Source organism: Pteropus medius, unplaced genomic scaffold (genome assembly GCF_902729225.1).
Source record: "Pteropus medius unplaced genomic scaffold, Ma_sr-lr_union100, whole genome shotgun sequence".
NCBI lineage: Eukaryota > Metazoa > Chordata > Mammalia > Chiroptera > Pteropodidae > Pteropus > Pteropus medius.
Genome location: NW_024350325.1, coordinates 6,860,611 through 6,932,699, shown reverse-complemented (window position 1 = coordinate 6,932,699; position 72,089 = coordinate 6,860,611). Strand labels below are relative to the sequence as shown.

Here is a 72,089-nt window from a genome sequence, read left to right as displayed (position 1 = left end):
CTTCTGGTATTCCAGCTCCTTCTAAATATATCTAAAATTTTGCTGTTTGTGACACCCCCTGCATAACTATGACTCAGCCTTTATATCTGAGCTCATCTGTTCTATCTTAAACCCCTCAAATTGATCTAAACACTCTTGTAAACCTATAGCACCTGTGCTTACTTGTCTTCTCACCACAGTATGTAATCTGTGTATATGTGTTTCTCACTGGACTAGACGTTCTTAAGAACATGGACCTTGATCTTTTAATTTGCCCCCACATCTGGCCTGTTCAACTCTCTTCTGCTATACCAATGAAACTGAACTTCCAACTGCCACCTTCCTTTGAGATTCATCGCATTCTACCCCATCCTCCTGATGTCCAACATGATTGATCATCTTGTGTTTCCATTGACCCTTCGCTACTCCCTTGCTGTTTGACCTGACTTCTCCAGAATATACACCACGGTGCTTCTTAACTAAGAGAGTTGGCTTCTCTTCTTGGTTCTTTTGCCTCATGCTTCCCTCAGTAACCACCTCCGGGTTCATGTCCTCCTGCCTCAGCAGTGCTTTCTTATGATTTAATACCACTCCCTGGAGAAGAAGTTGAAGAGACATGGGTCCATAAGATAGCATGACCGTTTAATACTTTTTGTTCTGAATCTATGTTCTCCAAGCCAGTTTTTTATTGTAGTTGGGCTTAGCATATTGAAAAGTAGTTGATCCATGAACATGGGCATCTATAATTACTCAGAAGTTATATTCCTCATTATAACTGCATTGATTTGCATTGTTTTAATTAATTAGCTTCTTGAATAATTAGTTTGCACCACATAATTACTGTTTCATTACAGACCCTTTAAGTTTCAAGAAACAAAACTCGAGCTAGCTTATGTGTGGAGGGAGAGAGTCTCCCTTATGTGGAGCAATAAGGAAGACAGGGATCGTGGGAATTTGTGAATAGAGTACATGATAAAGCTGAACTTTATGGGAACTGAGACTAGGAAGTTGCCAGGAACTGGGATGGCTCTAGAAACTACCACTTGCTCCCCTCCCTCTCTCTCTCTTTCTTCTTACTACTCTTTTCTTTCTCTATTCTCTGCAGATCCTTCCTCCTCAGCATTTACATATTCTTGGGTTTTGCTCCTTTATAAATTTAGCTTACACAGCCCATCACGGCCTCTTCAGTTTCGCTCTGCACCAAATTCATTCTCTACTTTTTGGCTTAATTTCCTTAGAGAGAGAGAAAGAGTTGGCTCCATGCTACTTTTTAAAGCCATGGATAATTGTATCTATAATCAGTCGACTTTGCTCTATCTCCATGGCTACTATTTTGGTCAAATCACTACCATTTCTCCCCTGAATTAGTACAGTGACTTCTCCTACCATCATCTTTCCCCACTCCCAATCCATTTCCCATATCCTTCAGAGATTTCCCATTATTTTCATGATAAAGTACAGGTACTTTAAAACCCTTACAAGACTCTTCATAATCTAGCCTCATGACTCGGTTCGTAGGTGCATCTTCAACTTCATTTTCCACTCCTTAATCTTGTGCTCTGCCTCTCATTATACTGAAAATATTTAAGTTGTTTAAAATGTACCATATTCTCTCTCATCTCTGGTTATACACTGTTCCTTCCATCTGGGAAACTCTTCCTTTATCTCTATAACTGGCCTTCTCCTGCTTAATTTTTGTTTTCAACTTAAACATCACTTCTTCCATGAAGTCTTCCTTGACCAGGTCACTTGACTATGCTGCTAATACTTCTTTAGTACTCCACTTTCCCTATTGTATCAAAACAATTTGTGTTTTGTCTGTTTAATCCTCAGTCTTTCCAGCTGAAATATAATAAGCTCCATGATACGAAGAAATATATCTGTTTTGTTCACCATTGTATCCCTAGTATATAAGAGACACTTAATAAATATTTGATAAACGAGTCAAGGCCACACCAAGGTCACTGATGCTATTAGATATTGGGAGTAGGGCAGGTCGTGACACCTGGAGTCACCTTAGTTTTAATTGATATGTCTTAAACAGGTCTGTGAAACAAGATGCTCCCCTTAGTAGAGGCTAGGCAACATGGTTGAAAAATTTAGCACAGTTACCCAAATTCTGATCTCTTTTTGTGACCCTAAATATTAAATGACTTTACCAGGTTGTAGAAATCCCATGAAGCTCAACCCAGAGCAACCTACTGACTGATTGCCCTCTCCACTTCCATTGTAACAAAACAAAAATACCAACTTCTTATTATGACCTCTGAGATCTCGCAATGAGGCCTCTGTCTGACACTCTCAACTCATCCCATCCACTCCATCTCACTCACTGTGCTCCAGCTTCCTCTATTCCTCAAACACCTCCAGCTGTTTCAAGTCTCAGGGCCTTTTCACTTCCTGTTCATTCTGCTGGGAATTCTTTTCTCTAGATTGTTGCACAGCAAGGCCCTCCTTTTCATCCCTTGGTTCTTAGTTAAAATATCACCACACCTCAGAGAGGCCTTCCCTGATCACCCTATGTAAAATGGTCTTCATTCTTTCATAACATATATTACAAACTAAAATTATCTGGTTTATTTGCTTGCTTCACATGAGAAGGAAAGCTCTAGGAGGGCAGGGAACTTGTTTGTCTCATCCTCTGCTGTATCATTAGAATGTAGAACAGTACTTAGGATCACAGTTGTTTAATAAACATGCTGAATAAATGAATGAATGAAGTGAAAGAATGAACAGGAAAGCTCATGCCCAGAGTTGACAAAGATTTTTTTCTGTAGGAACCCTCTTTAGTGTTTTAATAGTATACTGTTTCCAGAGAGAAATGCAAAAAAGGAGACAGTCTAGTCAAATGTACGCCAACTATTCTTGACAGGGGCCTCTGTGTTTTTGGCTTTCCTCTGCAGACTCCTCCAAGATTCTTCATTTCTCTCCCACCCCCTTTGACCTTGACTCTTTCTCCTGACAATATAGGGCAGAGCCAATTCTCAGCAGCCTTTTTTTCTCCCTATTGCCTAGGACCACCCTGAGTTTAGCAAGGTTCCTGGGGTGCATGCCAAACAGAAACCTCTGTATCAAGTATTACTCAAAATAAGAAAGAGGATTTTTTTAGAGCTTTATAATCCTCGGACTTCTTTCTGTCCTTGATGCAAAGACATGGACCAAGCTCTTTACTCATGCTGGGTCTGTAAAGTTTACTTAGGATGCAAACAAACCAAAAAGATACAGTTTTGCAAAGAGATTTAAATATGCATCTGTCAAAATGGTCACTTGCCAAATGATGTTTGCGTTCCATAATTCCATCGATTGACATGTAAATCTGGAGTTAGACACTGTGGACTTGGTGTCTAGAGACTCAGAGAACCACTGATGCTACTAAAATCAAAAGATCTAAACTTTCTTTGAAATTGTAAGCCTTTGTTGAGGAAGGTCACAGTGGTTCTGCCAGAACCTGAGAAATACCTCAGGGGTGCTTGCACAGCGCCTTGGCCCAGCAAGAGCATTGCATGCCACGAGTAGACCTGGAAATGGATTGCCTGGTCATCCAGCAAGTGAAGCATAATGCGTCTGCCTGACTGACAAGAGATAGAAAGAGCGTGGATCAGACCGAGTAAAATGTGACCAACGTTCGGCAAGGGCTTTCCAATGAAAATAAAAAGAGTGGCTTGCAGTTTCAGATCTCCTAGCAGAGAGAATTTGGTGTCTGTAATTAGAAATTTTATATCATGTATTAGATTCACAAAATTGGCAAGCCACTTTCTGGAAGCCTGACATCTGAGGACAGACAGGGAGTCACTGTGCTCACTGATGGTTTGAGGCTGCCCCAGGGGAATAACTCGTGGGGAGGTTTGAGGACCAGACTCAGCTGATGCCCCGCATGCCGAAGAGCAATGAGTTATCTGAGAAGAGGCAAGGACCGAGCCCCAGAGACTTTGAAAAGACAAAGAAGCCACTGTTCTGCCAAGAAACCTCCTTTAACCTCACTGATTTTACTCAGACATTCAGCAGTAAACTCATCCTTATGTCTTTAACAGTAAAAGTCTTTTGGCCAGGGTTGGAATCAGATACCATGAGTTTGGATGTATTTAAAAGTAGATGGAAAATGTGGGAAATAATGATGATTGTAGTTATATCAGAAAGACTAAATGGGCTGAGAATTTAATGGTTTTGAGATAGATTTGATTCTTCATTTTCTAATACTTCGATGTTTATCTCTGTGCGGGTGGGCAATATAGTGACTCATTTGCACACAGGCCATGCAGTACTTTCTGGATTGTGATAAACATTCAGAGACAAAGTTAAAGCAATCTGAGGCTAATTTTGCCAATTGAACTATGCTGTTTACCTCATAAGGTATATTTCCAAATTAAATCAAACCAGTTAACATTTATCGAGTATCTGCCTATCATGTGAGAGGCTAACACACAAAAATGAACAGGATTTGAAACGCAAAAAAATGAAAAACAAACTAGTAGCATGGAGATTACAGTTAATCTTTTCTGAATTGTCTCCACAGAGTTAGAGACAGGAAGTGAACTAACTTACTAACAGCCAAAAAGGAAACTTTTTCTGGGAAATCTCCCTTGATAGGGCCAAAACAAATATTTTGATCTGGGAGAAAAGAAAAAATATGAATGTGACCTTCACATTAAGATTCTGGGGCAACTCAAAACAACTTCAATAAAATTAGTGAACATTTACTGTGGTAGGTACTGGTTTTATGAAATTAAAAAAATGTGGCTCACATTCATGAGGACAAATTTAAGCATTTTTATTCTATGTAAAATGGATATTATACTGTGCAAAAAAAGAAGTTCCTTTGTCCTCAAATTCTTTTTATGGTTGTTGTTTAGGGATGTCAGATGGAGAAGAATAAAAAAGTTATTGTACTTAAAGTTCATGAAGTTGGCAGCCTATTATTGATTACTTGTGCAGCAAATGAAGAAATATGGACTGGGTAATGGGATAATTAGGTTATATTTATTTGGTTAATTGTCCATACCCCAGCAGCACTGATATATTGATTGATGGCTGCTGCATCCCAGAATGTTACTGAAGGCAAGAACGCTATTGGGGTTAATTAAAATATCGTATATCTTTGTTCTGGATTGGAATGATATCAAGGGCGTCCAACAAGCACAAGCTGAGAAAAGCAGGAAACAGCATTCAGAGGGTATGTAACTCATTCACTCCTCCAGCTATCTTAAATTCTACCCTTAAATCAGGTTAGACCACCTGAAGACCATTTGCCTGGACCACATTAACTCTGTGAGGCAAAGTTTCCGGAAAAAAAGGAGTATGAAAAACTACCTGATATAATGAAATTTTTAGAAAAATAAATGGGCAATTATTGTAAGAGATTACAAGAAGTAAAAAAAAAACAAAACCAGAAAATACTGGAAAAACTAAAAGCTGTATAGGAAGGGACTTAAAATCATAATATCCTACTGGGTTCTGCCCCAGGCAGCAATCACCTAATTATAATATTGTAAACATGATTGAACACTTAAACATAGTTTAATGGTAGTTCATCTGAAAGCATCAAAAAATTTTAAAATAAACTTTTATTTTAGAATAGTTTTAGATTTACAGGAAAGCTGTGAAGATAGTAGAGATAATTCCCATGTAATCTACAGTAGTTTCCTCTATTATTATCTTATATTGGTATAGTACATTTGTCACAGTTAACTAACCAAGTTTGATATGTTATTAACAAGTCTATTCTTTATTCAGATTTCCTTAGTTTTTACCTAATGTTCTTTTTCTTTTCCAGGATCTGTCCAGGACACCATTTCGCATTTAATTTCCATGTCTTCTTAGGTTACCCTCGACTGTTACAGTTCCTCAGAATTTCCTTGATTTTAATGACCTAGATATTTCAGCTGTTTTGTAGACTTTCCCTCAATTGGAATTTGTCTGATGAGGTTATGGTTTTGGAGGAAGATTACTGAGATAACGTACCATTCTTATCGCATTATATCAAGGGTACTTGCTATTGACATGACATCACTATTGACGTTGACCTTGATCGCCTCCCTAAGGTAGCGTTTGTCAGGTTTCTCCACTGTAAGGTTACTCCTCCCACCCCTTTCTGTACTGTAGCCTTTAGAAGCAAGTTACAATGAGCCATGTACATTTAAGGAGAGGGGAGTTATGCACCATCTCCTTGAGGGTGGGTTATATACATCAATTACTTGAAATTCTGCATGAGAAATTTGTCTAGTCTTCCCAATTTATTTATTTATCCAATCATTTATTTATATCAGTATGAACCCATGAATATTTATTTTATATTTTAGGTTATAATCCAATGCTATATTACTTATTTTGTTACTCAAATTGTTCCAGGTTTCACCATTGAGTGGCCCTTTAACATACCCCCAGGGTTGTGGATTTTTTAGTTTTTTTAGCATTTCCTTACTTTCTGGCACTACAAGATACCCCAGGTTCATCTTGTATATATCTTGTCCCAGTACTAGAACCGGCAATTTCTCCAAAGAGTCCTAGTTGTTTCTTTTAATGAAGAATGGCATTAGAAACCGAAAAACAAGATCTAGATCCTAGGTGTGCTCTTTAACCCAGGGGCCAGGTGGCATCACTTCTAGGCCTTCTCAGTGACAGATCAAGAAAATACATGTGTGTATACTAACCAGAATCCAGAGTATACACATGCGTGCACACACACACGTACACACCCATACACACATACATTTCTATTTGTAACCATCTGTATCTCTATTAAGTAAACATGAGTTCATGATGTGTCCAACTCTAACCCATTAGCACATGCATCACTTTGTCCTTCTCTCCTTGCTTGTCTACAACCTCCTACTCCAACTGTGAGAAACCTGGCTCTCATATCTGCCATCTATTTACTTAATTGTTCAATTCCAGTGTGTGTGTGTGTGTATATAATGGTTTTAGAATCGTTAACTTGTACTCCCTTAAGAAACAGCTTTATATCAACTAGACTACAGTGTTTATGTACCATTTATTTTGCCTTTAGTCTTACAGATGAAAGTTACTTTAAAAAGCAACTTTACACTCATCCTCTTCAGTGAGTTTGTTTCATACATTTACGATATAGTTAGATTCTTTTGCCACATTCCGCATTCCATCCTGGGATCTCCCAAACTAAGTGATTTTTGAAAATTTGCATATATTAAGGTTCACCTTTTGTGCTGTGAAATTTAAAAATGCATAGTGTCATATATCTACAATTACAGTATCATATATAATAGTTTCACCGCCCTAAAAAATGTTCTGTGCTTCACCTGTTCAATCTTTCCCACTTTCCATGCCTCTGGAAACCACTGATCTGTTTACCATCTTTATAATTTTGCCTTTCTCAGAATGCAATATAAATGAAACCATACACTATGTAGCCTTTTCAGACTGGCTTCTTTCTCTTAGCAATATGCATTTAAGATTTTTCCATGTCATTTCATGGCTCGATAGCTCATTTCTTTTTGATGATGAATAGTATTCCATTATATGTACATACTAATGTTTGTATATCCTATTGCTATCTGACCTATTTAAAGACATCTTGGTTACTTTCACTTAAGAATTTTTAAATAAATAGCAAACTTAAACTGATTCAGCAAAATTACATGACTTCCAAAAAAGTTATTGTGACACTAGGATGCATTGAGAGAAGCAGGAGAGTCATAATGTTAGTTAACATACAACGTGATGTAGTGGTGAAGAGCACAGGCTTTGAACCCAGACTATCTGGACACTGCCACCTCCCAAGATGCATGTGCTGGGCTAGATTACCTAACTTCCTGGGCCTTGGTGTCATTTGTGAACAGGGATAGTAACTGTACCTATAGTGCATTAAAAGGTACCTGGCTCAATATACATTAGCTATTATTATAATTTATTATAATATTTTCACATATCATGTAGCAAACACTTAATATACCTTCCTTTATGCTTTCCAACAGACTTTCAAAGGAGCACGATTATCCTCATTTTATAGGTGGAAACCCTGAAATGCAGAGATCATAAATCAACAGAATCAGGACTTGAACTGAAGTCCATGCTATAACAAGGCCCTGTAACTTCAACTTTTAACTTTACCACAGTGATCTTCAAGAGCATAGGAAAAGACTCCTTTTATTAATTCCTAGGCAAACTAGACTTGGAACACCATCTTCACTTTAAGTTGCCACATTTTATGAAGGACCAATTAGAACATGTGAAAGAGATGATGTTTAGGGTGATGAAAGATCTGAAAACTGTTTAAATGGGTTTTTACTGAAGAAAGGGATGGTTATTATGTTAGAAAAAAAGTTAGAAGGGAAATATAGCAAAATGTTAGCAATATGTACCTCTGAATGGTGGGAGAACCATATAGCTATATATAAACATCCAGCACAATATTTCTCCATTTAAAAATGAATTATTCAGGTTTTATTTTAAAATCTAAGATTGGGATTTCTGACATATATATTTGAAAATATAACTAATTTTTCCTTTTGAATTCTATAAATACAGTTTACATTGAGCACAAAAGAAAAGAAAAAAAGGAAGAAAGGAAGGAAGGAAAGAAAAGAAAAAAGACAAGACAAGAAAAAAGAACAAAAAACTTGATAGTCCTCTCTGTGAAAGGCAGATTCACTGTTTTGCTTATGACCTCAAGAGACAGAGTTTGGGCTCAATGTGTGAAAATGATTTTGAGGCACATTTGGGCTAAATATAAATAAAATTGGCTGACATGTGAGGGGGCGGCTTTCTTCTTCCAGAAAGAATTCAATCACAGGCGCGGGTCAGGCTATACCAGATGACCTTTAAGATCTCTTTTAACTCTTATTCTATAACCTGAGCTTCTACTCATTAGAACAAAATGTTTTTAATTGTTTTATCTCATGGTGTACAAATTAAGGCTGCTAATATAAATACGTTTAGTTTATTAATCTTCAGGCACCCAAGAAACACTCAGCGATTTGTTTTATGTATGAGAAGAAATAAACCTGTAGTTCTGAGAATGTAATTTATAATCTGTTCATTCAAACTAGACCTCGTCCATCTTATATTAGTTATTTAGTGCTACTGTAATAAATTGGCATAAACCAGGTACCTAAAAACAACAGAAATTTATTCTCCCACAGTTCTAGAGGCCAGAAGTACAAAATCATCAGCAGAGCTGTGCTCCCTTGGAGACCCTAGGGAAGTAGCCCCTTCCTTGCCTCTCCCAGTTTCCAGTGACTTCAGGCATTTCTTGGCCTGTGGCTACATAACTCCATTCTCTTCCTCTGCCTTCGCATGGCCTTCTCCTCTGTGCCTCTCCTCTCTCTGTCCCTTCTCTCTGTATCTCTATATAAAGATACTTGTTCCTGGATTTAGGGCCCATTTGAATACTCTAGAGTTACTTCATCTCAATATTCTTAACTTAATTCTCCAAAGAACTTTTCTACAAATAAGGTTACATTCACAGGTTCTGGGGTATGGACATATTTTTTTGGAGTTCCACCATTCAGTCCACTGCACATCTCAATTAAGAAACGGTGAGATAGTTTTATCATTTTCTTTTTGACATTGATTCCTTCCTCTAGGTCTTCATTTCACTATCTCTGCCAATCTTTAGCCTCATCTTCAACACTTAGTCCAGCCAGGAGTTTCTGTTTTCACCTCCTCCAGGAAGACTTCCCTGACTACTGTTTTCTTATTCACCTGTATAGGCCCAGCATTTAGTGTGGGCCTTGGCACATTAACAAAGCTTAATAAATATATATGTTGAAAAATAAATGAATCTGTCAAAGGAGGTCAATAATTATGCCCACCTTTCTTTTGAGTTACTGAGAGGTAGTAAGTTTTCAATGATGTACACAGAATTTCAGGGAGAAGATGAGAGCTTACTTTTAGAAGGTCTTTTCATTCTAGAAAACTTTTCCCATTGAAACCGCACTACAAATATTTAAAGAGGATGAGATGTTTAATCTAAATCGTTTTTTATTCTCAAGGCACAAGAATGCAGGGAGTTAAAGACAATCGCCATACTTTTCACAGGGTTAACGACTTTAATTAACATTGAGCAATTTTGACTGTGGGAGTTTTTTGTTGTGTTGTATTTTTGGAATGAGGAGGAGAGGGTTTTTCTGGAGGAAGTTTCACAGTGTAACTAGGACAGAAGGGTGAAAGAGATAAGGAGCCTTATTCAAATTGTGAAATGCCTCTTGATGTAGAGCAGGCTCAGATGGATTCACCAGAGATGATTTGGCTTATTAATAGCAGTTTAAAATGGCACATTTTGATGCTTCATAATTGATTTAAAAATTGAAGTTGCTAGGAACATTCCCCTCACTGCTGGTAGCTTTTTGAAAGGTGATTTGTGGTTTTAGAAACTATAAGTGGTGATTCTCGATATCAGAACTTGATTCTGAATTGAGTGTTAATTTTAGTTGGGATTGGGTGGCTCTGAGGCCAGTGCTTTGAGGTAGAGTCTCAAGATTTTTTCCTTCTTGAAGAAGAGAGCTAATGAATGCAGTAGGCCTGTTTTCCTCTTCTCACTGCCTGACATCTGGGAGGGAACGCCTGAGTTTGACTCTCCATTCCATGCCTGGTGGCCTTAACCTTGAACATGAGCCTTCATACTTACTTTGGGAACTGGCTAGGGAAAACAGCTTCGCAACTAGTGTTTCTTGAGTTGCAGGTACCTGTGAAAGTGCCCATCACTACACTGTGTGTGTGTGTGTGTGTGTGTGTGTGTGTGTGTGTGTGTGTGTCTTGCATGTGGCATATGCTCCTGCTGCTCTGCTGAGAGGGCGGTTTTCAGAGCTAGTCACAGCAAGATGTGCTTCTGTGGTACGTGGCTTGTTTTGAGCTAAGGGCAACTTTAGCTTTGGGCTCAGGAGGGACTTTTGCCTCTTCCTTGACTACCTAAAATTAGGAACTTGAATTAGAGGTCTTGTCCATAATGGGAGATTATCAGAGATAACCCCTTTTGACCTGTCTGTGGGGCAAGACAAATTTCTCTTTACTAAACATCTGCTCTTTTTATAATTCTGTAATGACCTTTTGAAGCCCCTATGTCTCCTCATCATGTCTCAGGATGTCTTAGATATCCATATTCCCTTTCTGTTTCAGAACCTCTCTCACATGCGGGGTCTCTGACTCTCTCGTGTATGTGAGGTCCTACTCTTATGTATGTATTAAATTTGGTTATTTTCTCTTGCTAGTCTGTTTCATGTCTATTTGATTATTAGACCAGCCAGAAGAACCTTGAGAGTAGAAAAAAGTTTGTTCCTTCCCCACAGTTGCAAAATATTCTGTTTTTGACTGAGGATCTTATAAATATTTGGAGTTAATTTTGAGAATTCTCAAGGAGAATATGGACCAAAAAGATCGAAAATAAGGTTTTACCATTTAGAGGTACAGTTTGTTCTCAGTGTCTTCGGTGATTTCAGCATCTCCATCAAAAACAAATCCAGTAATAGTTACTGGTGCCCACTCTGTGTCAGACAGTGTTCTGGCACTGGGGCTATATCAGTGAGCAAAAGAGACAAGAAAGTCTGGCTTCGTGGGGCTAACATCCTAGCAGAAGAGATAAGTAGCAAAACACACATCAACTAAATTATATAGAATGTTAGAAAATGATAAATACTATAAATAAAAATGAGCAGGGTAAAGGAGATGCAGAGGTCAGATTGCAGTAGTGAACAGGGTGGCCAGGGTGGGCTTCCTTGAGAAAAACAGATTCGTACAGAAAGTGAGAGATTAACCATGTGACTATCTGGGGGCCAATGGATAAAGACAGGGAGAGTAGCCAGCGCGAAGGCCCTTAGACAGGAGTGTCCTGATGTGCTCGAGGACCAGAATGGTTGGAGCAGATTGAACAAAGAGAAGTAAAGAAGGAAAGATCGGAGAAGTAAAGCCAGGTCAGATTGTGTCAGGCTTCACAGCTAATTATGTTTGGTTTTCACTCCAAGTGGAATGGGAAGCCACTGCAGGGCTTTGAACAGAGAGATAACATGATCTTATTTGAGTTTTAAAGAGGAGCACTCCAACTGCTGTGTTGAGAATAACCTGCAGCTGTGAGGGGAGAAGCAGGGAGAACAGTTAGAAGGCGGTTTCAGTAAATGCGGATGAGAGATGTTGGAGACGGAGACCTGGAATTAGAAGAGGAAAAGTGAGAAATGAACAAGTTCTGGGCGTGGTCTGAAGGCAGAACTCTCTGGATTTCCTGATGGATTGGATGTGCTATACGATAAACAAGGAGAGGATAACCCCATGTTTTTTGCCTGAACAGTGGAATTGAAGAAGTTGCCATCAGCTGAGCTGAGGGAGGCTGCAGGAAGTGCAGTGTGGGTGGATGCAGGATTTGGATCAGGAATTTGGTTTTGCTTACATCTTTTAGACACCCAAGTGGAAGTATCTAGTGAGAGTTAGATATTCAGTTCCAAATTCAGGGGACAGGTCTGGGTAGGAAATGTAAATTTGGGAGTCAGTTGACAGATTATATTTAAATCCACTGGACCGGATGAATGATCAAAAGCGAGTGTAGACAGAGATGAGGACTAAGAAGTGACCTTAAAGCACTCTTTTTGTTTAGAGGTCAGAGTTGAGAGGAGGAACCAGCCAGAGAGATTGAGAGGAGAAACCAGTGAGGAAAGAGAAAAGCGAGAGAGTCTGGCATCCTGGAAACCAAGTGAAGAAAGTATTATCAAACAGAAGGGGAGTGATTGACAGGTCCAGGGCTGCTGAGAGATCAAACACAGTGAGCACTGAATGGCATGAGGGTCCCTGATGACCTTTACAAGCTAAGCTTTGGTGGGGAAGTGAGCATAAAAAACTAACCAAAATCAGTATAAGGAGGGAATAGAATTGGTAAAAAAAAATCTATACCTATATCTACACCTATATCTATACCTATATGTATATCTATCTATATCTATATCTATATCTATATCTATATCTATATCTATATCTATATCTATATCTATATCTATATCTATATCTATATCTTATCTATATCTATCTATATCATCTATATCTATATCTATATCTATATCTATCTATAAACATATATCTATCTATATATATATTTAGATAACTCTTTGGAAGTGTTTTTTGCTACATAGGGAAAGAAAAATATGTAGCAGCTACTACTGAGGAAAGTGGGGTTGAGGTTTTTAAAATAAGTAAAGGGGCAGCAGATATGATAAAGAGAATAATAAGCAGAGGATAAAAAATTAATCAGGTGGGGGATGGGGTGAACTGCTGGTTCAATGCCCTTGCAAGAGAATGGAGCTGATGGGTGAATGTACTCTGGCCAGGAGCCGGTGAAGTTTATGTGTGTAGCTGGTAGGACTGTGAGTGCAATGCTGTTGGGTGTGTGAACATGGTGGTGGTGGCAATCTGTGCAAGTCCTCACTTCTGGTTTCTCCTCTTTTCTCTGAATTAGAAAGCAAGTTCCTAAGTTGAGAATGGTTAGGAGGAGATGGAGATATTAGGGATTTGGGAAAATGAAATAGTGTGAAGTTGTGTCAAAGACAGTGAAGAGATCTGAACAAGGACATATAGTCTGATTGCCCAGTAGCACCAAGGACCCACTAAAGATTTAAGGTTTGGAGTCATGAATTTCAAGTATAACTCGTTGATTGCCTTGTGCGTTTTTCTATAGCCATTTTCAGCTGCATTGGTATAGGTATGTAGTAGGCAAACTGCATTTAGCCTCGTGTGTAATCTTGCCAAGAGAGTAGGACAAATCAAGATAGGGCCAAGGAAGTCAAGGTATATGCAAGGCAACATTTAGAGATCTCCAGATACCCATTGACTTACATCCCCTCCGTATTAGTTTACTAGGGCTGACAGAACAAAATACCACAGACTGGGTGGCTTAGATGAAAAACATTTATGTCCTCACAGTTCTGGAGGCTAGAAGTCTAAGATCAAGGTGATGGTTTGGTTTCTTCTGAGGTTTGTCTCCTTGGTTTGCAGATGATCAACTTCTCTCTGTGTCCTCACATGGTCTTTTCTCTGTGTGCACACATCCCTGGTCTCTCTGTGTGTTCAAATCTTCTCTTCTTATAAGGTTATCAGTGGATTGCATTAGGGTCCACCCTAACAGCCTTATTTTAATTTAATCACTTCTTTAAAGGCCTTAACTGCATACAGTCACATTCTGAGGTACTCCATGTTAAGATTCAGCATATGAATTTTGAAGGCATACAGTTTAGTCCATAACACCTTCCATCTATGCAGTGCATTCCAGGTAATCATCTCTGTACAAAACTTCATTTGTACAAGTTTGCTTTAACTTTCTGCTCTTGAAATACAAGTTACACAGACTCTGCCTTTGGAGCACTTCAGGTAAAAGGTGTTCTTTTTCTAAGAGGTAGAGCTGATATCCTCCCTACTCTCTAATTCTTGCAAATTATTTTAATCCACAGTAAAAAAAAAGTATATATATATTTTTTAGATTTGTCCCAGTACACACATGCATAAATATATAACTGAAAAATGTTTCCACAAAGCAGTGTAATGCATTTTGATGTTTTAGAAATTTTCTGTTCTATTCTGTTTTATCTTTAAAACCTCTACAGAAGTATCTGTTAGGTATCACAAAGAAATACTAATTATATAGTTATGTATAAATAACAGTACAGTAATGTAAGCATTGATTATTGATTAACAAAAAATTGGATTCTATCTACAGAAAGGATAGAGGAAGGGAACAGGACATGTAAGAGAGATAAAATCCTCATTCATCATAATATGACAGAAATAAATTTCTAAAAGAGTTGAATAGACATATAGAATATATACATATTATTTAAAAGCATAGGAGAAACAATTTAAAATGTCGAGTGGTTGCTGCTAAGGAGGATGATGTGACAGGATATGAGGGTTGAGGAGGTGCTCACAGAACTTTTGTTTTTGTTAGCTTTTTAGTGCCATTTTGATGAGAATAAAAAATAACAAAAACAGACACGTACTGTACACAGCTACCTCTTCTGCTGACTTCTAGGGACAGACCTGGTAGAGTTTCTTGCTATAATTCAAACCTCCACACCAAATATTTATAGCTGTTTTTTACTTAGAATTCTGAACTGTGCTCACATTTTGGACCAGAGGTTCCCAATCTTTTTTTCAGTACGTGAAGACCCACTTTCTTTAAAAGAGATGCAGGATAACCAATGGCTAAGAGCATAGACCTTGGAGCCTGACCCTGGGTTCAGATCCCAGCTTTGCCATTTACTAGCCATAGGACTTTGGGCAAGTCTCTTAACTTCTCTGCCTCTCAGCTTTATTATCTGCATTGTAGAGATAATAACAGCACTTACCTCTGGGGGAGTTATGAAAACTAAATGAGTTCATTTTTAAAAGTGCTTAGGACAGTATCTAGCAGGTTAAATACATAAAATTTCACCAGAAGGCAGTACTTATTCACTTATTCTTTTGAATCTACACATTGATAAAATACTTTGCATTGAAAGTTACCATAAATTCAGTTATTACAATAACTATAAAATGTATAAAATATTCATATTACTATTATATAAATAATTCATATTTTGTTCACGCTTTGATCTGAACAGTTTGCAAAAGAGTGTATCTGTAGGATATACTATTACTTATTCTATAGACAATGTTCAATGTGCATATGAATGTGCAATGAACTTGAGGAGGTCTGGAATTTACAGCACACATATAGCGTCCATACATTGACCCTCAATGTCTGCAAAGTAGGACCTATAATTGGTCATTTTAAACTGATTAGAATCCTCCCAGAACTTTTATGTGGAAGCTACACTAATATGAGCTTTTTCATCCCTCTGCCGGAATCATGGCCCAGGATGAGCCTGTGAGAGTTGAGCAAACGAATCCCGCATAGACAGCAGGAGTTTAGCCCCTTGGAAACTTAACATAAGATATTATTGACTAGAGTTACTGGGAGCCATGCTTAGAATGTAATTGTAATTAAGAAAGCTTAAATCTAATTTATTCTGTTGCCTGAGATTAACTGTATTAATAGAAGGTATTAGGAGCAGAAGTGAGGGATGGTTGAAAAACAAAGGTGACTGTTAGCTTCTTGCATTGTCTAGGAGAGAAGGCACCCTGATCTATGAACACAAATATCCCAATCTCTTTAACACATATAATATCTCTATACTACGGAGATACAAATCCTGATGATTGCATTAATTCATTTTTTATCTATCTTCATTTATTCTGAAACAAATTTATGAGCAAAATTTTGGTGATAATTTGGCTTTCTGTGTAGGCTTGTCTGTGACTAAAATCATGCTCATCGTAAGTGAATAAATCAGCATTCTGGATTACACAGCAGTTGCTATGAATGAATTTATTTAGCTGAGTCCCCAAGGTAATCCTCAACTCTGGGTACTCAGCAGAAGGACAGACCAGAGGACAGGATGCTGGAACAAGGGCACTGTAGGCACTCCCGCCTCTTTCCCAGCTGTTGTCTTATAGCTGACATCTCCCCATCTCATTTTTTGTTAATTGCAACTTGACCCGGTACAGAACTCCCACTCCCAATACTGTTACAGTTTTGGTTTTCCTGGTAGGGAAAATTCCCTACTACATTGTTCTCCCTCAGGAAAGTGGGGTAAGGCACATTTTTGGTTTTGACATCCAGTTCTGATTTGGAATTTGTGCCACACCAATTATTTAAACTATTTTCATTAACTACCACTTACATACTATATTGATTCATTCAGTTCAACAGTCTTCTTGAGCAACGAGCAACATACTGTTGGGAGATATATGATTATAAAGATGGATTATGAAAATGTTGAAGCAACTCAGGTGTCCATCAATAGATGGATGGGTAAGTAAAATGTGGTCTACATATACAACGAAATATTATTCAGCCTTTAAAAGAAATGGAATTCTGACATATACTACAATTTGGATGAAACTTGAAGACATGATGCTAAGTGAAATAAACCAGTCACAGAAAGACAAATACTGAATGATTCCATTTATATGAGATACTAAGAGCAGTCAAAATCACAGAGACCAAAAGTAGAATGGTGGTTGCCAGGTGCTGGGGTAGGGTGGAAAGGGGAGTTATTTTGTTGCAGAAAAATCAAACCAGTGAGAAACCAAGCACCACTTGGAGAGTTGGAGAACTCAGGTTTATTATGCCAGCGGTCCCAGAAGAGATAGTGCTCTGTAGATCTGGGACTGGAGCTCAGAGGCAATCTTGCTTTTATAGGGCTTAGCCAGCTGTTACAGTTGGCATGGGCTGATTGGTTGATTTGTCTTCAGGCAGTTACAGACCCCTGGAGTTGCTGTGGGTTACAGACAGTCATAGAGCAGGAGCCTGTCAGACAGGAACTCAGGCAATACATCTGTTATCTAGACAGAACAAGCAAAAGGGAGGATGAGTCTTCAGTTAATTTCAAGGTCACACTGCCCTACAGCCAATGCGGCAAGCATATCTATAGAAGCAGAACAAAGAGCTGATTATTAGCCTTTTGAGTGAAAAATTCCTCTTCAATTAAATGGATACAGAGTTTCAGTTTTGCAAAATGATAGGAGTTCTGGAGAGTTCTGGTGATGGTAGCACAACAATATGAATATGTTTAACACCAATGAACTATACACTTAAAATAGTTAAGATGGTAAGTTTTATGTGTACTTTACCACAATAAAGAAAAACTGAAGAGATAGAGATGAATTATGGCTCCGGTCCTGTGGTGCTTACCTGAGAGGCCAAACAGTAGGGTGGGAACCATGTTAAGTAGATGAAGCTAAAGAGAGGTTAATGCTGAGGAGAACCCGCCCATTTCACGGAGAAGCTGACACAATAGACAGGCTATTGCGTAATTCCTCCAAAAGCTTAAAATCCATTGAGAAGAAGCTTTCCATTCCAGCTTGCAGAACAGTAGGCACAGTAGAACCTGAAGGTGTCGCGCTTGCCTGTTCCCAGGCTCTCATTCCCAGGGTCGGAGGAGCAGCCCTCTTTGACCTAGCGCATGGCGCCGGCGCCCGCAGCCACCCTCCAGGCCACAGGCGGCGCTCTAACCGGGTCTCTCTTCCCTTCCTCGGCGCCCCTTCCTTCCGCCCCCAGCCCGCCTCTGCACGCCCGCGCACAGCTGCGCAGACGCCGGCTGCGGGTGTGAGCAGCATGGCGGCGTCTTCGGTCGGCGAGAAAGAGAAGGAGCGGCCCGGAGGCGGCTCGGGCGCGGCGGGCGGTAACAGCACGCGAGAGCGGCTGCTGTCTGCGCTGGAAGATCTAGAGGTCTTGTCGAGGTAATGCCGTGGGCCTGAGGGCCTAGCTGGGGCTGGGTGGGGAGGACTGACCCCGTCCGGACTAGCCGGCTGTCGGTCGGCTCCGGTTTCTCAGGCTCCGCGGGAAGGGAGACCCCGCCGCGCACTCCCAAGGACAGTGCATGATTGTCTTGGACCTGGCGTCTGCAGCCCTCCAGGACTCCGAGCTGGCATTTCCTCACCTTAGAGAACGTTTAAGTAATGATATTGACTCGATCCTCATGACTGTCAGAACTTTAGCGGTCCTTAGATATCTCCGGGTGTGAGTCCCTTCGACCACGGACATTATACACACGTTTAACAAAACCACCACCGGGTGCCAGACGCAGGGAGACGGTACTGAGGGGGAGACTGGATGTCGACGAAGAGGAGCCACTCGCTGTAAAGGGGGAGAGACGGACGTGTAAATAGTGACTGGCATGGAACCTGTTTTTATCAGAGACTTGCGCTGCGGGCTACTGGAGCATCATGACGAGGCGCCTGTCCTGGTTGTAATCAGGGTAGGCTTCCTGGAGAAAAGACTGCATAAGAAGAATGAGTTCACCAGATTCACTAGGCGGCAGGTAGCTGGAACAGCATGTGCAAAGGCCTGGAAACCAGAGCACACACGATTTGTTGGAATTGTAAATTTGGGAGGGCTTAAGTGCAACGTGTGTGGCAAAGGTACAGAGGAAATTGGATGTCATTTTCCTTATTCTGTTATATTTCATGATATTCGCTCAAATTGGTGCTTTCCTTAATTCTCTCACATTCACTTGGATGTTAAAATTATTTTGGTTCTTACTTCTAAAATGTTGCTCAGATTTGACCTCTTGTTCCCATCTCTACTGTTTTACATCCCATAACTTTCTTAATGCAGCCTCCCAACAGTTTAGATGCCTACATGGGACTCCACTTTATCATTCTATTTTTCCCAGGAGCTTTTTTAAAAAGCATTTCGAATCACATTTCTGATTTAAAATATGTGTTAGGTTCTCATTGCCCAATGAGATAAAGTTCAAACTCTTTAACTTAGTGTGCAATAAAGCTATTCTCCATCATCTCTTACTCCATCCTCTTATCCTCATTTACTGCCACACCCCTCCACCCTTCCATATCCTTCACTACAGCCTCAGAAATGCTCCCCCTTCTAAAACTAATCTCATACTTCCTCGTCTTTAGAACCATTCTCCTTCTACCTCTCAATTTGATGACTCATTCATTCATCCTTCAGAATTCAGCTCAAATGTCACTTTTTCTGTAGCCAGCATTCTTTGACAGCTTTAGAATAAATCTTAAATATTGTATTACCTGACCTACTAATAATCATCATTTTATCTGCTGTGAATTTAGTCCTTGCCATAGCAAGCATCACTTACCAGATTACTAGATCTAGCACGATATTAAATGAGATAATAAAAACACACAGATACCAGAAGTTAAATAGTTTATGTGTTTCATCCACTGTTTAGACTGTATTAGACTGAGATGCTGCCTGACTACAAATAAGGCATATGGAGTCTTCAGGCAACCAGTAGTCAGTACAGTGAACAAGAAGCTCAGGCACAAGGCAGCTGTCTTGATGTGTTACCTGTGTATAAATGTTTACACAGATTAATACAAATGCTGTTTCCTGCTGTTTTTGTTGGCTTTGTAGTTCCCGGAGGAGCCCTTGTCAGTTTCTTCTTTAGGTAATCCCGTCAATGAATACCAGCATGATTACTTAGTAAAAAGACCCTAACAAAACAGTTTTTATGATAAGTTTTTAGTTAAATTATTTATGTCTCTGTGTGACATGACTGTCTTTGGTATAGCTAATTAAAGCTTCATTTAGTTCATATTTAGGGCTTATTCTTTTTATTAAACACCAACCTCACATCCTATAAATGCTGACGGGCTAACCTATTGCTCTTATAAATAGGACCAACTGCCATTTGAAAAACAGTGCATTCAGCCTAACCAGTGCTTTTAGAATCACTGGGTTCCTGAATATCTTGAATTACCTCGAATTTGAGACTAAATTGAGACTGAATATCTGGATTTGACCAATTTATTTGTATTTTATTCTTTCCTTGATTACCCAGTATATTGCATTTTTCTGTGCGATGAAATGTATCTACTCACTGAAGTAGTGAATCATTTTAAATTTTCCTCAAGAACCTCAGTGTTTCTGAAACTTTCTTCTTCATCTTTCCAGTTATATATGAACACTTGAGGTGCTGAGTCCTCTCTACTTCCTCTAAAAGAAGCTGTAGTTCCTCTGTTGCTCTTTTCCAGGAATGCCAAGAAGACTTTGATTTCTCATTAATTTGTAGTCCTCCTCACTAGAGCTATTGAGAAATTGGTGATAGGCTTCTTTTCTTTCTGCAGCCTGTGGTAATAACCTTTGTCTTAGAAGTTCATTTTTCTTTTTCTCTCATTTTCTCATGACTTATCTTCCATGCTATTTTATTTGTTCATCTCTAAAGAAAGACTGGATGACAGTAGGTAAGTGAAAATGTACCTCTTTTACAATCCCAGAGGTGGTTGGTGGTGGTAGTGGAAGAGATGCCAGTTTGTGATTTGCCTCCTAAGACTTATTGAAACTTCTCCACAGAATGAGGTTGTTCCGGTATACTTGACTTGAAAAAGTCCCGTTGTGTGCCCAGATATAGCGTACATACTGATTCTGTGGTCTGTGAAGTTTGTCATTATCCTCTGTATGAAATTTTTCTCATTTTTATTTTTTATGAACAATGAAAAGAAAAACTAACTTTTGACTTCAAAGTAGTGGGTTTGAAATTCAGGATATATTTTTTTACTGTTACCTGATTATATAGCTTTTCAGTATATTTGTTACTTTGTAAAATGATAGAATGAGGTAATCTTCATCTTTGGAAGAATTTTAAAAAAAGAAACATGTAGAATATAGTTTAAAAGTTTTTCTTAGCCTGTTTGTAAATCAGAACTCATTGTCCCACAGAAACCATGTTGATAGAGTATGTTGAAATTTCCACACCAGTCTATTCCATGTACCTCTAATTTATTTTAAGAGTAGTACAGTTGATTCTTGTTCAACTCAAGGGTTAGGGGTAGCGATTCCCCACGTAGTCAAAAACCCACTTAAAGCTTTGACACCTCCCAAACTTAACTACCAGTAGCCTACTGTTGACTGGAAGCCTTACCAATAACATAAGCAATCAATTAACACATATATTGTATGTTATTTATATTATATACTGTATTCTTACCATGAAGTAAGTTAGACAAAAGCAAATGTTATTAAAAACATTATAAAGAAGAGAAATACATCTTCCTAATCGTTAACTCTGGTTTTATTTTTTATTTTCTTGTTTATTCTTGTCACCTGTATTAGAATTTAAGTGCCATTGTTCATTTTTTTAAATTAAATTTATTGGAGTGATGTTGGTTAATAAAATTATGTCAGTTTCATGTGTATAGTTCAAGGATATGTCTTCTGTATATTGTGTGTTCACCAGCCAAAGTCAAATCTCCTTCTGTCACCATATATTTGACCACGTTTACCCTTATCTAGTTTCCCTCCTCCCCGCTTCCCTCTGGTGATGACCAAACTGTTGTCCATGTTCATGAGTCTCTTTTTGTCATTTTTTTTTTGTCGCTTTCAGTTTTATATCCCACATATGAGTGAAATCATATGGTTCTCAACTTTTTCTGTCCGACTTATTTCGCTTAGCATCCATCCATGTTGTCACAAATGACAGTATTTCATCTTTTCTTATGGCTGAGTAATATTCTGTTGTATTTATGTACCACACTTTTATCCAGTCATCTATTGAAGGATACTTTGGTTGTTTCCATGTCTTGGTCGCTGTGACTAATGCTGCAATGAATATCAGGGTGCATATATCTTTACAGATAAATGTTTTCAAATTTTGGGGTAGATACCCAAAAGAGGGATTGCTGGGTCACATGGTAATTCTATTCTTAATTTTTTAATTTTTTTTTTTGAAGACCCTTCATACTGTTTTCCATTGTTTACTTTTATAACTCACACATGTAGAAAGTGCCTGGCACATAATAGGCACTCAATAAATATTTGATGAATGAGTGAAGACTTTCCATTTTCATATTCACTTTTTTTTTTTTCGTTAATTAGCTAATTAATTCAGACACAATGCTGTGAGGAAATAGTGGGGAAGGTTGGGTCCATTTGGCACCATCCAGAACAATAGTATGAGGCTAGCAGGAAGGAAGGTGGAATTACGAAGGTAAAAGTAGCTTGGCAGCCAGTTCTCCGCTGCAACTATTCAACTCTGCCTTGTAGTGTGAAAGTAGCCATAGACAATATGTAAATGAAGCAGCTTGGTTCTCTTCCATGAAAGCATTATTTACAAAAACTGCAGATGTGCTGGATTTGGCCTACAGACAGACCTCTGATGTAGTTTTTCATGTGCAAACCACCCATAGTGCATTGGCTGCATTTTCTTGTTTGGTTTCTTTAAAGTGAAATGAGAACCTAGACTCTCTCATCAGGTAGTCTTAGGGCAGACTCTTGCTGGGTTTTTGACTTTCCCCTGGTTCTTCACAGTTGTCCTATGCAAACCTCTGTTGAGTTTTTCCAAGCATTTAGCTTTGGTTTTTACAGAAACAACTCTTTATGTTCATGATTGTATTTCATTGGTGTTTATGTAATGGATATCAATTTATATAATTATAGTAATAAGTAAACTTGCATAAATAGATTTGGTAACACTCTCACCTGAGTCTTGGTGAGAGTGCACCTGGTGAGAGCTGAAGCCCACAGCATGTGAATTGTAGTAGAGCAGTGGCATGAGTACTTAGTCCTGTTGGTACCATGAATCCAGCAAGTCAGGTGGAGATCAGTTGAGAAGGTTCCTAGTGTACTTACTTTGTGAAAGTTTCTTTTTCTTTTTCTTTTTTTTTCTCTTTTTTTAGGGAACTTATAGAAATGCTGGCAATTTCAAGAAGCCAAAAGTTGTTACAGGCTGGAGAGGAAAACCAGGTAAGTGGCTTTTTTTAAAATTCCAAACCAAACCATAATTTCTGCAAGTTTCCTGTTTATATTTACTTTGTGTAAGAACAGAAAGATCAGATCCTTTTAAGTTACTTATTGACACTTTTAGATTGATATTTACTTTGTATCATTTACATAAAACAACAGTGTGCTTAAGAAGAAATTAGTTGTCTAAATACTGGTTCCTCTAATGCGACTTAAAAATGAATGGAAATAAAAGAGCATATAACTATTAATTAATTATTTATTAATTAATAAATACAAGAGCATATAACTATTAATAAAAGAGCATATAACTATTGGTTATTTTGTGGATGTTGAATTTATAGGTAATTTTATTTTCTTTATACTTGTGCTTCCTGATTTTCTGCAGTGACATATTTTCTTTTTTCTGATTCAAAACTTTTTAAAGAGGGTAAATTTTATATTATGTGGGGTTTTTTTGGCCACAATAAAAAAATTTAAAGAGAAAATAGAAAGGATTAATTTTTTTAAAGATGTAAGACAGAAGAGGAAATAGTTTCTGATAGACCACTTCCACCCACCCTCTACCCCATCATTATCTTAATTTCATCTTAAGATATATTTTGAGGCCAGAAAAATCTGATGTGCTCTAAATAGAGAACTTGTTTTCTTCAAGGATTAATTCCTTCAAGAGGAGAGGGGGGAACCAAATAAGTCTATAAGTTGTAAAAAGCTGCAAACTATAGGGATATTGGGGTTACTTTTTTGTTTGGTTGGTTGGTTGTCAGAAAAAGAAAAGGCCTAGAGACGAATGTGTTAATAAAAGAATCCCACTCTCAAACGCTTTAATTGATAACTTATGGGATTAATTAAGAATTTATACAAAGTGAGCAAAAAGTGAAATTTGAGTTTTGACTTTATTAAAACTGTTAAATATTAGAGGGATATGCCCATTTGAAAGCTTTTTAGCCAACATTTTATTGGATATTCATATTTTTATACATCTAGAATTTTAGAGTTAGAAGAGACCTTAATGGTCTTCAGTATAACCTCCTGTGATTGAGCCGATGGTCTTCAGTATAACCTCCTGTGAGATTGAGGATGAATCAGCCGAAGGTGAACGGATGAGTGGAACTAGAACCTGGGTCTTTGAATAATTTTTTTCTCTACTCAACAATAAAATCTAAAGAGACTCTTACTGTTCTCTGGTAGTATACAAAATAGGTCAAACTGTAAAGTTCTGGAAAGTTGTCGTGGAACTAATATGTACTTATTTTGGTTAATAATTTTTAAAATATAGCTTTTATAGAAATGGAAACTTAGCTTTCTCCTCCTTTGACATGAGAAGAAGGGAAATTATAGGCCTATTGAAAAGAATATACTTTCTTCTTTTTTTTTTTTTAACTAAAAACACTTTTTATTTAAAGTAAATGCCCAACAGGATGCACTTCAGTCTTTTGTCTGTTGTATTAGAAACCCTATAAAAATGAGAGGAACTTCATATCAAAAATAACTTGAGGCATGTCTGTATTTTTTAATCTTTAACAAATTTTTAAAATTTTTAAATTGATTCTGAATTTTGATAGCCATTTCCTTTTGATACATTCCCTAGTAGCACAGAAAAGTAAGGGTATTTAGATCAGATTGTATCTTAATTTTGTAGCGAGGGGCTGATGATAATAACTAGCCTTTATTGAGGTCTTCTTTGTGTACTTAACATACACTATTTTATAAATCCTCAAAACAACCTTATGTGTTAAGGTATTGTTATTATATCCCTTTTCCTAATGAGAAAACAGGCTTTGATAGGTCAGGTAACTTCCTTGTCACACTACTAATAAATGAAAGACTGGATTTGAACCCAGACTTTCCGTTTTCTGCTTTTTAACCTTCATAGTTTTTGCCATATCTGCATGGCACCTATTTACTATTTTTTGAAATCACTCTATTTTAAACCGTCTTGATCCTAAGCAGTTCTGTGCATGATATCCCAGGTTTAATGTGAACGTTATATTTTTCTAATACTAGCACAAATGTGTAACTGTAAAAGTTTTTTTTTAAATTCTTGATGCCAACTAAAATCATCTCAAATAACAAAATTTGGGAGAACATCGCATATATATATAGGATTTCCTCCTTAGGCTTTATTGTGCTTTTATTATTTCTCGAGGAGGGGGCAGCATTATATTTTTAAGGATAAACAAAATTTTTCTTCCCTGGGAAATGGATAAACTTGTTCCTTTTGGCACATTGCTAGTTCTGAAAGACTAGTTTTTGTTTTGTATGAACGAATAGTATATAATTACAAAAAGAAGGATATCTTGATATTAATTTGTTTTCTAATCATAGAGAGGCCGTTTTTATTTTTAATAAGGATATAAAATATTTTGAGGTGTTGAAATTTTATAGCTCAGCCAGTTCACATGCTTTGTTTCATTGGAATGTAGCTTTTTAATATTCTTTTGTCTGCTTTAATCAACTTACTGACAGGTCCTGGAGTTGTTAATTCACAGAGATGGGGAATTTCAAGAACTAATGAAATTGGCACTTAATCAGGGAAAAATCCATCATGAAATGCAAGTTTTAGAAAAAGAAGTGGAGAAGAGAGACAGTGATATTCAGCAACTACAAAAACAGCTAAAAGAAGCAGAACAAATATTGGTAAGTGACAGGCTGGTTCTTTAAAAAAGATATTGTTTATTTAATGTATTTCTGAAAAATAAGTCTGTTATCACTATTTTGAAGTGGCAGAAAATTTGATTTTCCAAGTCTGAAAGTGATAATTTGTCAGTTTTGTTAAATGACATTTTCTTTTTTACTTATTATTTTCAGATAGTTTGTATTACTGTTAAACCTCACTTTTATTATGGAATGATTTCATAGGATTGAATTATAGAAGTGGGAAGCTTTTATTATGTCCCGATACAAGTTTTAGCTGTTAATAATCTAAATCTTTACTTCAGTTTTAAAAATATTTCAAAATCAGTAAAAATATGTTCCAATTTTATAAATTAATTAAAAATTGCATTATTTAGTTTTTCATCCTAAACTAGGCAGGATTAGGATAAATGGCAAGGACTCTCTAGTCGTTTCTTATTCATGTCTAATCTTTCAAAGAAGCAATTTATTTGCTATTATTTGCCCACTTATTTTACTAAATAGTAATTAATGTAATTGTTACATGGTGTAATTACAGAAACAGCTGAGTTTGATTCTCTTATGTACCAGACATAGCTGGCATCCTTATCCCTGATAAATCTCTTCAAAAATGTGTCAGAATGGGCTTCAGTATAAAGAAGCCTGAGTAGTTTAGCGTAAATGAACCATTCCTACTAAAGAAACAACCCCAAGTAATACTTTTTAAAAAATATATAATAAAACCTATTTACCAGAAAGTAATACTTGATTATCAGAAGATATTCAGAAAATACAGAAAAGTAGAAGAAGAGAAAATTGCCTTTATTGCCATTGCTCAGATTGTCACTGTTCACAGTTTGTCTTAGTCGTATTCGTTTTTTACCTTATTTTAATAAGCAGGGTGCTAAGTGGTTTTCTATTACTACTTATTAAAACTTAAGCATTTTCCATATAATTATGCCCTCGTTTAATTTCCTAGCTTTCTGTTAAAAATAATGTTTCAATGAATAACCTTTCAGAAAAGTTTTTTTCCTTCTGCATTTCAGATTTTATTCTTTAGGTTAGGTTTCCAAAACTATAATTATTGAGTTACAGACAGTGAACACAAGGATCTTAAAAAGACTGAATTTTATGATATAGGTAATAGCAACTGACATTTATTGAGCACTTGTACACCAGGCCCTGTGGTTTGCACTTGACTTGCATTATCTCAGTCTTCATAACAATTATATGAGGTCAGTACCATTTTTACATTTTAAAGATGATGAAACCCAGATTTTAAATGAATAACTACCTTGCCCAAGGAGGGCAAAAAGTAGAGGTGGAACTTAAACCCAAATATCTCTGACCCCATACTCTTAATCACTGTGTTATAGTTGAGGATGCGTATACTAGGTTTAACCTTATTTTACACTTTAGTGTACCTGTGGAGGGAGTGGTGTTTTCATATAGCAGTCATTAAACATGGAGGTAATGGTATAAGTGAATAAAAGCATTAATCCAAGAATGTATCTTATAAACTAGAAAAAATATTTAGGTATTTTATTCTTGAACTAGATGCAAGAATTGAATGCTTTTGGGGTGGTTGGTGATCTGGATCTCTTCTAGATGTTTATGATAGAAGACAAAAAATGTTAGTAAACAATCCAATTTATACATTGTTTCTAATGACTGATTTGTGAATGAAGAGTGATTCGTGAATATAATATTTATTCTTTTCATTAAATATAACTGTGATGTTATAAATGATATCTAGTGCTGTTTCAGAATATTACAAATAAATTGTGGGGATTCCCAAATTGCATATTGTTCCTATAGGATAAATGATATTGTGAATTAAGCCAAAAACCATGATTGATAAAGTTGAGAATAAACCATATTTCTCTTTTTAATGTTCTTTAGGCAACAGCTGTTTACCAAGCAAAAGAAAAACTGAAATCAATTGAAAAAGCAAGAAAAGGTTGGTACTGTGGGAACACTGAATGACTTTCTGAAAAAATCCAAGTTTTGATTCCAACAGTCTGATGAGAGCATTATTAATCATTTTCTGCTTTTGAAAGGTTCAACTCCATTTTCATTGCGAAGTGTCTACTGTGTTTTGGCCCTGTGCTGGGTAGTGTTGGGGAGGTGTCACGCCCTGTTTTCAGTTATAAGAAGCAATAATAAATGGCTGTAGAACTGAATATCCAATAATGACTATGCGTTTATAAAACTTGGGAGAAGGGGACAGAACTATGGGTTAGAAGCAAGTGGGATTTGAATTAGGTCTTATAAGACAGAATGAAAGAAAATATTTATTGGTTAATTATAGTGGGATTAAGAACATCATGAAGTCAAAACTAGTTATGGCTTTGGGATGTATACACATTCAGTGGCACAGAAGCCCAGAACGCCTTCCTATCCCCATCCCCTCCCCGCTTCTCTCAAAAAGGCTTCCATTTTGGATCTTTTGGAATCTTTTTATTTCCAGATTTTTTTTTTTTTTTTTGTAGATCTGTAAATACAAGAACAATACAAATACATATGTGTACATGTAGTCTAAAACACGAATCAGGTCATGCTATACATAATATTTAACAACTTACTTTTTTTTACCTAATGAATATATTGCAGATATCTTTCTGCTTTGGTCTACTTATAACCTTAGGGTCATGTTTTGCTGACAGTTGAGTGTCATAGTGTAAACTGCTTCTCTGATTTAATAGTTTGGACGTCACTGGAAGGTGAAACACTGTGTTTTCTGTTTGTGTTCACTGTTACTTTAAGAATAGTGATAGTATTTAATGGAAATTAATAATTGAGGTTATTGAGCATTATCATGCTCATCTCCCAGATTCGCTACTTTACTTATGTTAGCTGATTTTTCTGAATGTTTTGTTCTTTAGTTTGGAAATATTTTTTTAAGTTTACGATATACATCCAGGTATTATTGGAGAAGGTAGGTAACTCAGATTATTCTATTTTCAGATAACTTAAAATTTAATTATTATATGTAACTATGGTGTATGCATTTATAAACTTCTGTGTTTACTAGGCTAAAATGTTACACTCTCCTCTTGACTCTAGGTGCTATCTCCTCTGAAGAAATAATTAAGTACGCACATCGGATTAGTGCAAGTAATGCTGTGTGTGCCCCACTGACCTGGGTTCCAGGTAAAATAATTTTATTTTTACTAGATATATGTGGTTTTGAAAATTCTTGAGTGACTATATACAAAAATAGGAAAAAAAGACTTAAATATACAATGTATTTATCCTTAGAAACATCTGCCTCATGTTTTCACATCTTTAAGGTTTTAAAAGAAAGGTCACAGGTTTTATCAGTTTGGTTTTCTACAAAGCCATTGCCACTAGGGACTGTGTTTCCTTTTTTAAAAATGATAATTAATAATTTTTAAGAGTACAAGATAATATGTGTGATTCTGAAGCTATAGATTTATATGCCTGTAAAACCCAAGCTAGCCAGAAGCCAACTTTAGGGCCATTAGGATTTCCACAAAGACTGCAGCCTGGGAAACAGGCAAATCAAACTCTTCTGTGACAAAGGTGAAGCCCTGAGCACCCAACAGCAGACACACAGGACTAGAAAGAGCTGGAGTATGAGAAACAGCAAAGGGAGTAACAGGCTGCAACTGTATTGACAGTGGATAGAACATTTATGAGATGGAGACACTAAGGTAGAGCGGCAGTCTTTTGGGGAGGAGTGGAAGATGGTTATGTCATCCTCAGTAATTCCCTATGGTGGTGTTTTGCCATACTAAAATCACTAAGGGTAACTACAGTGTTGAGATGAGTAATCTTGGAGTTTGTGAGAAATATTACCAAAAAGTTGGTCTAAATCTGGCCAAGTTTTTAGCAACCCAAAACTGCCACTTAGTATAATTACGTGGTTGGAAATAAAGATTATTGGCTCCTGATATTCCACTAAGTTAAGGAATTAGTCTTTAAGTGACAAGATGGAAGAGGTTAGTTAGAAAAAGATTTTAATTTAGACAGTCCTTCCAGTAAGCATTCAATGTCTTCTATCATAAAAGTGTGTCATGATCTATTCTCCCTCAGATCTTTTTGTTCCTATGAATCATTATTTTCATACTAAAAAATTCAGGTAAGTTAAAAGAGTCAAGATCATTTTAATTTCCTTAATTTGTCCTTTGGAATGTTTGCTAATAAAATGGCAGACTTTTCTCTTTTTTTTTCATATAGAGAATAGTATATTTAACAATTGATGGCCTTCATATTCCAAAACTGAATATGTAACTTGAGTTTTTTAAAGTGAACCAAGGAAAATCAATACTTCAGAGAAGGCATTAATGCTTATTTTGTATGTGATTGACTTAAAAGAAGTCTGGGTTTTTGTATGTTTTTGTTTGTCTTTTGTTATTTTAGGGGACCCACGGAGACCATACCCAACTGATTTAGAGATGAGAAGTGGATTATTGGGTCAGATGAACAATCCTTCCACTAATGGTGTGAATGGTCATTTACCTGGGGATGCGCTTGCCGCAGGCAGATTGCCAGGTAATGTTAATTAGAAGAATGCTTTCAAACAGGCCAAGGTTTGGCCACTGAACAAATTCGAAATACAAGGCCCAACTCAGTTTAATAGCTAGGTTTTCTGCTAATTTATCCTGCTCTGTACTTGCTCTGGTTTAAAGACTGTTCTAGATGGAGGTTTTGAAATTAGAATAAACTGACTTTTTCCTCATTTGTTAATACGCCATTTTCCTCAGGCATCGTGCCTCTTATTGCTCGGAACACAGCTTTTTAAAAATTGTGAAACATACTGTATAAACAGTAAGAAATAACATGTTCAGTTTAATAATTATAAAGTGAACATACTCTTGAAAAACCCCCAAGTTAACAAAATGAATAACAAAGCTTTTTATAGGCTTTTAATAACTTTATAAAATAACCTGTAAGACTTGGTTCATTGTGAGCTTCAACTTTCCTCAAGTTTCACATATAGGTTTGTGCTATTCTTAGATTTATTTTACATTCCCATATTTTATCTTTTGTAGGCGACTTGTTTTGATTTGGTAGAGCATTTACAAAGTTAAAAAGTTACCCTTTTAAGTAGTCACTTTTAGTATTTTACCTATTTCATTTTTCCCTTGTAATATTTACATTGTTAGAAACATGTTCTGAATAATGCTGTTTTTGCTTAACATCTCTTTGTAAGGATGTCCCTGTGTTACTAAAAATGTTTTGTAAGCATTTTTGTTAATTTATATAAGTACAAACTGGGACTGCACTGTGCATTAGTTTCCTTGGATAGCTCCTCATTTTTCTCACTGTGGTTGTATTCTTATCATGTGCCAGTCAGGGTCTAGTAAGGAGGCAGAAACCACATCAGCAATATGAACAATGAAAATTTAAAGAATTATTACCTAATATAGTAACAAGATACTAATTATTATAGGGTAAAGAGAACTGTTTTTTAAAAATAGAGGAATAAGAGATATGGGGAGCTACTACATCTGGGACCAAGGCAGAGTACCCAAGGGAAGGAACCAGCAGAGAAGAGGCTTCTCCCCACCCCCATTCCAAGGCCCGTGTTCATATCATGGCACCTTTGGTAGAGGTGGGTATAGCTGTGGCCTGCTGGATGGCAGAGAAGTTAGATGAGGTGTCATAGGCCAGAGCTGGCATATAGAAAATTACCCTCTGGGTTCCAGGGAGACTTGCTAGAAAGCCACCGTTTGGGGAAATGGTGACACTTACTGGGAAACCAACCTCTGGGGTGCACCCGTACTGGGAAACTGTCCTCTGGGGTGCCACTGAAACTGGCTGGGGGCGAGCACCGCTTGATGTCCTGCGGCCAACCAGGCACCAAGAGTAAGAGTGACACTGGGTCCAGGAAGGAAGCCTGTTCCTCAGTAGAGTCCCCAGTGCCCTCTACTGATGAAGTGTTAACATTGTGGCTGCTGGCAAAGGACATGTGTTCTGGGTCCAGAGAGAAGAGTGGGTTTGAAGCTTAAAAAGCAGTTTAAACTGTAATATGTAGTATAATATACATTAGCTACTTAGAGTACACTATAAAGAATACGTAGAAAGTAACATATGATCTAATATGTGTGTATGGAATATATAGATAGAAGAAATATTTGTAATTGTGACTGTCTTACAAAGGAAAAATTATGTCAACTGACTAGTTACTGTGGTATAAAGTATGAATTTTTTAAAGATAAAACACAGGTTCTAGTTACTAAAACATCACTCTTTTTCTTGATAAATTTGATCTTCATTAATTTGGCCAAATGTGTATTTTGATTTCTAGCTTTAAAAAATATTTATTTTAAATTATTTGCATGAAGAGAAGAGTCATTTGGAAGAAAATTACTAGTAGAAATGTTCTCGTATGTGCTTCTTTTTTCCTTCCAGATGTCCTTGCTCCACAGTATCCCTGGCAGTCAAATGACATGGCAATGAATATGTTACCACCAAATCACAGTAATGACTTTTTGTTGGAACCTCCTGGGCACAATAAAGAAAATGAAGATGACGTAGAAGTTATGTCCACAGACTCCTCGAGCAGTAGTAGTGACTCTGATTAAAATGATATAGGAGACAAAAAGCATACAGAATTGAATACCATGGAATTTTGTTTCTTAAACAATTGCAAGCCTGTAAAAATAGCCAGGTAATATTGGCTATAGTAGAATTGTGTAGCCCATTAAAAAATCACAGTGGACTTTGTTTTTAAAGCCAAAAATCATGATTTCAATTATCAACTACTTGGTGAATATATAAAGAATAATCAAAATTTACTGTTATAAAAAAGATTATTCAGTTCAGTGCTATCTTACCAGGTTTGTTCCAGTTGTGTTGGACTTATACATAGTAGTTCTGGAAATAAGATTTGAGGGAAATGACTCATGTACATATCACTAATAGGCCTCCTAGAATTATTTAGAGAAGCAGCAGCAACAACAACAAAGCAGTAGATCACTGAATGTACATCATACCAAAATAACAAAAACCATCATTGAAAGTTGTTAGCTTCTGTCACAGGCACAGGAGAAATTGTCTCAATTTGTACTATTTGTAATTTTTGTAAATAAACTAACTTTTGTTTGTACTTTGTATGCTTTTTTAAAAAATATACCTTCAGTGTAGGTAAGAAATTATTTCTGTAAATCCAGTTGCATTTTATACATTAAGTAGAATTTTGGAGTGTGAATGAACATGATGTGATAAATACAATTGAACTAGTAATCACAACTAGTAGGTTTCGCAAAGGCTCATAGTGCCATATCTTCTTAGAAGATATGGAATGAAGTGGGGTTTTTTAAAATAATTTTTTAAAACTTACCATAATAATGTCTGATCTTAGAATGTTATAACAAAGGTTATAGAATATAAAACATTGTCTGTCTTAACCTTCCCTCTTATTGCAGTTCCCAGAAAGAATCATTTTTATCTACTTTTAACCTCTAGTGGTTAACCTCCATATTTAAATATATGGTTATACAATTTTATCTTGACTTACCAATTTTAGACAATTGATAAATTTAGACAATTGTCACATTTTTTTTTTCTGACTGCAATAGTAACACAACATCCTTTGTGGAACATTTAGCAAATATAGTAAAGCACAAAGGAGAAGATAAAATAGTATTTAACCCAGATATATCAACATTTTTATGTAGATTTTTATTTTTTATGAAAATTAACATATTTATCTTCTTAAAAAATGAGAATAAAATGTGTATTTCCTGAGATGCCGCTGTATTTTTTTGTTAGTAATCTCACTGATGTCCTTCCAATGAACTGAGTTTTTTCAACTTCTTTCAGTTTTTTTCAACTTTTTTCCCTTTGGTTATTTAAACGAAACATGATCCTTGTAGAAAAATATTTGTCTTCCAACTTACAATTTCCCAGGAACATAATTATGCTTTTAAATTGGCATTTTGAATAATATATTAGGTATGAAATGAGTATCCTAATTTGGAATTGTAACATTTTATCTCGGCTCAATTTTTTTACCTTTGTATTAATATTAATTAGCTTTAACGACATGCCAGTATATATAAATTACAGTCATTCCTTAGTGTCCATTACATAATCAATATAAAATGTTTGCTGGCTAATTATAAAAAGATATACAATCAAGGAAAACAGGGGCAAATAGAGCTCAAGCAAATACAGCAAAATCTTGGTGCTTGTTGAATTTGGGTGTAGGGTATATGGAAGTTGATTGTACTGTTTTCTGCTTCTGGTATGTTTGAAATTTTTCAGCCACCACACCAGAGCATGAGACCGTAGAACCCCTCATTGTCATCTTGTTCCCCACACACCATCTCTATGTGCTGTTAATTATTAACTATCCTGCACCCACCAATGTAAAAAAAATTGTCTCTCCATTTTGCTTTTTATCCTCAGAGATTTCCCCACTTTGCTATATCCCACCCCATTAATCTACCACCAGTGGATTTCATGTAACCCCCCTCATTTCTCCTCTGATTCTAATGTATAAAATAAGCTGCAAAACTGCCATTGTTCAGAGCAGTTTTTCAATTCATTGAGATTTTACTTCCCAGCAATTGTCAGTTTGGCTCGAATAAACTCATAAAAATTCTCTACATGTAATCCGAGTCCAATTTCATAACGCTTGCAGCACAACAGCCAGTGAGTGGAGTGACCAGGTGTTGGGGCGAGGAAAGCGACTTTATTTGGAAAGCCAGCAAGCTGAGAAGATGGCGGACTAGCCTCCCAAAGAATCACTTTAAGAAAGTACAGAATTCAGGCTGCTTTTAGATCAATGGAAAAGGGAAACAGGAGGGGTTTGAGTTTGATTGACAGTATGATGTGAGTGTCAGCAGAGGTCTGAGGAAGATTGTAAACAATCCATACTTCCCTTTTCTCGTTGAGAGGCAGTTTCTGGGAAGGGGCTGTTTTTGTAAAACTCAAGCTGCAAGCAGAATTCTTCTAATGCTACATGTAAGAATAATCAGAAGCTATTAACATAAAGGCGATGGGAGCAAAACAGGCTCGAACAAGATGGAATCAGGCTGAGCATTTCACTCATACATATGGGTTTGGACAATTCTTATACTGGCATAAACCACAATGTTGAAAAATTCAACAGAAATAAGTACATACCAAAAAAAGCATATACACATACTTGTGGTGACTTTATTTGTAATACCCCGAGCTGGAAGAAACACAAATGACTATCAATATTAGATTAGATTAAACTTTGGTATATGTAAATGATGAAATACTACATACAAAATTAATAAACCATAGCTACACAACATAGGTAAATATCTCAAGAACAATGTTGACTCAAAGATGCTGGTTACAAAAATGCATATTGTCAACATAAGAAATGTCCAAACCTATAGAGAATTTTTATGCGTTTTTTTGAGCTAAACTGATGACATATGCTGGGGAGTAAGATCTCAAATGCACCAGAGAATGGCAGCTTTACAGCTTCTTTATACATTAGAATCAAAGGATAAGACCTAAGGAGGGTGGTAGATTAATGGGGCAGGAGAAAGCATAGCTGTGGGTGGGGCCATCTCTAGGACTGAATAAAGGCAAAATGGAGAACTACATACTTCTTTTACATTGGTGGGTACAGGATAGTAACATTCACATCCTGTAGAGATGGTGTGCAGGGTAGGGGTGAAGATGACAATGAGGGGTTCTCTAGTCTCATGCTCTGGTGGTCTTATGTTCTGGTTCCTGTAGTTGTGCCTTCAAGGGGTCTAGAAAAGAAAATTACTCTGACATTTCAAAGGTATATTATAGATGTACAAGAACAACGGACAGGGCTCACAGTGAAGATGGACTTTTGCTAAGGAAGCTACAGGCCTGGGATGTGACTACCTGCTATGAACTATCCAGTTAGGAATTTGTGGTCAGACTGTCCTGTGTGGTTACTTTTCGTCACTGAGCTTATCAGGCCTGCCATATGGCCCCTCTGAGTTTGTCAGGTTTATTGCATAGCCCCTTTTTCATTCACAGTATGATTCTACTTTGAGCAAATTAAAAACATGAGATGGTGGTCACAGTGGTTACCTTCAGGAGAAGGAACTTTTGGGGTGCTGGTGAAATGTTTTATTTCTTGATTTAGGTAGTACATAATTGTGTTAATTTTATAATAATTTATTGAGATACTGTATGCATACTATACATCAAATATTTTTTAAAAACATGTCACTTTATTTAATTAGCTATCATCTTGTTTCCATAATTTTATCTTTCAAATAGATTCAGATATTAATGAAGCCTTATTAATATGCCAGGTACTATGCTAGGCATTAAGGATACCCCAAAAGCCTTTTTTATTTAGCACAGCACATTGCTTAATAAATACTATTGGTTACACTGCTTGCCCATTTTGATAGATGCCACATAAAACAAGCTCTTAGGGAGTAAAATTAGCTGCTGAGCTAGTGATCTTTCTACCATGGTTCTAACCACAGGTTACACACTATGGCTCCTGGCTGCCACACTTCTAGTCTTTCCCGTCAGTCAGCCAGGCTCCCCAACACTTCATCTGGGGTGGCCTGTGAGAGAAGTCCATGCACAGTAATAGCTGGGGTGTGAGGTGACCACTCAGAGCTTTACAACACCCCCCTGTTGTACCGACCCAGTCTTGTTTCCCTGGTTCCAAACTCTTCATCCCTTTACCCTTTACTCCCTCATTTTGACCCTTGCCCACTGTGGCATCTTTTGTTACTGAGTCTTGTTGGCCACCTATTTTTTTTTTTCCATTTGAATTCTACCCTTTGATGGTGACATGGACAGGCAGCGTGATTAAGGCAGTGGGCTACTATATTTGTAAGCCCAGCCTGTTCAAAGCTGTTAAGAAAATGAAAATTCTGCCAGCCCAGGAGTCCTTTTACGTAGCAATGCCAATTAGACAGACGCATGAAGCAACATGAGGTAATGGGAGGTTGAGAGCCCTTTGTTTTCACTGGTGGCAACCAGGCAGAGGGCGAAAGAAAGGTGTGTATCTAGCAGTTCTCAACGTATACCCTTAATGTATATCTTTTGTGGACAATTCAAGCCCTTCCTCATAATCTTTATCGTTTTCCTCTGTACAAGTTCCTCCCAAAGGCCACCCAACTGCTCCCCTGGGTAGGCGAAGCCAGACCATGGCTCCTACTGGCTGGACTTCCAACTGTGCTGCTGGCTTACCTCTCTTGGTGTTGCAAGAGTATCTTATCTAAACAGTCTCTTTCTCTACATCCCAATATCTTGTTGATTGAAACATCTTACAGGTTTATCTAATTCCACTGATTCAATACACTTTATTCCCACTAACAAAACACAACTTAAAAGTATTCTCAAATACGTACAATCGCATAATTATATCTTTTAAAATATAGAACCCATTGTACAGTTCCTATACAAGTTATTTAGCAGTTTTGCCAACAATACAGTAACTTGTCCTCATTATTCCTCATCGTTAGTAAAGTGACATCTGGGTTTTAGTGTCTCCACTTAGTTTTGGACTTTGTGCACATCTTTAGCAGGGCATCTCCTCTGCTCCTATTTCAGATTCCAGCTCCTTTCTCCCTATAGCTCTCCTTTATGTCTCTGCAAATAGCTGGAATGCAGTATTTGGATGTCCTGCTGTGAGTATCCTCAGTGCTACTTGTTTCATTCTGGCCCAGGAAAAGGACTAGTCAAGAAACACTAAGTCATTTTTTTCATTTAACCAGTATACCTTGGGCATTTAGTATTACCCGACACTACTTTGGCTGCTAGGTAGATAACAGACTAAAAGTCTCTAGCCTAAAAGAGCTTACTTTCTACTGGGGAGACAAGCAATCAACAGAATATAACATCATGTGTGCTACAATATCCAAGTACTTACCATCGATGAACCAAGCCCAAGACCTCAAGTAATCAAAGGCTATGCTCAGCCATAGTGAATATCCTCTGAGAGTCCCACTTGATCCCTAAAATGTCAAAATGCTTTTTCTGCATGCATACAAATAGTGTTTACGTAAACTATGCAATATAGGTGAGAGTCTATTTTCAGCCATTTTTAAGGACAAGGCTCATTTGGGAGAATTTTATCTGCAGAATCTATTGCTTCATAAATGCATTGGAAGGGAATTTGACCCAATAGAAATTTAAATCAAGTTATTCAAGATAAAAGAGGGTGACTTTAGAAGAACATAACATGTCACATATCACTTAAGCCCAGAGACTAATTCAAAAGCCACCTATGAAGTTAGGATACAGTAGAAATTGTGTAAGGCATAGTATGTCAGTCTGCTAGGTTGAGTCCTGAAGGCATCACAGAGGAACTCTTGAATTGAGGTATGAAAAACTGGTAAGGCTATGTTAAGGCAGATAGAGGGTGTGAGTGGCATTCAGTTCAGAAGCTGTAGGGACACTGGCAAAGAGGTAGAAAACTGCATAGTACATCTGAGGGAGCACAAGGAAATATGCCTGAGTGTGGGTGTGAGAAAATGATGGGTGTTTGATGGGAAAGTTAGTCTAGGGAAATTGTAAAAGCCCCTGCATGTCAGATTAAGGATTTTATCCTACAGATGGAGAACTTCAAAAGAAGTTTGAGACATGATCAAATTTATGTTTTTGAAGTCACTCTCAGAGTAACATCAAAAATAAGTCAGAGGGTTAAGGTGGGAGAGATGCCTGGGACAATATGATGGAGGATGGATTCAAGAGACATGAAATAAACAGAATAAACAAGACAGAGTGAGTGCCGTATGTGGGGAAAGGGAATCTAACCTAAGAAACTCAGCAGATGATAAAGTCATTCTCTGAGAGGAGATTCAGTTTGGAACACACCAAGTTAGAAGGACATGGAGAATCTTAGGTAGAGATGACTGGTTTGTGACTGGGTCTGGAGTTTAGGAAAAGGGTCTGAGCTCTAGGTAATGTTTGGGGAGCCATCAAAGAATAGGTGGAAAGCGAATCTGCTAAGAAAATAGAGGACAGCAGTATCAGGTGAACCTGAAGCTGGCGACAAGCTTGGCTTGCTTGCTACTTTGTTCCTTTGCCCATAAATTGTTCTGAAAAATAAGGAGTGATACATCGCTGCATATAAAGCTATCATGCAATATTATGCAAAAAGCCATACTTAAACATTTTAAACATAAAAATGGAGGAAATCTAGAATGGAAATTTGCGATTAAGGTAGCGTGACAGATTTAATATTATTAATATAAATATCATTAAGTACCTATCACAGTACTTGGCACACGGTAGATACAAAATTAAATGTTTATGAGGACCTTAAGTATGAACATCTGTGTCTTGAAATCCATAAAATAGACTTGGTATGCACCTTTCAATCAATATGTAGTGTTATCTTTAATTTGCATTTTTCATAAACACTACTCAAGTGCAGCAGCGAATTCTATGTGCAAATAATCTAATTATTTAAAATAAAATAGGAAGGCAGTATCAACATTTTATGTTGGAAGAAAACTGTGAGTTTTCTCCCATAGGGATGACTCCCTGAGCTTTCCTTCTCTACAGTCTTGGGGTAACATGATTCTTGTTGCCTCAAAGCACATACTTCATCTGAAAGTATTTGTCTTATTTGGAAAGCTGGCAGTACAGATAACAAAGTGACTCTTCCAATTGGATCCAGGGGAGGGTGAATTCACGTCATGCTCCACCGTTATGACTTTTGCTGGGATGTTGCCCAAGTGAGTTCTGGAGCACCTGCCCATCTTGGGATAAAGGACACTGCAGGGCTTGATTTAGCAAAGTGATAAAGAGACATCAGACTCGTCCTGGCAGAGTGAGGTACACTTCGTGAACTCTAGCTGACATTTAATTTTATGAGAATATTGCTAGTAGTCAACATTAGTTCTATTAAAGGCAATTCTGAAAGCATTGCCTAAGAATCAACTGTTTACATAAGAGTTCTAAATCCTGTTCCATTCATTCACTCATTTAGAAAAATATTTACCGAGTGGTTACTGGATGTCAACTAAGAATATTAGATGCTGAGGTAAATACAATCCCTTCTAATATGAAACTCTTATCTTTTTACTTTTTACTATAAATAAGAGCTATAGTTAGTTTTTATCTTTCCATTGAAATAAGCCTTCATGTTTAGCTGGGTGAATTAAATCTCACAAGCTCCTTAGTCTGTTTATTATAAATTTAAAGTAGAAGATATGGTAAAACTATATAGGATTGTGATAAGTTTTTGAAGCTATAAAATATCTGCTTGGATAAGTACTAGCATAAAGAGATATCTCGATGAATTCTCAATCAACTACATTTGAGATAAATTCATGGGACAGTTCCATTAATAAGACTTGTCTGGTTTCTTACCAAGCCTCACATGTCTACCATGTTGGAAGAAGCCATGGACAGAATTAAGTTAACTGAGGATGGGAGTAAAAATAATGAGCAAAGCACAGAAGGATATGGAGTAATCAAATAGGAGAAGAAAGAATTGTGTGAAATTCATCAGTGTATCTAAAGTTCAAGGAATATACACTTATACTAGTTGAGCTCCTCAAACATTCTAACATTAAAGATGTAAAAATAGAAAATGAGATTTACAAATGGTAAAGTATAAAATGCACAATACAATTTTGAAAAAGCAAACAATTAGAACTTAATAAATGATATCCAGTTATTGGAAAAAGATTCTTTTGCAGCATGTATTACAACCGTACTTAAGTCTTTTAAGAGGGCAAAACTCAAATGTCACTGCCCGAGAAGCATGGGATTTTACGGAAGTGGACTCATAAAAGGATGTGTCTAATCCAGCAGTTCTTAAGCTTTTTGGTTTAAACTCCTTTATATTCGTTAAAACTACTGAGTACCCCAAAAAAGTTTTGGTTTTTTTGTAGCATTTTATCTAGTGATATTTATCATATTAAGAAGTAAAACTCAGAAATTTTAAGAATTTTTTATTAATTTACAAATAACAAAAACCTATCACGTTAACATAAAAATCCATATGAAAAATAACCATGTTTCTAAAACAAAACGGTGATTAGAGTGACACTGTTTTACATTTTTGCAAATTTCTTTAATGTCTGGTCTGATAGAAGAGAGCTGGATTCTCACATTTGCTTTTGTATTCAGCTGGTTTCAATACCATCCATCATGCAGCATCAGGGAAACTCTGTATACTCATGAAAGAATGAGAGTGAAAAAGGCAAATCATGTCTTAGTATTACAGAAACAGCTTTGATCTTGAGTATCCTTGAAAGGTCTCAAGGACTTCCCCAGACACCACTTTGAGATCCAGTGCCCTAGTTTAATCTCCCTATTTTGCATATAAGCATGCTAGGTCTCACAGAGATTCAGTAAGAAATCCAAAGTTAGAAGGCCTCTTAATCTTAATGACAGAATACAGATCCTACAAGGTTTGTCTCACTTCTCTTGGTTTAGGTTACCAATCAGAAACCTAGGAAAACGCCCTAATAACCTATCCTGTTCACTTTAGTTTCAAAAAACTTTTGTTTCAGATAGAAGGGGAAAATCAATAAACATGGTACAGGGACATAGTATTCGCATTTGGATTAGGACCTCTACTTGAACTAAACACGAAGGGAGAGTCTACGGAGCTCCATGCAAACTGGGAAGGACGAGTTACACGGCAAACACCACAAGGAAGTGGGGAAAGCAGAGCAGACACAACACTGCCATTTATCACCCATTCTGAGTCTCGAATACAATTCATGACATAACCCCAGGAAACCTTCAACAAGTACTGGCTGAAAGGGTGGTAGGTACATTAAGACACTGAAAATCAACTGGCAATGATATGAAACTTTTTCAATAAAATGTATTTTTCATGCTCTAGGCAGACCTTATTTTGTCTTTTATTTTTTTAATCAGGAAATCTTCGTGTTCATCTAGAGATGATTTCCTTTGTATCCTACCAGATGATCCAAATCTTCTTTAAATGGATCATAGCCTTGCTCCTTTAAACAACGTAGTGCCCAGAAAAGCTGGTCCGATGGAGGAAACTCTTCCCAAGGAACCCACTCCCAACCTAGAAAAGAAAGATACCAAATGAATTTATTTGAAAGGAAGCAAAGGCTATTTATTTTGGCAAGTTAACCTACACTTAGAAAAAACATTAATTCAATTTAAAAATAATTTGCTACCAATAAAAGAAGTACAATAGTGATGCTATGCATTAATTGGCTGTACAAGCACAAGTTGTGTTTAGAATGAAGATCTTAAGAATATAATGATCATTTAGGGCATACCATTATTTGTACATGAAGCCAAGTTTTCAAGGACCACATTGTGGCAAAACCCAGATTTAGTACGATTCAATTTTCATTTAAATATTTGGCTGAACAAAATCCACAGAACTTTATATACTACAGGTTACACTATATTAAAATAAACCAGTTTCTTCACTTTTAAATAAGGTAGATAACAAAATTTCTAAGCTCTCCTCCATCTCTTAAAAAAGTAGTGGAAGCTATGCAGAGAATAAAAAATATTCTCTGCCACAGTATATTTTAACTAGAAAGACAAATTCTAGGGGCTGATTTTTTAAAAAACCTATTGAAACAAGAAAGATTTAACAGTGTCTATTAGTTGTAAAATACATGAGATCCTAGAAAAACATTCTAGGAAATAGTATTTTCTTTGATAATTTAAATGTAAATTACATGAAAGCAGATGCTCATGACAGGTGTATAAAGATGTATACTCCATGTTCGAAGTAAGTTTCTTTTAACTACAAGAATGTACCTATGTGTAAGTACTGTTTCTTCCATTAACTATTCCTCTGCCTATAAAATACAAAGGTTATGTAGTTTTACTCTGGGAAGGTAGGGGACAGAGAATCCATGAAATTGGGACAAGTTCAGGAAGGGTTGATCAGCAACTATAACCACACACTAACAGAGAGGGAGAGGGGAGAGAGGAGAGGAGAGGGAGGAGGGAGAGAGGGAGAGGGGAGAGGGAGAGGGGAGGGGGAGAAAGAGAGGGAGAGGCCAATCTAGATACCATATTAGAGAACCTCACAGCAAGAGGTGTGCTTTGTATATTCATCCCCTGGTTCTTTTCTTCAGCACATTCTAACACTGAGCCAGACACAGTGCCAGGCCCAGAAGAGTCAAAGGTAAATGAGTCAAAATATCTGTTCTTTATGAATTCAAAGTTCATTAATGGACAAAAAAGTATGATTTAAGTTGAATTGTTGAACTGAATTTGAGATGACTTCTGAGCATTAGGGGAACATATCTAGAAGGCGACTGGAAATACAGGTCTGCAACTCGAAAGAGCACGATGGGAAGTTATGGTTTGACTAGGGTTCACCAACTCAAATCCCTCCAGAGGCCAGACGGGGCAGGGAGAGGGCTGATGCAGTAGAAAGGGGGCGGGCTGGGTGAACGTGACTTGTTAGGTGAAAGCTAAGATAGTCCGCTTTCTCCTCAGCACCTTCTCTATTAATGAATGTTCTCCATATCTGCTTCTTGTGAAGGATACTAAGCATGAAAAACAACTATTTCATCATATTTGTTAAAAGGACAAACAGCTCAGTTCCTAACAAGCTTTGGACCCTTGCCAGAACCAGCTCCGCTATCAGCTAAAATATATAATCTGTAGATCCTTGAGCTCCTGCCAGAGTCAGCGCTGACGATCAGCCAAAATAAACAATCTACAGATGCAAGTAGACCCCAAGGCCCCTCTAACTATTTTCCTCAAACTTAAGTTCACAGGGCTGGGAAAAATACCAAGACAAGCAAGCCTGTAGTTAATTAACTACACCATGGGTACCTCCCTTCAGATAACAGCAAAGAAAACTCAAGCTTCTTGCCAATCTACAGAGCTGTTTACAAACATCAGCTGCCTTGCCCTTTATAACCCAATAAAAACTCAAACCCCTTGCCAGGGTTACTCTTAATGCCTGGCCCCCTTCCTCTCTTGGAAAGTGAATAAACCTTTTACTTCCTAACTTTGTGAATTCTTTCACACCCTGGGGTAACAGAACCCTCACATCTGTGTCTTCTAGTCTCAGGATATTATGCCCATAGAAAAGATAAAAATAAGGAAATGTTTATTCAAGTCGAGGGCCCTATCTTAAAATAATAAAAAATTGTGCTTATTACCTGAATAAATTATACCTCAAAACTAATTTTAAAAAATTCTGTTATATGTAATATATTTTGCTTCATAAAAACATAAATTGAGTCCTACAAAAAATACTAAAATGGAAATATGCATATTTAAATTTCAATTTAATACTTAAAAGCCAATTAATAAACTGCTTTTCTCCCCAGAGCTTCAGAATGTCACGACTACTGATTTTTGTTTCCACTATTACTGTCCTGGGCTTTCCCCCGTCCTGTTCATTTTATCCAGGATACTTAGGGGTGTGAGAGATGGGGGAACTTGTAGAGAACACCCCCAATGAACTGGCACATTTCCTACCTGCCTCTCCTACCTTCCATTTCCTTAGTCATGAATAATTTTAATTGTACCCTAGTCCATTCAAAGGCCTTTGGATACTTTTGGGGTGCTTCTTTGTATGATACTATGATATAATACATACATATTTGTTCTTCATCCATTTTTCCTGGCACAGAGACCCTAAAATCTTTATAATTTCTTGAGTGACAGAGATGAAACATCTTTTGTAATCCATAATATGCCCCTTTCAACCATACCTTAGTTTTTGCTAATGAGATGACTGGTGGCTCGGGGCCATCTTCAGAATGGGGGCTGGTCACCAGAAAGACCAAGGCATGCTTATAAGTGCGGAACTTTTGGCCATTTCTGGACCTCACCTTAGGGAAGGAAGGGGGAGACTGAGGCTGAGTTAATCACCATCGGACAGTGATTTAATCAACCACAGGTTCTTTAGTAATGGAGCCTTCATAAAAATCCTACACAACTCAGTTTGGAGAGGTTCCGAGTTGGTGAACACATCCATGTGCTGGGAGGATGGCACGCACGGCAGAGAGGGCATGAAAGCTCCATACCCCTTTCCCATTCTTTGCCCTCTGCATCTCTTCCGTTTGGCTGTTTCTGAGTTATATCCTTTATAATAAACTGGTAATATAAGTATTTTCCTGTAAGTCATTTTAGAAAATTATTGAACCTGAGAGGAAGTTGTGGGAACTAATTAAATCCATGTGGTCAAAATTACGGGCCAGGCCTTCCACATGGCGTTTGAAGTGGGGGCAGTCTGTGGGACTGAGCTCTTCTAACTTCTTGAACTGACACTGACTTTGGGCAGATAGTGTCAGAATAGAATTGAATTATAGAACAGCCAGCTGATGTCTGGAGAGTTGGAGAATGGATTGGTATGAGGAAAAAATCCACACATTGTTGTCTGAGGTGTTGTGAATAAAAATAGCTCGGACTTTGCTAGTTCATTTTAGGTGATTCCAAGTGTTTTATAAAAATTTTGTATGACTCAACAGGCCTCTGCATAAAACATGCCCTTCTGTTCATTAAATCAAATCAATCTGCGAAATATTTTAGACATGATTTATTCATTCTACAAACGTCACTTCCACCAGGCCTCTGCAGACATGGCCCTTCCTCAGAGGCCCTTCTTGACCACCCTGATACAGCACTCACACAGCACACTCTTTACACAGCTTTTCTTCTTATTCTTTATCATCACTATTATAAAATATCTGCTAATTTGTTGCCTTTGCCCCCACTAACATGTAAAGTCCATGAGGGCGGGGACTTTGTTTTATATAGCACTGTTTCTTTAGTGTCCGGCACACAGTGCTCAATGGGTATTTGTTGAATTAAAAGATTCTTCCATATTAGAAAAGAAATTAAATGTTTAGAGGGAAGGTCCAGTACATGAGAGAACTTGGATAAGGTTTCCTATGGCAAATAATATATTCACTAAGTTTGATATTTTTCTCTTTAGTTCCTTTTCTCAAGGAATTTTATGAAACTTGAAGAGAGATGATACATGCAAAACCCTTAGAACAATGCTTAACATGCAGTAAAAAAAAAAATCAGTTATTGCCATTAAAGCTTTCAGAGCACTTAATTCGACTGTTTTGTCAGGTTAACCATTCTCTATAAAAGTTATTACCCTCCTGCATAGGTGAGAAAACTGAGGAAGGCACATTAAATGTTTTACTTAAAATCACAATATGTAACAAAATTAAACACTAATAATGAAACTAATAATTACTGAATACTGTGTTCCGTAGGCTCTTTATAGGTCTTAACTTACTTTACCCTTACAACATGCAACTGAGGGAGTCACTGTCACCACAGGTGAGACAAGAGGTCTAGAGACGATGAGAACTTGCACAAGGTTGCAAAGCTTAAGTAAAAGAACTGGAATGCAGACCAAGTAGTCTGGCTCCAGAGCCAGTTCTCTTTCCCACTATGTCCTTTTAACTCCAGGATTTAAGTATATTTATGTTTCTATACAAAGAGAATCTAATTCTCCTCATATGGCAACATAATGTCATATTCCTTCAGGTGATGTGCTCTCCTAAAAAAATGCATTGTTATAGATAATTCTTACTTTCATTTTTTTCAGGCTCTACATTCTTTGGTTCTGAATCGTGAGTTACGTCCACTTCTCCTTTCATTAATATAGTGACATAATGGTAATTCTCTTTCTCAACGAAGGAATTCACAACCGAGGCAAAACGAACATTTTTCAGGTGAAGAGCTGCTTCTTCCCAGGTTTCTCTTTGAGCACATTCTTCCCAGCTTTCACTGGAAAACAGAAACACATTATTGTATTTGATTCTATAATTCTAGAATTTTTTTATTTTTTTATTTTGGCTAAAAATTCTTGGCTAAAAATTTATAGTGTAAAGCAAAAAGAACTGTAATTGGGTCATGCCTTAAAACAATCAAACTCTGCCTCTGACATTCTGCATATGCTGTATCTAGTTATCTGAAGACAAAAAGGACTTCACAATGAACAAGATCAACAAAAGAATATTTAGTTCACATGCCTGGAAGCAGAATGCAACCAGGAAGCAGTTTAGTACATTAGTTAAGAGCACTGGCTTTGGAGTCAACTAGATCTAGGTTTGAGTTCAAAGTCCATCCCTATCTACCCTGGATAGGTAAAAAGAGAACAAGGTTAGTGTCTCATAGGGTTGTTGTAACATATCAAAAAGTGAACTGTATCTTTTCCTGTAATCTCAGGATTTCAGTTTAAGCCTCAAAATTGAGAACGATAGGCAATACACACCTTTAAATTCCAAAGAGGACAGCAAAAGAACAAACCCATGCCATGTGAACTCTCAGGTCTACTAAAGAAGGCCAGACTTGTCTTTTGATCCTCACCCTACCCAGTCTACAGAGAAAGACAAATCTCTGGGAGGAAGGAAAGTTGTGTTTTCAGCCTGGTAGGAATGTTTTCCTTCTTCCCGACTAGGGACCACCTCTGCCTCTAAGCCAAGCAAGGGGTGCTCCAGGAGAATTCCTCCCAGAGACTGGGCGTGACTCCCAAGAAGGAGATACTAGCATGTTCCTCCCCTACTGAAGACAAGCTTGGTGACTTGTGGAAACTCACTGGCCTAGCCCAGTGCATCAGCGTACAGCGGGTAGGACGGTAAGGACTCTTTGGTAAGTCTGAAACGTGTCCCTTGGTGTGTAGGGATGCATACAAACACAGAGGCTGATGCTTATGCCCACTCTGGGAATTTGGAAGGAATGAGACTGGCTAGAGCAGCCCACAATGCTTGAATAAGGACAAACGGCAGCAGTGAGAGCATTATTCCCATTGTGAATTTCCTTTGGGCCAAGCAGATGCTACAACAGACTGCTGGGGACCCCAGCAGAAAAAAAAAGTAGGTGGTGAGCTAGTCAGTCACCTATGTCAGGGAACTGTGCAGTGTTGAAATCCTTGAAGGGCTTCTAGACAACCAACAAACATATCCTGAGAAAGAGAGCACACATGTGAATACTGCACCCAGAGGGCACCAATGGACGGACCATAGCACCACCAGTTTTGTGAGAGGTTGCCGTCTCCCTTCCCACAACACAATGGAGAAGGAAGGAAACCAGAAGCAGTGAAGAGGAGGTAGAAAAAGAGCAGAAGAATGGCCCATCGCCTTTCTCCGCCACAGGGGAGATAAATGCTTGGAGGTGGATCATAATGACCAATGTGTGATTTATTTTTACAATCAAGAGACAGGAAAACAATAGAATTTGCAGGAAATGGAGTAGCAGAAAAGGGAAAAACAAATCATATTTCAAAACAACGAAAGGAGAAAATAAAGCCATTTCCCATTTTTCTATCAAATTTAGCTTACTCAGTATATCAGTTATATAAAGGTAATTAAAGGCATACATGTGAAGAACTTAGTGTAATATCTAGCACTTAGTAAAAAACTCATTAAAGCTCAATGTTGGCCAAGATCGACATCTGAGTAAAGACTCCAATGCTTTCTTGCATTATTAGGATAGCTATCTCTAGCAGTTACTCTAGTAATTATACATTCTAACCAGTGCTTAGTTTGTGATCTAAGTTTAGCTAAATGTCCACAGACAGCTGAAAAACTATAATATGGTCTTCCTGTCTGGGCATTTGTTTCTCAATTTAGAAATTTTATTATTAACTGATGGCTTCTCTTAATTATCTGAAAATGATAAACTTACTCGTGCTTTTTAAAGTTCTTAAGACCATTAAAAAAAATTCCATGTGCTAAAAGATCATAAGAATTCCAGTTTATAAAGAATAAAGTCTGATTAGAGGGCCCTAGGATCAAGTCTCTACTTTTAACACTTTATAAATAACAGGTGGACCCATATTCTTCAGCATAGCATGAAAAAATAAGGGGAAAGGTTCCTGTCAGACTGAGAGGTTTAAAAAATTATTAATCACAAGCGATATGTGCCCTTCCTTTGATCTCAACTGGTACAAAACAGTAAAAACACATTTTCAAGGCACTTGGAGAAATGACACAGACCGGGTATGATTAAAGAATTATTTTGTTAGGGGTAAAACAATATTGTGGTTATGTTTTAAAAAGTCTATTACAGATATGTACTTAACTATTTAGGAGTGGTATAATAGAATGAGATTTCCTTCGAAATAGACTAGAAAACAAGGGTTGTGTCTGTTGGGGAGGTGGGAAGGGGGGAATGGTAAAGATGAGGCAAGAGCAAGCTGAGTGATGGGTACACGAGGATTCACTCTTTTGACTACTTTTACTATGTTTGAAACTTTTTATATTAAAGGAAAAACAAGCACTGGGTCTGAATGCTTTAGATGCTGTTTATCTGCTGTTGACTTGAACCTTATTCTCAGTTCGGAATCCACCTTTTAGCACAAACCCAGGCTTTCCTCACCCTGTGTAGAACTGCCTCTTAACTCCAACTTTCCTCGTCAGTCTGATATATCATCAAATCACAGAACACCAAAGAGAGGGAGAGACTTCGTCCTCTTCTGCCATTTTAAAGATGGAGAAACTGCAGTTCAGACTTTTACTAGCCCATTCGCTTGGTTAGAACGCAACCACACCTTCGTGGGCAGGAACTAGTAAATATAACAGCGTACGTTTAAATCACCAGGAAACCGTGCCAATGTCTTAACTGACAACACTGCGTTGCTCGAGGTTTATAAACACCCCCCCGCCCTCCTTTCAGTCTCCTCTGCCTAAGAACTAAGAAAATCATCTCACAAACGAACTTCGCAGCCGCAGCAAAGGGCAGCTCACTACCAGGTGAGGCAATCCTCTTCGCTATCCCATGTCAGCGCCCCCTGCCGTCCGCCGACTGCTGGGCGCAGCGGCCCGAACGGAAGAACAGAAACGCGAACGACACTACGTCAGCGTTCTCACGCACGCACGGACGGACGCACGCACGGCGCGAGGTCTTCTTTCCGTGCATGTTCCGCCATCGCCGGGTGGGTCAGGTAGCTGCTTACCTGAATTCCAAATGACCTCCAGGAAGTTGGAAACTGCCAGCTCCAAATGACCCTTTCCTCTTCCCCAGGAGGACACAACCAGGATGCCTACTGCTAGTTACCACTACTCCTACCCCGACTCCGGGCCGCCGCGCCCGCTGTTCCGCACTGGCCGTCATAGCGCCGGGTGAGGGGGCTGGCGGCAGCAGCGAGGGACGTTCGCCCCACCCCCAGGGCCACCACCAATCGCTGTCTAACTGGCGCAGGCTCCAGAAATCAAAGCGCGAGCCCCTGTGCCTGGCTCGTCTTGCCTTGGTGCATGGTGTCTGTGTCTCATCAAGGGTATTCTGCCTGTGAAACGTTATGTTTGCTCTCGAACGACTGCGTGTCAAGGCCTTCGTTTTTACTAATACTCTTTACTGTTGCACTTTCGACATTACTCTCAAATTCTTCCAACCCATCCACCTATTTACCTGCTTTCATGCACCTGCTCCTTATTCTTTTTTTCTCCACCACCGTACGTTCATTCTCACTGTAGCTCAAATGAGTTTGGTACCAGGACAAAGACAGACAGTGCAGAAATAGCCTAATATAAATAACAGTATTCACAAATCATAGGGAAAAAATAAGGACCACACAGTAAATTATTCTGGGATTTATATATTCAGGAGAAAAGAGACAGTGTTCCAGTTGTTTGCACCCCATGCACCAACATAAAATCCCAGTTGAATCAAAGATTTGTAATTAAAAATGACTAGCCTCGATGGAGAGGCTTTACTTTTTTAAAAAATTAACAAGTTGCTTTACTTCTACCAAAGTAATGTGCACATAATTTAAAAAGGTGAAATGGTACAAAAAATGGCAGTAAGAACAACCTTCCCCTCCAGTCCTGCTTTCAACTAGTTTCAATTCTTTGAATTACTTTTGATATTTGCCTAGGTATTTCGAAGAAATATGTTTATTCTGCATTTTATAGTAAGTGAAGATTGAGTAGGCTTTTTTACATTATCTCTCCTCACAAACACATCTTCAGTGTACTGCACACCACAAAGGTATTACATATTTTCCCAAATAAAAATTGGCAACATATTCAGATGAAACCGGATTTCGTTAACTAATGTCACCATAAAAAAAAAAATTGGCAACATATAAAAACAATATATCATGACTGAATGGATTATTCTTAGATATAAAAGATTGGCTTAAATCTTGAAAAATCAATCAGCGTAATGGATTATTCCCAGAATACAAGATTGGCTTAAAATTTGTAAAAATCACCATATTAACAGATGGAAAAAGGAAACAAAATCATCTTGATAGATGCAGGAAAAAATTTGACAAAATTCAGTACTCATCTATGATTCAAAAAAATATTAAGGAAACTAGAAATAAAAAGGAATTTTAATAAGAATATAGGGCATCTACAAAGACCTATAGCTAACATCATATTTAATTATGGGCTGAATCAAGCCCTGCCCCAAATTCATATGTTGAGGTTCTAACCACTAGTATTTCAATGTGACTTTTTGTAGATAGGGTCTATAAAGAGGTAACTAAAATGATCATTAGAGTGAGTCCTAATCCAATATGACTGATGTCCTTAAGGAGGAGATTAGGACACAGAGGCAGAGGGAAGATCATATGAAGTCACAGGGAGATGAGAGCCATCTGCAAACCAAGGAGAGAGGCTTTAGGAAAAATAACCCCACTGACACCTTGATCTTAGACTTTTAGACTCCAATATTGTGAGAAAATTATTTTCTATTGTCTAAGCCACCTAGTTAGTGGTGCTTTATTATGGCTGTACTGGCAAACTAACGCAATGGTGAAAGACTAAGATTTGAAAGAAGCAAGGATATTCACTCTCAGAACTTTTAGTCACATTTCTGGAGGTTCTGGTTACAGCAACCAATAAAATCAGAAAAACCAATAAAAATAGTTAAATTGGAAAGAAGTAACTTTTTATTCATAGACAATACTAAGGGATCTACAAAAAGCTATTAAAAAAGTGAGTTTAGCAAGTTCACAAGATTTAAGGTCCATCTACAAAATCAATTTTATACTAGCAGTGAAGAATCAGAAATAGAATTTAAAAACAATACTATTAAATAGAAAATATAAAATACTTAGGGATAAATTAAGCAAAAGATGTACAAGACCTGTACACCAAAAACTATTGTTACTAAAGATTTAAATAAAAGAAGAGAAATACCATGATCATGAATCAGAAGACTATACTGTTAAAATGTCAATTCTCTTCAGACTGATTTATATAGATTAAATAAAATCCCAATCAAAATACCAGAAGCCTTTTTTTCAGTAGAAATTGACAGTCTGATTCTAAAATTTGTATGGCAGTGCATAGGACTAGAAAAAATAATTATTAAAAAGGAAAACATGGAGGCTTTATGCCATTTAATTTTAAGACAGGTTAAAGCCACAGTAGTAATCAAGAGTGTGGTATTGTTAAAAGCAAAAACACATAGATCAATGGAACGGAATAGAGAAGCTAGAAATAAACCTGCATATTTAAGATTAATTGATTTTTGAAAATTTACAAAGGCAATTCAATGGAAAAAAGATAGTCTTTTAAAACAAATGGTGCTGGAACAATTTGACATACAAATACTACTACTACTACTACTACTACTACTACTACTACTACTACTACCACTGAAAGAGCCTTGATAGATACCCAGCACCATATGTAACAACTCAAAATGAAATGCAGACCTGAACAAAAACACCTACAATTGTAAATTGTCCTGAAGTAAATAAGAGAAAATATTTGTGATCTTGGATTAGGCATAGATTTCCTAGATACAACACCAAAAGCATGATCCATAAAAGAAAAATCAATAATTTGGACTTTATGAAAATTAAGAACTGACCCTCTTTGAGAGATAGTGGTATAGACTGAATTGTATCCCCTCCGAAATTTACAAGTTAAAGCCCTACTCCCCAGGGTATTTGAAGATGGGGCCTTTGGGAGGTAATTAGATTTAGATGAGGTCACAAAGGTGGGGTCTTCAGATGGGATTAGCGCCTTTATAAGAAGAGACCAGAGAGCTTGATTTCTCTGTCTTCCAACACATGAGGACATAGAGAGCCAGGAAGAGGGCTCTCACCAGGAACTGCTGGCATCTGATGTTGAGCTTGCAGCCTCCAAAACTGAGAAATAAATGTCTGTTGTTTAAGCCACCCAGTCTATGGTATTTTGTTATAGCAGCCCAAACTGACTAAAACAGAAAGTAAGAAAATGAAAAGATAAACTGTAGACTTGGGAGAAAATATTTGCAAAGCAGATTTCTGATAACTTGAGTCTAGAATATGTAAAGAATCCTTAAACTCAATAGTAAAACGAACAATCCAATAAGTAAATGGGCAAAAGAATTGAACAGACATTTCACTAAAAAAGCTGTGGATGGCAGATAAGCACATGAAAAGATGCTCAGCATCATTAGGAAAATGAAAATTTTAACTACACTGGAGTACTTCCACGCATCTATTAACATGAATAAGATTTTTTAAAAGTCCATAAATACTGGCAATACCAAGTGCTGCTGATGACATAGACCTATTGGAACTCTTACACATTGTCGTTAGGAATGCAAAATGGTACAACTACTTTAGAAAACAATTTACTGTTGTGTATAAGGTTAAGTATTCACTTATCATACAACTCAGTGATCCCATGATACTGATGCAAGATAAATGAAAACGTATGTTCATTCAAAGACTTGTATGCAAATGTTAAAGTGGCTTTATTCATAATCATCAAAAACGAAAAACTCAACGTTCTTCAACTGGTGAACAGATAAATGAACTGCAGTATATATGAACAACATGATGACTCTCAATTTCATTATGCTAAGTGAAAGAAATAAGATATAAAGGACTATCTGCTATACAATTCAATTTATATGACAATATGGAATAGGCAAAACTATAGACACAGAAAACAGGTCAGTATTTCCCTGGGGCTGAGAGTGTGAGGAGGTTGACTACAAAAGGACACGAGGGATTTTTGGGGTGAAGAAATTGCTCTACCTCTCAATTGTGATGGTGGTAACATGATGGCGTTTTTGTCAAAACTTGTAGAACTGTATACTAAAATGGATGAATTATACTATATATATAGTAAACTTAAATAAATCTGACTAAAAAGCAGCAAAATGAAAGTGCAGTGTAAACTTGTGGAAAGAAAAGGTCAAGATGCGATTCAGCATCAGAGAGGTTCAAGACAGAGCTAAAGAGCTCTGCTTAACAATGTTGAAAATTGTCAACCCCCCAAAAAGTTGTCATTTTTTTAGATGGAGTTGTACCTTTGTAGACTATGATGTTTCCTGGGAAGCTAGCCTTGGGCTGGAGCCTGGGAAAGCAGGTTCCTCCTCTCACAGAGAGGCCTTAGAAAGAAGCTGGGGAGCCTGGATTTTGGAGGATGATGTTCATGGTCACGGGCATTCCTCTTAAGGAGAGTCGGCTACTCTTAAAACATAGGAAGTCAGGGACTAAAAGGGTGGATAGGCAAGGATAGTCCATGACATTCAGAAGCCACATTTAGTAGCCAGTTTAAAGTTTTCCTTTATTGTTTTGTAATTCCATTTTACTATCCCAAGGCCTTCAATAAAATCTGGTTAGATGTTACCACCTGGTCTTAACTGTGCTTTGAAAAGTTAAAATAGACTTGGGTCTGTCCTCGCATTAAAAGAGAGCATCAGCCCAGAGGAGCATTAAGGTCAAAGAGAATGGCTTTCATCTCAGAGTCCCAAATAGTCAGAACAGTGATTAACACATAAGTGCCCGATAAATGAAAGCTTCTCTCCTTAATATCATTGTAACAAAATAGTTTCAATATATTTAAGCAAATTATTTAAAATATATTTAAGTAAAAAGGTGGCATGATTCACATGAAATACAAATGTTTTTGAAAGGAAAATAGCACCAAGCTGATGTTTATGAATCCTACAGAAGTGTAAATCAACCTACTTAGATGTTACAGACTCTAATTAGTGAAACTGCATATCAAAATTCCCTTTTGCAGGGTTCCCAACTAGTGGAACAGGTTATACCAGTAGTTGTTTCAGCATTAGAACCTGACAGAGCTTCATATCGACCCTTCTTCCGGGTTATCCAGATTCCCAGTTGAAGGGTGGTGTACCCAGGCATGCGGCCCTCTCCTGCCAATTCCAGGTCTTCGCAGGCGTGTGCCGTTCTCCTCTCTTCCATCCACACAGAAAGACTGCATACTCAGCCTGGAGAGTGCTACGTCCCCCGAAACTGGCTGTTTTGTCTGGCTCCAAAACATCCTTATTTTAATGACAGCCTATCTGTTTAACTTATTTTCGATACCTCTTCTATTTATTTATTATTAATGAGTCAGCTTTTCTCCTGAAGATTATCTGGTATTTCTTTACCAAAGATTTACACTATCGCTAAGAATATTCCTAGTAATGAATTATGAAGTAGGCCTTTATTTTCCTAAAAAAAAAAATCTAATACGGTTTAGGTTATAAGATGAAATGATACAGTTAAGGTAGATGCTGCCCAGTTTCTCTTTCCTTCATCCATAACTCCTCCTCAGGAGCCTGATTTGGAAAAGAGCTACTATAGTTGGGTCTCTTCTTTCGCACCCATGCCCTGGGTGGCCCCGTGCCATTGGATGTGCTTAGTTCTTATCCTACACCCAAGACTTGGAAAAGAAACTTACATAGTTTCTTTTCCTTTTTCTTTCCAGCCTGTCCCTGTATTTGATATCTGAATCTGTATGAAACTCAAGAACCCACATTGTGGTTTTATTTACTGTGGTATGGTACATATTGTAGCAGAATCAAAAATTTAATTCACACTGCAATTAAGATGTGTAAAAAAAAAAAAGGAATGAATATTTCTCTCTCTCTCTCTTTCCCTTTCTTCCTTTCTTTCTTCCTATCCTTCCTTTCCCTTCCCTTCTCCCTCTACCTTTTTGTTCTTCCTTTTTCTTCTTTAAGAAGTCAAATTTTTCTCACGAGGCTCTGTCACTAGTTGGGATATGGGTCTGTGAAGAATTCTTTAAACATTCAATCTGGTTCAAAACAGTTCAGTCTAAAAATTTAGTCCCTTAAAGTCATAACTAGTCTGTCTTGGTTCAAACTGCTGGACCCTTAGTCAGCTTTGTCCTCCTTATTTTTTACTCAAGATCTCCAGATATATGAGATTGATGTATGTGGCTTGTGCCACGTTGTAACACTTTTGGAAGACAGTTTTCTTGAATCCACATGGTGCACAGAGACCAGGCAGGCCAGAAATCTGTAGTCTACATGTTGGAACGAAGGGTGGCTCAGAGCGCCCCCTCTGCCTGACCACCGTGTTACCAGTGTGTTTTCGTTCAGGGGACTCTTCAAGGCAATCTCCTGTCAGAGCCTCAAATGGGAAATGTGACAAGGCTGGGACAGAACACAAGAATCCTCTGCCTTCAAGGTTTCCCTCACTCATCTAATGAAACTTCCTCCTCCAGGCTGAAGATCACAGAGAAGAGAAACTGACACTTCACATACTTCTTCCCTCTCTATTTACAATTATCCTTAAGGGGCAGGAAAAAAAGTTCGCCACCTTCTGTCTTTAAAATCTATAATTTATCGTCTAGCCCTAGTCCTTCATGTTCTTAAGGAAGACATAAAGGTATGACTTTTGAGTGTATTGTCTTATATCATAACCCTATTTTGAATGTTAGAAACTAAACATTATTGTCATCTCTGCATTCCTTTTATTAAAAATGCTAATTTGGTCCCTCCAAAATGAATATATCAGGGTAAAGGGGATCAAAAATATGGTGAGGGAAGATTTGACTTTGAGTGGTGAACATACAATGCAATATACAGATGATGTATTATAGAATTGTACACTTGAAACCTATATAATTTATTAACCAGTGTCACCTCAATTAATACAAATAAAATGAAATTAAAAAAATGAGTATATTAAGTGGATATCAGCTTGTGGTAGATCGCATAATATTAGCCAAATTCTTTGCTTCTCCTTCCATTGAGAAGTTTAATTTCCTTCCTTTGAATCTCGACTAGCCTTAGTGACCTTCTTGACCAATAGAATGTAGTATAAATAATGATCTGTGATTTCCAAAGTTAGGTCATTAGAATCTTTGAAGTTTTTCCCCAGGGATGGGTGGATAAATAAACAAAATATGACATATACATATAATGGAATATTGTTCCTTAAAAAGGAATGAAATTTTGACACATATTACAACATGCATGAACCTTGACGATATTGTGCTAAGTGAAATAAGTCAGACATGAAAGAACAAATACTGTATAATTCTACTCATATGAGAAAACTAGAGTGGTCAAATTCACAGAAATAGAAATAAAATGGTGGTTTCCAGGAGTTGGGAGGCAGAGAGAATAGGGAGTTAGCATTTAATGGGTACATAATTTAAGTTAGGGAAGAAGAAAAATTCTAGAGATGGATGGTGGTGACAGTTGAAGAATGGGAATGTACTTGATGCCACTGAACTGTACACTTAAAAATGATATATTTTATAACATATATGTATATATTAGAAAGAAAGAAAAGGTGAGGAAGAGAAAGAGAAAGATAAAAGAAAGGAAATAAAGAAAAAGAGAGAGAAAGAAAGGAAAGAAAGAAAGAAAGAAAGAAAGAAAGAAAGAAAGAAAGAAAGAAAGAAAGGAAGGAAGGAAGGAAGGAAGGAAGGAAGGAAGAAGGAAGGAAGAAAGAAAGAAAGAAAGGAAGGAAGAAAAGAAAGAAAGAGAAAAGAAAAAAAAGAAAGAGAGAGAGAAAGAGAGAGAGAAAGAAAGAGGAAGGAAGGGAAGAAGGAAGGAAGGATTCGCTGCTTAGTTGTGAGCAGTGTGGTTAGCTAACATTGTCCAGCTGTTAGTTCCTTCAGGGTCCCCCCTCAGTGTTTGACAGAGGTCACTCTCTTATAGTGTTCCTCAGCCAGTGACTGGCCATTCTTAGAATCAGTGGTACAGCCATTTTCACCCCATGTAGAATTCATCTAACAGTCAATCTTTGCTCCAGAGCTTGCTTCTTGGTCTAGTAGTCTCTGAGGTCTCTGATCAGGTTATCATTCGATGGTACCTCTGCCTAATATTTCTCTCTCACTTTTTCTCATGTAATATTACTCTCCAATAAAACTTTTGCACTCTTAACTCTATATCCACTTCCTGGGGAACCTAACCAGCACTATTTCCTTGAAGAAGCCTTCCCTACTCTCATGATAACTACATAAACTACAGCCCTTTCCCTAATTCTCTGTTTTTCTTTATATCTCTTTCACAATTAAAAATAATACATTCTTCGTTCATTTATTATTTGTTGTTCCTTGCCCTTTAGCCATGATTCTATAAGCTCTTTGATGACAGACACTACTTCCTTCTTGTTCAAATCAATGAACCTAAACATAGTAAAATGCTTGACATATGCTAGGTTAGTCACTTAGTAAATATTTGTTAACTGTATGTTGCATGAATGAATGGAGTACATGATTTTTCAAGGTCTCTCTTTTATTCTAGAGAGGAACTATAGCTTAGTAGAAAGAAAAAGGGCTTCAAACACAGGTTTGCATTCTAATTCATTTCCTGTCCTTTCTTCTTGTGTTTTATCTTTGGCTGCATAAAAAAACACTCCAAAATTTGATGACTTGAAACCAACTATTTCACATATTATTCTCAAGCTCAGCTGGATGGTCATCTCAGCTCGTCTCTGCTGGGCTGTCTCCTTCATCTGTTATCAGGTGATGGTTTATCTGGTGAGGATGATCTCACTTACTTGTGGTAGTGGCAGGCTGTTTGTTGAGACAATAAGGGTAATGGACCATGTGTTGCTCACCATCCAGAAAGGCAGCATGATTCAAGAGCAGTAAGGGGGCAAGCCCTAGTGTGCCTCTGCTTGTCACAATTGTCACAAATGTCTCACAGGCCAAAGCAAGTTACATGATCAACTCAGATTTAAGAGTAGAGAAATAGTATCCACTTCTTACTGGAAATAATCTGCAAAGTATCATTGCACAATATGGGTTCAGGGAGAGGAAGAATTTGTGGTCATTTCACAGTCCAAGAAAGACCGTGAGCTAGTTAGCCAACCCCAGTTTTCTCTTAAATAAAATGAGAATGATGAGAACCTATATAATACATTAAGGGTTATTGAAAAGCTTATGTGGGACATCATCAGTGGAGGATCTAGTGTTGTATATACGCATCTATGTTGTATATGGGCATTCTATGTAGCTAACCACTAAGCTCCTTAGAATAGAAAAAATGTTTTTCATCTTCACTGCATTTTTCCAGTACTTACCACTACAGTAACTACTCAGTAAGTGAATACGATTTGTGATACACTGTATTATTACTCCCAAATATTCACTGATCCCTTCCCTATAAAATGATTGTACACTCCTGCCTACTGCCATGTGACTTATAGTGCATCCCTCTGAAGGAGTATGGAAGTTCCTCTATTATTATTAGGCTTAGTAGCCATGTCACTTTCTTTAACACTGCATGTTATTTGCTTTCCTAACAACTTTCATTTAATTAAATTTATTATGTATTGATTTTTCACAATTACTGTACCACTGTTAAGATTACTAGAGATAATTTCTTTTGAAACCTTATAATTCTTTTGGTTTGCAATCAATTTTGCACTAAAAATAGATGTTCTGGGCTTGTGAGGAATTTAGAAGAGGCATACAATTTTTCTAAAAAATCAGAATTATATATATTCAATATAGAAAATGCAGACATGAAGAAATGTACAAAGAAGAAACAAACAAGTCTTCCAGCCAGATATAACTACTGTTAACATTTATACTGTATTTTCCTTAAGTCCCTTTCCTAAGATTGCTAGAAAATTAATAAGCATCTAATCTACTTACTGCTTCTTCCTTCATATAAAACATAGAATAAAATTAATTAGGGCTTGAATTTCCACCTTAGAATTCAGGTGAATACTAGTTGTACCCTCTTCTAACAAAAACAAGTTCTGGCTCTCTTTCTCTCTCTCCCTGCTCGCCCACTGTTCTCTCCATCCCTCTCTCCCTCCTTCCTTCCCTCCCTTTCTTTCTTTCTTTCTCTTTTTCAGCTACAGCTCAGCCTCTACTGTAATACTTGAGAACTCACCTCAGGAGAATGCATCCTGGGGTACTCTCCATTTCTGGAACAATGACTTTGTAAGTCAGGGTACAAGGGCAATTTGCAAAGCTGCTCCTAAGGGCACAGACTTTCAATTTCCTTTGTGCTCTATATCTACCTTATTCCCACTGATGGAGATTTAAAGTGTATATCACTGTTTCCCTCACTCATTTCCCTTTCATACTACAGCTGTAGCAACAGGAAATTCATTCCCACTTTTAATAAATATGCTTGCTATCTGCTAGGGATTTAGTCCTGGTCCCTAAGACCCAACTGTACATAAGACATCTAGTCTCTGTCTTAATGCAGCTTTCAATCTAGACGGCAGTTTTCTCTCTGATGAATATTCATTTATTCTACTATACCCTTGTCCAATCCATCATTGGTCTTTCTCTGCCATACTTTCCATCTTCTTGTCTTGACTGAAATCTTACTCTTTCTGATAACGCTTTTCCAGCCAAGGTCCCGGCTAGCCTGTAAGGTGCATTTGACAAATTTAAAGACATATCTTCCAGCTGGCCATTGGGACAAAGCTTACAGGATGATTCTTAGAAAGTGTCCTTTTCTCTAGAATAAATGTTGGCCGTTAATACTCTTAAACTCACTTACCCCAGGAACCAGCATTAGATTTTGTGTCCTCTTCACTTTCATTTCTTCTTCCAGATCCTTAGTTCCTCACTCTTTTACAAAAAATTATCCGTTACTAAGGGTCATGCCTTGCCACTAGCTGTCATCTTCTTCTTCAAGTCCCTGTCATATACCATGTGCTTACCTTCTGTTATTCAATAAAGATTTTCATGCTTAGCTCATAGCCTTCTCTACCAAGTGTGCCCTTACCCTCCGTGGACAACCCTCCAAAACTTTCTGACTTCCTCATCTCATGGCCTTCTTTTCACTCATTCTTTTACTCATTCTCACAGCTACATCCTTGTCATCATTTAAAACTGCCCATCTCCAAAATAACAAATTTAAGCATTTTGATTTATAACTGTATCCTACCCACTGGGAGTGGGTAGGGTGTGGGTTGAGGTCTGGGACTTATGCTCATGGTTAATGGAGAAGCAAAGATGATGCTAAAAAGGTGCCATTCTTTTGCTACTTCGTCTATGTGTCTTGACTTTCACTGCCTTGCTTTCATGCTGCTTCTTCTAATATCTTTTCACCATAATTTTTTAAATTAACAAATTTATTTTTCACTTATAATTGACATTCAGCAGTATATTAATTTCAGGTGTACTTCATAGTCACTAGACATTTATATAACATAGAAAGCGATCTCCCCAATAAGTCTAGTACCTCTAGACTTATTGTACATATTTTTTACATTATTGACTATAATTTCTATGCTGTACTTCACATTCCTATGACTATTCTATAATTGCCAATGTGTGCTTCTTAATCCCTTCGCCTTTTTTACCCAGTCCCCGAACCCCTCTCCCACCTAGCAACCATGAGTTTTTTCTCTGTATCTATGAGTTTGTTTTTATTTTTATTTTTAGATCTCACATATAAATGAAATCATATGGTATTTGTTTTTCTCTGTATGACTTATTTCACTTAGCAAAATACCTTCTAGGTCCATCCATGTTGTTGCAAATGGTAAAATTTCATTTTTTTTAATAGCCGAGTAATATTCCATTGTATATCCGTACCACTTTTTCTTTAAGCAATCATCTATTGATGGGCACTTAGGTTGCTTTTATATCTTGGTTATTGTAAATAATGCTGCAATAAACATAAGGATGTCTTTTTGAATTTATGTTTTAGAATTCTTCATATAAATATCAAGAAGTTGGATTGCTGGGTCATATAGAAGTTCTCTTTTTAATTTTTTTGAGGAACCTCCATACTATTTTCCATAGTGGCTGCACAAATTTGCAAATCCACCAGCAGTGCACCAGGCTTCTCTTTTCTCTACATCCTTGCCAACACTTGTTGGTTGTTGATTTTTTTGATAACAGACATTCTGACAATTGTGAGATGATGTCTCATTGTGGTTTTGTGGTTTTAACTTGCATTTCTCTGATGATTAGTGATGTTGAGCATGTTTTCATATGCCTATTTCTATTGGCCATTTGTATATCCTATTTGGAGAAATGTCTCTTCAGGTCTTCTTGCCATTTTTTAGTTAAATTGTTTGCCTTTTTGATGTTAAGTTGTATGAGTTCCTTATATATTTTGGATATTAACCTCTTACTGGATGTATCATTGGCAAATATCTTCTCCCATTCAGTAGATCATCTTGTTTTGTTGATAGTTTCCTTTGCTGTGCAAAACTTTCTTAGTTTGATGTAGTCCCATGTTCTTATTTTTTCTTTCGTTTCTCTTGTTCAAGGAGACATATAAAAAATTATTCCTAAGAGCAATGTCAAAGAGTTTACTGCCTATGTTTTCTTCTAGGAGTTTTACGGTTTTAGGTCTTAAATCTAAGTTTTTAATCCATTTTTAGTTTATTCTTGTATATAGTGTAAGAAGATGGTCTAGTTTCATTTTTTTTTTTGCATGCTCAGTTTTCTCAACACCATTTATTGAAGAGAACATCTTTACTGTATTGTATATTCTTGCCTCTTTTGTCATAGATTAATTGACCACACAGGTATGGATTTATTTCTGGGCTCTCTATTCTGTTCCATTGAGCTATGTGTCTGTTTCTGTGCTAGTACCATGCTGTTTTGATTACGATAGCCTTGTAGAATATAGTTTGATATCAGGTAGCATGATACCTCCAAATTTATTCTTCTTTCTCACGATTGCTTTGGCTATTCGAGGTCTTTCGTGATTCCATATAAATTTTAGGATTTTTTGTTTGTTTGTTTTAGTTCTGTGAAAAATGCCATTGGTATTTTGATAGAAATTGCATTGAATCTATAGATTGCTTTGGGTAGTATGGACATTTTAACAATGTTAATTCTTCTTATCCATAAGCATGGTATAACCTTTATTTGTATCTTCTTCAATTTCTTTCCTTCCTTCTTTCTGACAAATTTCTGAATACAAGTCTTTTACCTTTTTGGTTAAATTTATTCCTAGGTATTTTTTTGGATGCAGTTGTAAATGGAATTGTTTTTTTAATTTCTCTTTCTGATAGTTCATTATCAGTGTATAAAAATGTAACCGGCTTCTGAATACTAGTTTTGTATCCTGCTACTTTACTGAATTTATTTACCAGTCCTAATAATTTTTTTTTTGATGGACTCTTTAGGGTTCTCTCTATATAGTATCATGTCATCTGCAAATAATGACGGTTTTACTTTTTCCTTTCTAATGCCTTTTTTTACTCCTCTTGTCTGATTTCTGTGGCTAGGACTTCCAATACTATGTTGAATAGAAGTGGTGAAAGTCGACATCCTTGTCTTGTTCCTGTTATTAAGGAAAATGCTTTTAGCTTTCCACCATTGAGTATGATGTTAGCTGTGGATTTGTTATATATGGCCTTATTATGCTGAAATATATTCCCTCTAATCTCATTTTGCTGAAAGTTTTTATCATAAATGGATGCTGGATTTTATCAAACGCTTTTTCTGAAATCGATTGATACAATCATGTGATATTTATCCTTCCTTTTGTTTAGATGCTGTGTCATATTATTTGATTTACAGTTATTGAACCAGTTTTGCACTCCAGAAATAAATCTCACATGATTGTGGTGTATAATCTTTTCAATGCATTGCTGAATATGGTTTGCTAATATCTTGTTGAGGGTTTTTGCCTCTATGTTCAACATGGATATAGTCCTGTAAATTTCTTTTTATTTTAGTGTCTTTTTCTGGTTTTGGAATCAGGGTAATGCTAGCCCTATAAAATGTGCTTCCCTTCTCTTTAATTTTTTGGAATAGTTTGGTAAGAATAGGTGTTAATTCTTCTTTGAATGTTTGGTAAAATCTACCTGTGAAGCCATCTGGTCCAGGACTGTTGTTTGTTGGGAGGTTTTTGATTACTGACTCAATTTAGTTAGTAGTTATCGATCTGTTCGATTTTCTGTTTCTTCTTAATTCAGTATTGTGAGAATGTATGTTTCCAGGAATGTATCCACTTCTTCCAGATTGTCCAATTTGTTGGCATATAATAGTTCATAGTATTTTCTCATAATCCTTATATATCTGTGGTATCAGTTGTCATTTCTCCTCTTCCATTCTGATTTTATTTATTTGGGTCTTCTCTCCTTTTCTCTTGATTTATTTTGTTTAAAAGTTTATCAATTTTGTTTATGTTTTCAAAGAATCGGCTCTCGGTTTCATTTATTTTTTGTATTTTTTAAAGACTTTTTTTTTAGTTTATTTCTGCTTTGATCATTATTATTTCATTCCCTCTACTCCAGTTGGGCTTTGTTCTTCTTTTTTTAGTTCCTTTAAGTATAAGTTTACATTGTCAGTTTGAGATTTTTCTTGTTTCTTGAGGTTGGCTTGTATTGCTATGAATTTCCTTCTTAGAACTACTTTGACCGTGTCCCATAGATGTGGGGTCATTGTGTTTTCATCATCATTTGTCTCCAGGTATCTTTTGATTTCTTTTCATTTCTTCCTTGATCTCATTGCTAACTTATTCATTTTTCCATGGTATGTTATTTAGCTTCCATGTCTTTGTGTGTTTTTCAGTTTTCTTATTGTAATTGATTTCTAGTCTTAAACCATTGTGATCAGAGAAGATGTTTGGTATTATTTTACTCTTCTTAAATTTATTGAGATTTGTTTTGTGGCCTAACATGTGATCTGTCCTGGAAAATGTTCCATATGCACTTGGAAAGAAGGTATATTCCAATACTCTGGGGTGAAATGTTCTGAAAATATCAATTAATCTATCTGGCATAATGTGTCATTTAAGGTTGTAGTTTCTCATTGATTTTCTGTCTAGATGATCTATCCACTGATGTCAATGGGGTGTTAAAGTCCCTTAGTATGACTGTATTACTGTTGATCTTTCTCTTTATGTCTGTCAATATTTGCTTTATATATTATATAGGTGCTTTATACTTTATATAGGTGCTCTTATGTTGGGTGTGTAAATGTTTACAAATATTTGCTTTATATTTGCTTTATATATTATATAGGTGCTTTATACTTTATATAGGTGCTCTTATGTTGGGTGTGTAAATATTTACAAAGTTTATATGCTCTTGATGCATTGATCCCTTTATCATTATGAAATGTCATTCTTTGTCTCTTATATCCTTTGTTTTAAAGTCTATTTTGTCTGATATAAGTATTGCTAGCACAGATTTTTTTTCATGAAATATTTTTCCCATCCCTTTACTTTCAGTCCAGGCATGTCTTTCAATACGGAGTGGGTCTCTTGCAGACAGTATATGTATGGGTCTTGTATTCTTATCCATTCAGCCAACCTATGTGTTTTTATTGGAGTGTTTAATCCATTTATATTTAAAGTAAGTGTGTAGTTATTGCCATTTTATTATTGGTAGTTTTTATCTTATTTTTCTTTCTTCTTAAAGAAATTCTTTTAATACTGGTTTGGTGCTGATGAACCCCTTAGCTTCTTCATGTCTGGGAAACTACCTGTCCTTCAATTCTTAATGATGATAGCTTTGCTGGGTAGAGTCATCTTGGTTGTAGGTCCTTGCTTTTAATCACTTTAAATATTTTGCGCTAGTCCCTCTGTCCTCCAATGTTTCTGTTGAGAAATCAGCTAACAGTCTTATGGGAGCTCCCTTATAGATAACTAATTGCTTTTCTCTTGTTACTTTCAATATTCTCTTTTTGTCTTTAACCTTTGGCATTTTAATCATGATGTGTCTTGATGTGGGCCTCTTTGGGTTCATCTTATTTGGGACTTTGCACTTCCTGGACTGCTGATAGGTTCAGTAAACTGAGTACTGAGAAGTGACCTTTGATTTAGAAATGTGGAGGTCAGAGATCTTGCTGAACACACTTTCAATGAAAAATAGAGTGTAGGGTATTAAAATCGTGAAAAATTTTCACTGGATTTGGATTGGAGAGAGAAACAGTGAACAAAAGCTGAAATCTTGAAGGAAAGAAGGCATATTAAAGCAGGGCAAAATTAAGCTGTTGTAATAATAATGAAGTGGCTTAAAAAACAAAGAAGTTTGTTTCTTTCTTACATAACAGTCCTGATTTAAATCACCTATGTCAGTGGAGTAGTTCTGATGTCAGCTCATAGAGCATCATCATGGCCTATATAGAACAACATCAAGTTGTTTCCGAGATGTCCTCTGCTTACCATTTACTATATCCAAGGTGGCCATTGTTTTTATGTACTTCATTTCCTTTGGAGAAAATTTCTTAAACTTTCAACTCCATTCATGGCCCAGTTTTTGCAGTTCTTTATCCTGTCCACTATGTGAAGTTTCCCATTAAATTCTTCATGAGGTGAGTGTTGAGGATGGGAATCAATAGAGAAAAGGCTACAACATATGAAGGAAGAAAAAGAGGAGCAGATCTCTATTCCATAGTAAGGTAGAGACAAAATGTGGTATTGTGGGGAAAATTCGGCACTTGAGTCAGAAAGTCCGGTTTTGAATGCAAACGCCATCACTCGCTAGTTAGGATAATGATATGTCATTTCAGTTAGTTCAAAGGATGTTTCCTTACATGTATGCAAAATAATATCAGCTTTACATACCACCTCGAGAGGCTGTTATGAGGGTCAAATGTGGTCATGCATTTTTTAGTCATTTCACTTACGGCTTGACTAGTTTCTTTCTGCAGTGTTTAGTCTAGCAGTTCTCAAATTTGGTCAACAGATACCTGGGGGTAACAAAACCCTTTCAGGGGATCTGTGAGGCCAAGACTATTTTAATAATAATACAAAGGTTTTGGTCTTGTTTTTACCTTGTGTTGATATCTGCACTTATGATCAAAAGTAATGGCAGGCAAAACTGCTAGAACTTAGCAAGAATCAAAGATGTGGCACCAAACCAGCCATCGAATTCTTCACCACAATGTGCGTGTGCACATACACATAGAAGCAATTTTACTTAAGAATGTTCTCGATGAAGCAGTAAAAATTATTAATTTCAGTAAAACTTAACCCACAAGTATACGTCTTTTTAATATTTTGTGTGATGAAATGAGCTGTGTTTATAAAGTACTTCGTGCTGCAATGAAAGGAGGATGGTTGTCTTGAGGAGAACAGTTGCGTGATTGAGATGTGAACTGAACTAGCTGCTTTTTTTTTTTTTCACATGTCACCATTTTTATTTTAAGGACTGATAGACAAACTGGTTTTCTGATTCGGGTATTTGGTAGACATGGTCTCAAAAATGAACAAAGTGAGCCTGTAATTTCATGGTAAACAATTAACCCTATTTGTTGCTAAAATGATACAATTTGAACTTTCAAGCGGAAATGAATATTTTAGAAAAACAAAGAAGTTGGAAAGCTTCCCAGTACTGAAAGGTTTTTCTGACAAAATAAGTGGTGATATTAACAAATATTATTATAAAAATTTTCAGAATAAATATATCAACATTCGGAATTGTTACATAACTGTGAACTTTTTTTCAAATGATCAACACATGCCAATACAAAATCATGCCTGGATAAAGATTCATTCATCATTCACAATAGACCAACAAATTGTAAATTAACAGGTTGAAAAGTTCATTGATATGGTTTCAGATTTCACATTGCAGCTAATCTTTAGGAAACTACTAGTGGTTGAGTTTTAGTATAATATCAAAAACAAATGTCTGTAATTATATAAAAAGGCTAATAAAATACTCCTCTTTTTTTAACTACCTATTTGCACATATTTTCTTCACATACGTCAATAAAAATACATATTATAATCAACTGAATGCAAAAGTAGATATGATAATATTGGGGTCTTCTATTAATCCAGTCATTAAACAGATTTACAAAAATGTAAAACAATGCCACTCTTCTCACTAATGGTTTTTTTTTTTTTGGAAAGAATTTTTCCTAAAAGTTTATTATTTGTGTTAACATGTAACAGGTTATTACAGCTGTTTTTAAAGTGAGTAAATAAATCTAAACTTTCTCAGTTTAAATTAAAATTAAGATGGTAAATATTGATAGATATAGCCACATGAAAGCTCTGTGAGATCCTCAACAACTTTAAAGGTCTAGAAACATCCTGAGGCCCAAAATTTGAGAATTGCTGGTATAGCCTGCTTTGCATATATAGTCTAGATTCGTTTGAGGATTGTAAGTTTATCTCATTTGGAACTCTTAGTGCTACCAGGAACTGGGCCAAGGAGTTCTAGCTCACAGCGACTGGCATCGTTCCTGTGCATCGATAGAGTGGACATTGGACTCTTTTCCTTCACTTGTGTATTCTTCATGTAGGATGCTATGGGCCAAATGGATTTTTGCATCTATACTCATAAGAAATATTGGTCAACATTCTTTTTTATGTTCTGCATTTTTCTAACTTTGGTATCAGAGTAATTTTAGCATCATAAAATGAATTGGAAAGTTTTCCCTTCTTTCTTCTGGAAGACATTGTATAGAATTGGTGTTCTCATTTAAATGTTTAATAGAATTTTTCAGTGAAATCACGTGGACTTGGGATTTTTTTTGAATTTTAAAATTACAAATACAATTTCCTTCATAGTTATAGGATCTATTGAAATTACATTTTCATATTGAAAGAGTTGTGATAATTTGTGCTTTTTGAGAAATTGGTCTATTTGTCAAAATTGTCAAATTTATGTGTGTGTGGTATTATTTGTGGAATTTTCTTATTAACCTTTTGATGTCTTCAGGGTCTGTAATGATATACCCTGCTACATTCCTCACACTGGGACTTTATGTCTTCTCTTGCTTTTTTCTTAGTCGGTCTTGTTAGAGGTTTATTAATTTTATTGATCTTTTCAAAGAATCAGCTCCTTGTTTCATTGATTTTTCCCTACCGTTTTCTGTTTTCGATTTCATTTATTTCTGCTCTCATCAATATTATGTTTTTTTCTTTTCCTTCCCTTGGGTTTACTTTGCTTTTCCTTTTCTAAATTCATGAGGTGGGAGCTTAGATTATTGGATTGAGAATTTTCTTCTTTTCTAAGGTAAGCATTTGTGTTATTTCCCTGTTCTTTCTGCTTCACCTGTGTCTCACAAATTTTGATATGTTGTGTTTTCACTGTCATTAGTTCAATGTATATTTTTTAAATTTCCCTTGAAACTTTGTCTTTGATTCATGGATTATTTAGACATCTGTTGTTTAGTTTCCAAGTGTTTGGAAATTCTTCTGTTATCCTTCTGCTACTGATTTCTGGTTTGATTCCATGTGGTTAGAGAACATACTCTGTATGATTTCAATTCACTTAAATTTGCTGAGATTTGTTGTATGGCCAGCATATGATCTATCTTGATATACACTTGAAATGATTGTGTATTCTGCTGTCGTTGGGTGGAGTGCTGCATGAATGTTAATTAGAGCCTTTTGGTTGATGATGTTAAGTTCTCCACCTTTGTCAGTTCTCTGCCTATTTGTCCTATTCATCATTAAGAGAAGGGCATTGAAGTCTCCAACTGTAATTGTTAGTTTGCTTTTCTCTCCTTTCACTTTGAAAGTTTTTGCTTTGCATATTTTGCACTCTGTGGTTAGTGCCTACATATTTAGGATTCCTATGTCTTGATGGATTAATTCTTTCATAATTATATATTGTTCCTTTCTGTCTCTGGTGATTTTCTTTTCTGAAGTACTTTATTTGACATTGATTTAGTCACTTTGCTTTCTTTTGATTAATATTTGCATGACATATATTTATCCTTTAACTTTCAATTTGCCTATATCATTGTATTTGAAATGTTTCTTATAGACGACATACAGTGGAATCATGTTTTAAGCAACCTTGTCAATATCTGTATTTTAATTGGTGCACTTTGACCATTGACATTTAATGTAATTATTGCTATGTTAGAGCTTAAGTCTACCACTTTATTATTTATTTTCTATTTGTTCTCTGGGTTATTTGTTTCTTTATTTTCTGTTTCCTGCTTCCTGAAGGTTACTTGAATATCTTTTTAGAATTCCATTTTTATTTATTTATAGTGTTTTTGAGAATATCTTTTTTTATAGCTTCTCAAATCGTTGGTCTAGGTATTACATTATACATATATCACCACAGAATATTGTAGTTTTTTTCATGTGTGTATAGAAAACCTACTTCCATTATTGTCCTTTTACTTTCCTGTGTTTATAATATATAATTGTCTCAAACTTGTTCTCTGCTTACATTTAGAACCATATCTGACAGTATTATAATTTTTGCTTCAATTATCAAACATAATTTAGAAAACTCAAGAGGAAAGAGAACACCGATTGTATTTACCCATATCTTTGCTTACCATTGTCTTTTTTCCTTCTCTATGTTCCAAAGTTTCTTCTTCGATCTTTTCCTTTCTGTTTAGAGACTTTCCTTTAGACTTTCTTTTAAGTCTTCAGTTGTCTGATGACAAATTCTCTTAGTTTTCATTCATTTGAGAATCTCTTGATTTCCCTTCCATTCCTGAAGGATATTTCAATAGATATGAGATTTTGAGTTGACAATCCTTTTCTTTCAGCACTTGAAAATTGTTGTGCTATTTCCTTCTGGCCTCAGACATAGGTGATGAGAAATCTGCTGTCATGTGAATTTTTTTCCTGTATAGGTAAGGGTCATTTTTCTCTGGCTGCTCAAGATTTTTATTTTGTCCTAGTTTTCAGGAGTTTAGTTATGATGTGTCTTGTGTGGATTTCGTTGGATTTGTCCTGTTTGGAGTTTGTTCAACTTCTTGAATCTGTAGGTTTATGTCTTTTGCCAAATTTGGGAAGCTTTCAGTTATTATTTCTTTGAGCACTTTTTCAGCCCTGTCCTCTTTCTTCTTTCCTTCTGGGATTCTGATGACATGAATATTAAATTTTTTGTTATAGTCCCATAGGTCTCTGAGGCTCTGTTTATTTTATTTTTTCAATTTATTTAATTTCTTGTTCAGATTGAGTAATTTCTATTCTTCTGCCTTCCCATTCACTGATTCTTTGCTCTCTGCTGTTGAGACCACCACTGAGCTTTCTTATTTCAGTTATTATATATTTTTCAGTTCTAAAATTTCTATTTGATTCTTTTTTTATATATTGTATATCTTTGCTGAGGCTTTCAATTTTTTTTTACCCTTTTCAAGCATGTTCATAATTGCTCATTGAAGCATTTTTTAATCATACTTTAGTATTAAAATCTTTGGCAAATAATCTTACATCTCTATCTTCTCTGTGTTGGCATACATTGATTGTACTTTTTAAGTTCAATTTGAGATTTTCTGTTTCTTGCTATGATGGATAATTTTCTATTGAAACCTAGACATTTTCACATTATGTTATGAGATTCTGGATCTTGTTTTAACCTTGTTTTAGCTTGATTTTTTTTTTCTTCAAATTGCTCTGACAGAGAAAAGGGGAGAGTACTGCTTAGGTACTGTCAGGTAGAAGTAGAGAGGTTCCTCTCTTGGCCTTCATTGCTTCCCAAGGTCGGGGAGCTCCTCCTTACCACTGGGTAAGGGTAGGAGTTCTGGCTTCCAGTGACACCACAGTGGAGGTGGTTTTGTTAATGCTCTACAGTGGTGAAAATATTGACTTTTCATCAGGACTCTTCTGATACCACCCCAGTGGAGAAGGGGAAAGTGCCTCATTACTCCTGGGTTGGGGCAGAAGTCCAGGCTCCTCAGGTGGTCTCCATTAACACTTTGGGAGGAGAGGGGCTCATTGCTAGTCAGTGGAAATAAAATTCTCAGTGTACTTCTACGACACCACTGTTAGTGGTATGTTGGAGTACCTCATTACAGCCTTGTAAGTGTGGAATTTTTGATGCTCCATTCAAACTTTGCTGGCATGGTGAAGGTAGGGCCATAGTTTTGTTTGTGGTGTTTGACCAGAGAATAATGGCTATTGTATGAAAGTTTCCATCTTGCTTGGCTGCACCTTTCCTAGTCTTTTAGCTTCAGAGAGCAGGCTTTTTAGGGGGCTTTTTTTTTGTCTGCACCCAATGGCATTTATGATTTACTAGCTTCTTTAGCATCAAATTTAGGATATTTAAGGCAAAAAGAAAACCCAGAGAATTACTACCATGCTATTCCTTGGTTCAGAGGTCCCTATCTGGACTATCTACTTTTCTTCTCCTATCATTGTCTTCTTATGATTGTTTTATATATACAAATTATATATACTATATATATAATTTATAGTACATATAACATCTAGAGTTTTATATATATATATAATATATAGTATATATAACATCTAGAGTTTTTAGTTGTACTAAGTGGGAAGAATAAGGGAAAGTACATCTATATCATTTTCTGCTATTATTTATTTTGTTGTTCAAATTGTCACATAATTAGCTAACGGCTATTTGGCTTCTGTATTTTTGATACATCTCCCACTTTTTGAG

The 72,089-nt window shown here is 36.7% G+C and overlaps 2 protein-coding genes across 2 annotated transcripts; one reads left to right on the top strand and one right to left on the bottom strand.

Annotated features, from left to right (window-relative positions):
- The first annotated feature begins 18,053 nt into the window (after positions 1-18,053).
- MED4 (mediator complex subunit 4) lies at positions 18,054-32,881 on the top strand. Its single transcript, XM_039839348.1, has 7 exons — positions 18,054-18,204; positions 23,119-23,185; positions 25,652-25,822; positions 27,701-27,758; positions 28,865-28,951; positions 30,185-30,316; positions 32,180-32,881. The coding sequence occupies exons 1-7, from the start codon at positions 18,080-18,082 to the stop codon at positions 32,350-32,352; spliced, it is 813 nt and encodes a 270-aa protein (XP_039695282.1). The 5' UTR covers positions 18,054-18,079; the 3' UTR covers positions 32,353-32,881.
- Positions 32,882-41,538: 8,657 nt separating this feature from the next.
- On the bottom strand, positions 41,539-49,807 carry NUDT15 (nudix hydrolase 15). Its single transcript, XM_039839350.1, has 3 exons — positions 49,608-49,807; positions 46,242-46,438; positions 41,539-41,762 (listed from the first exon to the last, which is right to left on the bottom strand). The coding sequence occupies exons 1-3, from the start codon at positions 49,763-49,765 to the stop codon at positions 41,623-41,625; spliced, it is 495 nt and encodes a 164-aa protein (XP_039695284.1). The 5' UTR covers positions 49,766-49,807; the 3' UTR covers positions 41,539-41,622.
- Positions 49,808-72,089: the final 22,282 nt, after the last annotated feature.

Coding starts and splice junctions, on each gene's coding strand:
- MED4 (XM_039839348.1), top strand. CDS start 18,080: ATGGCGGCGTCTTCGGTCGGCGAGAAAGAGAAGGAGCGGCCCGGAGGC. Junction 18,205..23,118: donor GATCTAGAGGTCTTGTCGAG/GTAATGCCGTGG, acceptor CTCTTTTTTTAG/GGAACTTATAGAAATGCTGG. Junction 30,317..32,179: donor TGCCGCAGGCAGATTGCCAG/GTAATGTTAATT, acceptor TTTTCCTTCCAG/ATGTCCTTGCTCCACAGTAT.
- NUDT15 (XM_039839350.1), bottom strand. CDS start 49,765: ATGACGGCCAGTGCGGAACAGCGGGCGCGGCGGCCCGGAGTCGGGGTA. Junction 46,439..49,607: donor GGAGGTCATTTGGAATTCAG/GTAAGCAGCTAC, acceptor TCTGTTTTCCAG/TGAAAGCTGGGAAGAATGTG. Junction 41,763..46,241: donor AGAGCCTGAAAAAAATGAAA/GTAAGAATTATC, acceptor TTTCTTTTCTAG/GTTGGGAGTGGGTTCCTTGG.